Consider the following 72,089-nt stretch of genomic DNA (forward strand, 5'->3'; position numbering starts at 1 on the left):
ATGATGATTATGTTAAAATATAAAAAAATATGTTATAGTATTTTTATCATATCTGTAGCCTGGTATAATAATATGTATTTTCTCCTGACTTGTAACTTGTAATCATCAGTAGCATCAGTGGTCTTTCTTTCGAAACCTCCACCCTCACCTAACAGTGGTGGGCGGGGTTTGTTTGTGTCACAACGATGATTCTGCATCTCCATTGGCTTGTGTCATATCCGACGTCACGATCATGATTAGAATTGATGATCGGACGTTTTGATTTCATTGTCTAGCCAGGGGATTCGTAAGGAAATCTGCTGAATTCGAGGGGGCCCGTTGATTTCTCAACAAAAGGTATCTCTTTTAACGCGCCAAGGAATATTGTGAGGTTATGGCGACAGCACGGTTCTCATTCCAAATAGCCCGTGTCATACATTTATGCAAGCATCGCTTTTTGCGCAAAGCAAAATAATAATAATAATACTAATAAAAGTTTGCGTGGTGGATTTGGCTCGCGCGTGGCCTCCTGGGCCTCTCTCGCGCACTAGCGCGCAGAATTTGTCTCTTATCTTTTTTTCCCTTTTTTTTTTACCACTTTACTCCAGTTTAGTTACGCATTTCATTTAATTTGTTACCCCAACCCCTCAGCGTTTTAACTCCGAGATGAGGGTGTTCGTATGCCCATTTTAGCTCTGTTTGAGATTTTTATGATTTCACGCACGAGCGCAAATGTATTAACGTTACGTGATACTATTTAAAACGCACAAATGAAACGTCGGCTACTAACATACGTATTCTGAGCATTTCAGACTTTCACATGATAAATCAGATAAACTGTTTGTTTACCATGAGCTGTCCGAGCAGCAGTGACACGCTAACGTTAGATGTTATTGAGTGTGTTTGTAATGGCGCGGGATGGAGACTTTAGCACTGCAGCTAAACCGCATCAGCACCGCCTCTCATCACAACAAACAACGCTCATGGTTACGCGATTTCGCTGAGGCACGGCGTTTTTATCAACACAGTTTTGACTTGTTTAATTTTATTAAAGGGAACGGTAATCTATTATCTTGGACGAAATTTAGATTTCACTACATTCACGTTGTGATAAAAGGCACGTCACTTTCACAGTCTAACAATCTTTGGTAACACCTAATTTTACGCTGTCATTGTGACATTGATATGTTACATGTAGTTACTATAGTAATAACTACAAATTATGTGTTATTACATGCAACTAACCCTATAGTAAGTACACGTAGTTACTTATTCTACATGTATCACTCAGTACTTAAATATATAATTACAGAGTAACAAAGACAATTTAAAATAAAGTGGAACCCAATCTTTCTTTTTATTTATTTGAATAATACGACTAACATAGGTTTATTATCGCAACATGTATAGTAAATATTTGGCTCCATGGTAACCATGAATCAGTGATGTTGTGCTTTTTATTAACTAAGTTGAGAAGAACTTTCCTTATGTGGTCCTAGTTTATGTGTCCTAAATAAAAAAAAAATCACCTAAGGTTCAGTACATATTGTGTTGATGTTGTATTCCAAAACACTTGCTGCTATTGAGGTGGGATACAGGTAAAGTTAGGACAGGTTTGGTGGTATGGGAAGGTTTAAGGGCTAATCAGTGATGTAATTACAGAAATTAAATAAAGCATTTCAATAATGCATGTATTTTTTAAGGGAACACTTTATTTTACAGTGTCCTTGTTACATATGTTACATGTAATTACCATTGCAATAACAGTAAATTATGTATAATTGCATGCAACTAACCCTCAACCAAAACCTAATCCTACCCTAACCTCTTAGTAAGTACATATTGTTATTATATTTAATAATTAATAAGTACTTAAATATATATTACACTGTAACAATAAAATGAGTGTCCTTGTTACATATTACATATACTTACAATAGTAATAACAGTACATTATGCACAATTACATGCAACTGACCCTCAATCAAAACCTAAGTACATGTTGTTAATTAATATTACTCAGTAATTAATTATATAATTACTCTGTAACAATGACATCTTAAAATAAAGTGTAACCTTTTTTTAAATATAAGTAAAATGTACACAATATGTGCATTGTATCTAATGATAATTTAAATGTTAGAGGGTTTTTTTTCTCAGTGTCGTTTTGAATGAGAGGTCAGGCATGCCTGTGAATGGGCTCAAAACTAAACGATTGAATATAATAATAGCAATAATGACTGTTTTGAAGAACAACTTTTCCATATGGTCTTTTTCAGATCTGAGGGGTCCAGACCTGGAGAGTGCAGGAGCGTGTGTGTTTATAACATCCTCCCAAATACAGCTTCCTCAGCCGAGACACCTCGTAAGAGCAGTTAAAAGTGTTGCGATGGCTGAATGCTGGTGTGAATAGATGTGCACACGACAGTGTGTCTCTGCTGTATGTTGAGATTCATAGTAGCTCAACCTGATTCCTGGGGTCTCACTGAACATCCATCAGAGGGATGGAAAAATGGCTGGAAAAGAGGAGCATTCACACTGTGAGTATCTGTACAAATGCATATTCATTAGAGACGTGCTCTAAAGGGATGTGGAGTGCAATTCAATACAATACAATACAATAGACCTAACCAATGCAATTGGTTTATTACTCGTATATTGAGTGATTTTTTTTTAAAATTTTATAATAAAAGAGGGACATAAAGTTTAACTGTTTAACCATAAGTTTTACAACGACACACCTAAAGGACTGTTCAGGGTTCAACATATTAAGCTCTATCAACAGCATCTGATGTGTTACCAGCGAATATCATTTTGACTCAACTGTGTTTCACATTTTTTACATGAATAATTGAATAAAGAGAATGCAAAACTTCACATGTTTCCATCAAGTAATGTTATGAATATGTCTCAATTGTGTGACATGACCTCCTTGCTTTGGTTAGTTGCCATACTGAAGCAGTTATAAATAGTGTAATGAAATACCGCCCGGAGATTGTGGAGAATGAGTGAAATAGCTCACATAATGATTTCCCCATACACAGATGTGGGTGAAACATTCAAAAATACATACAAATAGTTGGATGGAAACCCAGACACTCTTTCAAAAGTATAACCACAAAATATTCGACGTGATTTTAATGCTTTCACCTACATTCAATCCAGAACATTTATTGAAAATAATGAGATGTGCTTTATCTTTATGACACTATATTTGTGACTGTATATGTAATGTGGCTTTTCTTATTGCATGGGGTGTTCTGGTACTGTTGTCTTATTGCCCATACCCTGGAGCAGTGTTGTCATTTTTATAATTCTAACTTCCTTTCATCTTACAGATGAACTTGCGGTCGGTATTTACGGCCGAGCAACAGCGGATCCTGGAACGCTACTATGAGAATGGCATGACCAATCAGAGCAAGAGCTGCTTCCAGCTCATCCTACAGTGTGCTCAAGAGACCAAACTTGACTTCAGCGTGGTTAGAGTAAGCATGTTTGATTTTTTTTTTTTTTGAACATTTCATTTCAGACCATTTATGTTGTTATTTAATGGTCAACCATCACAGATTTTTCAATTGGTCTCATGAATCTATAATTTGTTCCCTGGCAAATCGTTTTGGCTGAGGGCAAAGAGGAGTTTCATAACTTTATATGTTTAGGCTTTTTAACTTTACCATTGTAGAGCGTTGGATTGTTTGCTTGTCTTTATTACATAGCTTCTTATACCTTTTACTTATACTTTTATAATGGCTATTATTGATGATTAAAACTGACATTTAACAAAAAGAGATAGGGTTGTGTTTTATGTCATATTTCATTTTATTTTATTACAGTAAAGATAATCAGAGTAGCCTGAACCACATATTAATATGTTTAATATTTTTTAAATATAAACGAAAAGAGGCAGGGTTGTGTTTTATATTTGATTTTGTCATAAATATACATGCAGTGAAGATAATCAGTGTAGGCGTTGCCTGAATCACATTTGTGTGGCTATTAATGTTTAAGAGTTGTTTTGAACATATTTCGTTTTTATTATTGCCTAAAATATACATGCGAGAGAGATAACTACGGAGCTACGGAGTAGCCAGAGCAAGCTAGAATATTATATGGGTTTCCGATTATCCATCATGTTCATGTGTTTTGTTTCTTTTAATAAAGTTAAATTGCTATAGTTAGATCCTCATCTCCTCTCCTTGTATGACCACACCGTGACAGTTAATAGCTTAAAGGTCATCTATTTACCAGTATAATTCTAAATGCTGACAGAATTCACTTTTAGACTTTTTTTTTTTTAATATAATCTAAATGCTTCTGCTACATAAAATAATTTTTAACGTTCAAAACCATTTTTCTGGCAACAAGACAAACACTCCTATAATATTAAAGTAATATTCATACTGAAGTCCTTCAATTTCATTTTCAAAATAATACATTTTTCATACTCGATCCAGTTCTGTTTGTATGAAATGAGAGCGTGAGTTCACAGTTTGATGAAAGTATTGCTGGTTTTAGTTGCCCAGATGAGAGGTTTGATGCACAGTGTTGCTTTTGATAAAGCCGGTGTTAGGAAATATCAAACTGCAGGATTGACTAATCAGAGTCAAGTATTCCAAAGAGCGTTTAATAAATGAATAAAAAAAATCTCTCCTCTGGGAATAGACTTGTTTGAGATTTCGCAAAAACTCCCATATATTGCAAAAAGTTTTTATGTTCGCATGAGGTGGTTTTTCAGGCAATTTGAAAAAGGAATATTTCCCAAAACTGTAGATGTTTGGACTGAAGACGAGACCGAGTTCTTCATTAAACTCATAAAAGACAAAAGAATTATGGTAAAACTAGATTCTAAACCACTAAGAAATGCCACAATCAAGATCTCGAAGCAGATATGAGGGAGAAACAGCCAGAAACACCTCATATGCGGCCTCTCCCCAGTATAACGGGCTTTTCTTGCAATTAATGCTTGGATAACAAGCCTACGTCTCCTTCAATTAAAAATAATGACTAATACAGTGGCTGTGATATGTAAACCTACCCACATCTGTTGCCATGAGTTTTGGAATGACTTATCGCGAGAAGAAAAAATTACGTTTCTGTCACGTGACTTCGGTTAATGTAAACGTCATCATTTCGCAATAGTATTTTATCGACATTTAGGAAATATCACAAAAGTTTTGCGCAAATCTGTAATTGAAACGCGGCTAGTGTCAATGATGCAAAGTTAGTGTCATTATTCGCCTCAAATTTTGTTCTCATCTAATAGTGTCAGTGCAGTTAAATCGATTACATATTAATTCTAGTCTTACAGAAATGTGATAGTCTCTTATTATATCTAAAAGGGTGAATTTATTGCACTTCCTCCCAGCACCCGACTTCACCCAGCATTCTGTCCATCATGCGAAGTCTCGTTGACATGACACACTTCTACTTTCATGGTTCTTCATTTGCCATTTTGGAGCTTGGTAACACTTTACAATAAGGTTCATTAGTTAATATTACTTAACTACCTTAGTTAAACATTTATTAATCTTAGTTAATATTAATTATAACATTTACTAATACATTATTAAAATCAAAAGTTGTTTTTGTTAACATTAGTTAATGTACTGTGAACAAACAATGAACAACTGTATATTTATTAACTAACGTTAACAAAGATTAACTAATACAGTAACAAATGTATTGCTCATTGTTAGTTCATGTTAGTGAATACATTAACCAATGTTAACTAATTAACCTTATTGTAAAGTGTTACCCTTTAATTCAATGGAAAGTGCAGCAGGAACATTCCTCCAACATTTTGTGCAGGAATAGTTTGACTTTCTTAAACCTGCATGTCTCTACTTTTGTCTTTTTAGACATGGGTAGGAAACAAGCGACGGAAGCTGGCATCTAAAGCAGACCAGAATGGTGCATCTGCTCAAGTTTTGTCCCATCAGCACATTCCCTGTGGATCTGCCGGCGCACTCGTGGCTGGGTCGGTGTTGACGGCTGAGATGGCAGCCATGAGGAGCATTCAGCGTGGACCTGTGACCCACCTCCTCCCTCCACAGGCCTCATCCTCCTCATCCTCCTCTTCTCCGTCGTCTTCCTCCCCACTCAGTGGCCACAGTGATGTGATTTTAACAGGCATTTATGCCAGCTGCTTTGATGCTTCAGCTCTCAACAGGACAGGGACAAAATCATTGCCCTCGCACACAGAAATGGAGCTGCCCGCTCGTGAGCGTGTACAGCGGAAAGTCCCAATCATCCCCAGCTCTAGCGCAGCACTTAAACCCTTAAGCTCTAGAGACTCTGCGGTAATCGCTCCCAGTTGGGCCAAGCAGTGCAGGACGTCCCAGCATCCGCCATGGCCTCAGAAAACGGCGCTGGCTCATTGCGGTCCTGTGGATGGTAGCGCTCAGATTCGGCACGGTTTCACCCTGGCCGGATTAGAGGACCTGTCGCAGCGAGTTCTCCCGGGAAGCGCTCGAGACACGGCGGTGAGAAAAACCAGGCCGGTCGACGCGGCAGAGATCTTCTCGATTGCGATGGAAACCGCTGACGCTGATGACGAGTATTCCAGAGAAGAAGAGCTAGCAAACATGGGTGTGCAGATGCACTGCGGGAAAGCCTCTGTGGGCTCCAGCGCTGGCTCCTCTTCTTTGATTGACAGTCCGGGACTAACAGAGAGGAGCCATTCGGCCTGTGCGCTGAACCTCTCAAACTCTGCTCTCTTTGGGGAAAAGGGATGTCAGACCAGCAGCTCCTTATTGATCAGATCATCCTCCCCTAGCAACTTCCCGTTAAACCTGCAGACATCTTCCAGAATCCCCTGTCTCAAGGTATGCCACATTGATTATTATTTTTGATTATTACACAGTGATTTTTTCAGAGACCCACACATTTTCTGGACGAGCCTCACCCGTATGCTGTTACGGTTGTTTTAAAGCCATAGAGTTGCTATTAATGGACAGGGACAAATGAATTTGAACTTTGCTATGAGATTCACATGAAATATCATTTTGATTGATCAAGAAAAATTAACTAAATAAATTGCATTGGATTGCACAGAATCTCGAAATTAATGTGAAAGCATAAAAAGTAATTTTGGTAACACTTTAAAATACAGTTTCATTAGTTAGCATTAGTCAACTACTTTAGTTAATATGAACTACATATGAACAACACTTCTACAGCATTTATTAATCATAGATAGTTAATGCAAATTTGAACATTTACTAATACATTATTAAAATCAAAAGTTGTATTCGTTAACAATGAACAACTGGATTTTTATTAACTAACATTAACAAAGATTAATAAATACAGTAAAAAAAAAAAGGATTGCTCATGGTTCGTTCATGTTAGTTAAAGGTGCATTGTGCAATATTTAGGAGGATCTGTAGACAGAAATGCAATACAATATACATAACTATGTTTTCAGTGGTGTATAAAGACCTTACTTAATTAGGTGTTCAAGCACGAAGTGCTGAAAACCTATTGTAATTGCTATTTGAAAAAAAAAATTCCCCTAAAACGCATCGTGCAGCTCAAACCGTAAGGCCCAGAGACTTCAAACTCGGCCAGATGGTAGGCCTCAATTTGGGGACAACCTATCAGAGTATGACCCCGATTGGCCCATAGGTGGTGCTACAGCAACCAAAAGTACTAAAGTGTTCATAACTCCTTGACCGTTGGCTCAAGCTTTTTATACCACTGTGATTCTTGGCTCAAGACGGACAAAATGTATATCTCCAATTTCGATTTAGGCAAGAAAAATTTTCCGCTATGTCGAATTTTGTCCAAAACCTACTTTTGCGAACTAGTACCTGGTTTTTCGCCCGATCGGAACCAAACCAGTCTAGGCCTATTCTCTGGACTCTCTAGATCAATAATTATCGAAAAAAAAGTTGAAATTTTGCATTTGGGGGGCTATAACAGGGTTATTTAGAAAAGGGGCGGGGCAAAATACAGTCAAAAGCCTATAAATCCTAAACGAAAAGTCAAAACTTCACAAAAATTGATGAGCATATGTGTCATAACATGGTGAAGAAGCATGCAAAGTTTCATGGAGTTCGGACCATAGGTGGCGCTATAACTTTCAAAAAGGTCTCATTATTATTAGGTTATCAAGCACGAAGTGCTGAAAACCTATTGTAATTGCTATTTGAAAAAAAAATTCCCCTAAAACGCATCGTGCAGCCCAAACCGTAAGGCCCAGAGATTTGAAACTCGGCCAGATGGTAGGCCTCAATTTGGGGACAACCTATCAGAGTATGACCCCGATTGGCCCATAGGTGGCGCTACAGCAACCAAAAGTACTAAATTGCTCATAACTCATTGACCGTTGGTTCTAGCCTCAAGCTTTTTACACCACTGTGATCCTTGGCTCAAGATGGACCAAATGTATATCTCCAATTTCGATTTAGGCAAGAGCATTTTTCAGCTATGTCGGATTTTGTCCAAAACCTACTTTTGCGAACTAGTCCCTGTTTTTTTGCCCGATCGGAACCCGACCAGTCTAGGACAATTCTCTGGACTCTCTAGATAAATAATTATCAAAAAAAAGTTTAACTTTTGCATTTGGGGGGCTATAACAGGGTTATTTAGAAAATGGGCGTGTCAAAATACACTCAAAAGCCTATAAATCATAAATAAAAAATTAGAATTTCACAAAAATTGGTGAGCATATGTGTCATAACATGGTGAAAAAGCCTGCAAAGTTTCATAGAGATTGGACCATAGGTGGTGCTATAACTGTTAAAAAGCTTCAAAACCATGTATTTCCTATGGTAAATTGCCTGTATTAGCTGTAAATGGTCTTTTCCATCTACGATCATATAATGTTCATATCATAAGGTTCAAAACCATCTTAAATAATTCTATGATGTGGTATATCATGGTAAATCATCCTATAACATGGTAAATCATGCTAGAATCATATTAAATCATACTAGAATGTGTTCAATTGTGGTAAACCGTGTTAGAGCAGGGTACATCATGGTGAATCATACTAGAACTTGGTATATCATGGTAAACTATGGTAAATCATGCTAGATTCATAGTAAATCATGAAAAATCACAAAAATTTGGTAAATCATGCTAAAACAAGATCTATTCCATCTATGATGTCAGTGGTTAAATGCTTGCTACATGAAACTTAATGGCCCTCATTTATCAAAAGTGCGTACACCAAATTTCCAGCTTACACCTGGCGTGCACCCAAAACCACGGTGACTTTGATATTTATCAATATGGACGTTGGCGTACGGCACGCTCAAATCCTACGCCAGGTCAGGAGGTGGTGTACATGTACGCACGTTTTGAGTTAGTGCGGAAATGCGCAGAAAAACAATTCCTAACACCACAAAACGCACTGACAAACTAAAAGATATGAAGAGCTCTTTTCCAAAACGCGATAAACGCCATTTTTAAAAATAAATTTGTATTTTATTTCTATTAATAAACTAGTGTTGTGTCTGCAAAGATGAAATTGATGATCACCATCTCCGTAGTGAACGCACCTATAGTGAGAGTAGCCTATTTCTTTTCGTTTATAATTGTTTCGTTTAAAGAATTTTCAAGCTTTCTTTATAGATATATTTTTCATGTCTGTGAGGCATATACTGAGTTTCGGTTAATTTGTGATGAGATGCGCTCCAGTTCACGTGCAATGCAAGGGAACGCGCGCCCCATGTCATAACTCATGATTATATTGTCTGCTATTTGCTTCTTATTTATTAAATCCAGGCAATTGGTTGATGAAAAAAATATAAAAATTAAGATAAAATTTATACAAAACGAAATTCACTTTAAAGAAAGGCTTTCTACAAAACAAAACTTAATTAAGTGGCCAAAATCATGTCTGAGCATGTCTCCCGATATATTGCGCATCCTATCTTAGCCTATGTTCACTTTTCATAATCAACATAGATAGGGAAAAAATAACATTATTATTTTTTAACAAATATGAAACTAAATGCACTTAGTTAATGGCTACAACACGTAGCCTAATAGTAGGCCTGAATATTGTTATTACTTTTTTCAAGTTCGGCACGAATTACTATTAGCCTAAATGTGTTACTAAATGATTTTAATGTATTTTTAACATTGTTGTATTTAAGGACTGTATTTGTGTGTTATTTTTAAATTATTTGTTTTATGTGGTGGACAATATTGGAACGTGACATTGGAAATATTTATTTTATTTTTACTATTTAATTTATTTTACTATTTATTTTGTTTGGCTTTTATTTATTTCATGCAGTTGCACTTATTTAATTTATAGTATGAGTCCCTGATTATATGTTGCATGTTCTCTTGTTGTTGTTTTTTTAGACAAAAAATGGATGGATTTATAGCGTTTTGAAGAAAAAAAACAATTAACTTTGAATTTATCATCAACAATATTGTTGTTTGATTTAATAATAATTTTTCATGATGGTGATGGTCTCGATCTCCAGAGAAGTGTCTCCTCTTTGCCGTCTTCCGTGTGTCCATGGCGTAAAATGAGGGCGTGGGGGAAGCGGATACTTGAATATATAGGGGCGTGTTATTCTAATGACGATCGTTTTCAGCCGCGGCATTTATCAAGGGCAGGTATTGCGTACACCTGGATTTCAAAGGTACGCACAGCTTCATAAATCAGGCGGTGAGAGGAGTGTAAGCATAATCTTACGCCAACATATACGCCCGTTTCTACACAATAATGATAAATGGGGGCCAATGTCTTTTGATGCTTTTGAGCTTAAATGCCTTAACTGCTTGAACACCGCTAAATGCTGCTTGCAGCTTTAATTAACCGTTATGTTTTTATTACCTTAGAATAACTAGTTTCTATCGGGTACAGTAGCCCTAAATGGACAAACGCGTTTCGTCACTATGTTGTTCTTCAAGTAAAGAAGCTAGCAAAAGTCAGCAAATAAAACAGTGACACAATGATGAACAATTAACAATAATATTCGCAATAACATATCGTTTTAATGAATAATAAAGTAAACATCATTTCTTAATGTATCCTTGTAAAGAAACCTCATTGCTGAACTGGCTACTCTCTGCTGTCTCAGACGATGACATATTTTCCTGGCGACCACCGTAACTTTTGATGGTTGCAATTAGGGCTGGAGCTATCGATTATTTTTGTAATCGATTAATCTAGCACTTAATCGATCGATTAATCGAGTAATCGGATATTTTTTTTTGTGTGTGTGTTTTATTAACAGAATAGTTATTAACAGTTATTAACAGAAACTTGTGTCTATTTCAGTTAAAGCTGTTATAAGTTATATACTATAAGTTATATTGTATGCAAGTTATAAAGCTATCTCATATGTGAATTTTCCTTTAAGATGTTATAATATAACCACTCTAAGCATCTAAGCATATTTGTGTATTCTGGTAATTTAACGCTGAAGAAGAGCTGTAACATGACTTGTTGTTGAACACGCAGTAAAAGCTGACGCACTTTTTGTTCCGTGCCTTTTAACTGAAAAATGAGTAACTTACTCCGAAACTTTATTAAAAACCAACAGGCTGGGGACTTTAATTTTTTGTTGTTGTCTGTAACTATTTGGCAGACGTGAAGTATACAAACAAGGTCTCGCAAAGACTGCAATACAATATTTTTGTTCCTCCATAACGTCCCGGTGTGTACAGTGAATGCATGCTGAAAGTATTGTTGCGTGGCTAATTAAAAGTTTAAGCATATGTGATGCATTGCTGCAATTGGTCTGACTGGCGCGTCTGTGTGTGTGTGTGTGAAGGGGTTCTTTTTTTAGGCTATACTCTCTTGGAATTGAACGTGATAGTTACGTTTACTACTTAAAAATGTCATCAAAGCTAAAAATCATATCTATTCAAACCGCATCACGACATCGCTACAAATACAGTATGGGATTAAAATCAGCGAACATCAATAGGCTTATACTACGTTACCTTGTTTCAGCGAGTTAAGTGTATTAAGTGAATTAAGTGTGTAATGATCCCACACTTTAGACAATTTCTGCCGTTTATTTACATATTTATTCTCCGCCATCGCGCCAATTAAATTCAAAATATATGCTTCCTGAACAGGTCCGTGTGAATAAACGGTCCGTGTGAAACAATCAAATCCCTGAGCCGCGCGTATAGTGCGTGTCATAGGAATTTAACGAGGCTTCGAGGCAGAGTTTTTGCCTCAAGGAATTTTTGTAATCGGGTAACTCGAGTAACTCGAGGAATCGTTTCAGCCCTAGTTGCAATTCGTAATCTCGCCACTAGATGCTGCTAAAAATCACACACTGCACCTTTAATACATTAAATAGTGCTAACTAATGAACCTTACTGTAAAGTGTTACAGTTATTTTTTCCCCTCCACACAATTTATTTTGTGCATTCATTTTCACAATAATTAAGTAAAAAGAAATACTCATTTGTTTAACACATTTGTTGCTAAAGCATTTGTTATCAATATTTTATGTGATCCAATCAATACTGTCATGATTGTAGTCTGTGCTCCAGTCTTGTTCCATGTTTAGCAGCTCCCCGTTATGTTTAATGTTTATTAGTCAACCCAGGTGTTTCCTATTAGCCACGCCCTCTTGTTATCTCGTTTAGCCTGTATGCCTCTGTATTTAAGCCCTGTGTCTAGTTTCAATCTTTGTCAGTTCTTAATGTTGTAACGTTGTTCTGTTCCCAAGTCTTGTTCCTGAATCTATATTTGTGTAGTTTAGAGTTTATTTAATAAAAGAATGCTGCATGAGGATCCTGCTTCCTCCTCTGCTTCCTCCTTTGCTTCAACCTACCGTGACAGAAGAACTGAACCTAACATGGATCCAGCAGATTGTCTCTTCCGCCTACCCCTGAGCAAACGTCCAATGGAGGAATATGTGAAGGAATTTTGTGAGCTCTGCCATAGGGTGGACTTTACCAGATGGATTGCAATATTAGATGCAACCAGATGGAACTGGACAAATATTGTGAAAGTTCTGATCTCATCTGACTTCTGACCTGTAATGCTGCCTGAATCATAATCATACACTGTTCGTTCGTTGGCCAGAGGAGAACTGGCCCCCCGACTGAGCCTGGGTTCTCCAGAGGTTTTTTCTCCATTCTGTCACTGATGGAGTTTTGGTTCCTTACCACTGTTTGCCTTTCTTCGCCTTTGTCGCCATTGGCTTTTGGCTTGCTTAGTTGGTGACATTTAATTTTATATTTAACAATACTATTACAACATCATTTTCCTGTTATCTCTGTAAAGCTGCTTTGAAACAATCTGTATAGTAAAAAGCGCTAAATAAATAAAGGTGATTTGACTTTAATGAGGCTGTCTTAAAGGCCATGGACTTGATAAGTTTATCCATTTCCTCAGGCCTGACGATACCCCTCACTACACTCTAATGCAATATATAGGCTTTGCCCTTTTATTGAGCGATTCGTGATTTACTGTGGGCATTGCGGATGAGGAACCCCACAAGCTCACAGTATCCCCTAAGCCTGATCCAGTTCATGTCATGCCCACTTTGATGTTGGCAACTCCAGTACTCACACCGCTTGCCAGCACAGTCACGCCAGAGCCTCATCGGATCCGCCCCGTCGTGGCCGTTAGTCCTGAGTCTCGTCCAGAGATGGTCGCTACGCCTGGCTCTCGTCTGGGCCACGCCTGGCTCTCGTCCCGAGATGGCTCTCGTCTCGTCTAGCTCTCGTCTGGGCCACGTCTGGCTCTCGTCCCGAGATGGCTCTCGTCTCGTCTAGCTCTTGTCTGGGCCTCGCCTGGCTCTCGTCTGGGCCACGCCTGGCTCTCGTCTCGTCTCGTCTAGCTCTCGTCCCTAGATGGCTCTCGTCTAGCTCTCGTCTGGGCCATGCCTGGCTCTGGTCTCGTCTAGCTCTCGTCTGGGCCACGTATGGCTCTAGTCTCGGCCACGTATGGCTCTCGTCTCGTCTCGTCTAGCTCTCGTCTGGGCCCACCTGGCTCTCGTCTCGTCTAGCTCTCGTCTGGGCCACGTATGGCTCTCGTCTCGTCTAGGTCTCATCTGGGCCACGTCTGGCTCTCGTCCCGAGATGGCTCTCGTCTCGTCTAGCTCTCGTCTGGGCCACGCCTGGCTCTCGTCCCGAGATGGCTCTAGTCTCGTCTAGCTCTCGTCTGGGCCATGCCTGGCTCTCGTCCTGAGATGGCCGCCACGCCTGGCTCTCGTCTTGGCCACGCCTGGGTCTCTTCTGGGCCACGCCTGGCTCTCGTCCTGAGATGGCCGCCACGCCTGGCTCTCGTCTGGGCCACGTCTGGCTCTCGTCCCGAGATGGCTCTCGTCTCGTCTAGCTCTCGTCTGGGCCATGCCTGGCTCTCGTCCCGAGATGGCTGACCACGCCTGGCTTTCGTCTGGGCCACGTCTGGCTCTCGTCCCGAGATGGCCGCCATGCCTGGCTTTCGTCTGGGCCACGTCTGGCTCTCGTCCCGAGATGGCTCCCGTGTCGTCTAGCTCACGTCTCGTCTATTGGACCTGGCCCTCCATCCCTCCCCCAAGAACGCCTCCGCCTCACCACCCTTCTGGACTGTTTCCTGAGGAGCGTGGGGGGTTCTGTCATGATTGTAGTCTGTGTTCCCGTCCTGTTCCATGTTTAGCAGCTCCCCGTTATGTTTATAAGTCTCTCCAGGTGTTTCCTATTAGCCACGCCCTCTTGTTATCTCGTCTAGCCTGTCTGCCTCTGTATTTAAGCCCTGTGTCTAGTTTCAGTCTTTGTCAGTTCTTAATGTTGTAACGTTGCTTGTTCTGTTCCCCAGTCTTGTTCCTGTGTCTATATTTGTGCAGTTTAGAGTTTATTTAATAAAAGAATCCTGCACAAGGATCCTGCTTCCTCCTCTGCTTCAAGCTACCGTGACAAATACAGCATCAGTATCACAAGTATTCATTCTTATTTCTGCACGTACACCTGCGTGTCTAAATTACAGAGACAAGCACATTACTGAGAGTATCAGACTCAGGCCTATCTTAATTCCCGAAGGGCCACAATAAAATGTTTTCCTTTGTATTTCTTCAGGTAACGAGTAACATGTCAGCTCCCTGGCTCCATAGTAACTCCCGGAAAAGAACGGTGAGTCTCTCAAATATGCTGATGCTCTTCTCTAGCACATATATTGAGCAGAGATCATTTTACTGTCAGTTTTTAATGATGGCTTTTAATAAAAGGTGTAGTGTTTATTAAGCTGCAGGACAGGACGCAGTTTAGCGACAGAGACTTGTACACACTGAAGCGCTACTGGGATAACGGCATGACCAGCCTGGGCTCTCTGTGCAAAGAGAAGATCTCAGCTGCAAGTAATGAACTCAGCGTGGACACTGAAATTATCAAGGTCAGGAGTCTGTACAGAAATCATTTTCTTGTCTTCTTTTATACTTAAACAAAGACACAACATAATACAGTGGCAAAAATGTTGTTTTTGCATTTTTCCCTCGTAAACAATTTCATTATTCATAATTCTAGAAGAATAAATAAACATTTTCTTTTAATAATCGAATAGGCTAAAAGGTTCCTTAAGTATTTTTTTTGTTTTGTTTTTGGCTATCGAGTAGATGCAGCTCCACAGAAAAGTTTAGCTAGGCCCTAAGTGTCTTCATCTGAATGTGCATCATGTCAGTGGTATTTATCAAATTTACTGTTCATTACTTTACATTGCACATTTCCTTAGGGATAAAACCTCATAATTTTATGAGAATATAATATCACATTATTAAGAGAAAAATATAAATGTTAATTTAACATCAAGAAGTGACATGCAGGTGAGATGATGTCTCTGTGGTATTCTTTCAAATTTTATTTGTGTCTAAGTTACTGTCTGATAACTGTTTTAATTTTTTGTTGAGTGTGTTCCTTCTGTTTAGATCGTAAGTCAATTGATGACAATGAAATTTTTTCTAACAATTTTCTTCACAAAAATTATATTTTTCTGTCTTCTTAGCATAAAGCATATTATAATCACACACAAATATTTTGTGCACACTGTTTCAGTTTGCTTGAAATTGCCTTGGAAAACATCCTTTCCCTTAATATCCCTTTAATTACTGAGCTTGGCAATAAGCAGATTTGTTACAATGATGAAATTGTAATGATGTAATAATTTTATTGAGAAAGCATATTTTTTTTGTTCTTTGATGTGAAATATACTCTCAATTATAGAATGAGCCCAAAGTAATAGTAGCAAACTACATGTGTTATTTATAATTTAGGGGGAGGGGACGTTCTCATTCTAGAAAGCATTTGATTGGACAAAATTTCTCCAGTGCTTTGTAAGTCATCATGTTTTCTGGGTTCCTGCTCCCAGAGGAGATAGTTTAAGTAGAAGTATATCAGAAGTATATCATTAAATCTTCTGAAAGTGAAGTTAGTCAATGTTTAGAAGTACACTAACAAATATAGATGAGCATAGCTAACAAACAGACCAAAAGCATCAAAACTTTAATTCGATTTCAAGGGGTCTTTAATTACTGATAATGTCCAAAGGAATTATTTCATTACAAGGTAATTTATGAGCCAGTGGATTTATGGATAAACATAGTGTCACACATAGTTTTCAGTACTACTAAAATGTTTGCTTGTTTGTTAAAGTACAATTTGACCAAATCTTCATGACCCTCCTGTTTCTCATTTATAGTCTGCCTCCAGTCCAGTCCCTTTTCTCATATTACATCTTTGTTTATCTGTGATATGCCCTATACATTTATTCTTGAAATCTATAATTGTATATGTTGTTGCATCGAAATCCAATGTTATATATATATATATATATATATATATATGTCATGTCTTTGCCTATTTTTAAACCTGTATTTGACAGACGTGGATTGGTAACCGCAGAAGGAAGTACCGTTTGATGGGGATTGAAATTCCACCGCCTAAAGGAGGGCCGGTCATGTTCCCAAATCCTACTGCACCTCATTCACCTCACATCCTTGAAGACGACTGTCCGGAGCTAGGAGAGGCTGGCGAACACATTGACGCTATATCACTCTGTTTGTCTGATGGTGGGCAAGATTTTCATGCTGTTTTATGAATTTGTTAATTACATTGAAAATATAGGAAACTGTATTGTTTCAAGACATTTTAATGTGTAGTAATTGTACATTTGCCTTTTTTCTTTTTAAAGATGGAGCCAGTGATTATTATCTGAAAGAAAATGACGATTTGAATGATGAATCAGATAGTTCCACTCCTGCTAAACATGTGGTATGAGCACATATTCATTAACTTGTTAACCAGGACTCTGACCCAATCTTTGCTCGTAACTTAAACATAAAACTTTCTTTTAGAAGATTGAAATCATCGAAGAAGAGGATGATGATTATGACGATGGCATGCTTACCACAGAGATGGAACAGATGCATAACCTCTTAGAGTTCAAGGTAAGCAGAGAACCATGAGATAATGACGAATACTACAAAGACCAGGACAAATGAATTTTGCCCTGTAAGCTTTTAAGAAAAAAAGAAAAACTTGTTTTATGTGATTTTGTCATGTAAAGAAACACAGGCCTCTACTTTGTGTTCATCTTCCAACAGCTTAAAGGGAAATTTCACCCACAATGTTGTTCCAAACCTTGTTAGCATGTTTTTCTTCTGCAGAACACAAATTTTCTGCAAACACAAAAAAAAAAAACATTTCTGAGTTCATGCAAAATTAAAATGGGAACTTTAAAATGAAAATGCTTTCATTCCCACCCATCCCCACAATTCCCACCGATTGTTCTTCAGTTACTTTGTGCAAAACAGCTTTTGGAAGGCAGTACCCATCCCCTCTTTGAAGGGTATTAGAGCACAAGAGATTGTTACTATAGGCTGCCCCACTAAGGATGGCTGGGTGCCATCTATACAATTAATCCCTTGGTTCCAGATTTCTGGGGCGGCTCCTCTGACACTTAAGGGAATACGTGGCCGCCATTACTGCTGAGCATGCGCTTATTGATGGAGAATCATTGAGGAGACATTCGTTAGTCTCCAATTTTATGTGTAGGCTGAGGCCTTTCTGTCCAGGTAGAGTTCCTTCCTGGAAGGGTTATCAGGCTCCCTAGTCAGCTTTGTTTGAATATCTGACCCTTAAAGTGGCTCTTTTGCCAGTCTTGATGTCTCTTAAAAAGAAAATGGGGGATTTGTAGGCCCTGTCTGTGGGCTCGTCTTGATTGGACTTTGCCACTATCCTGAATATGGTCTTATTGCACCATTCTAAAGGTGCCATCCTCTACCGCTTGGTTGGTTATGTTGTGGTTATCTGTGGAGCAGGAAAGTGTCACGTCTACTCAAGAAAAGACCCAAAAGCAGAAAAATGCACACAGTTTTACTGACAAATGCTGAAATATACTCCTGGACAAAAACTCAGCTGGCTCCAGACCAACTCAGGTAGATGGTCAAACACTCTATGGTCTCACTCTTAATCAGCCAACAATTATTCAGATCCAGGAATGAAAGATTAGAGTCCGACGAGCAAGATGATAAAGGCCAGGCAGGCAATAAAACTGGAATTAATAATCAGTCGGAAAAGTGTGCTGTAGTCACACTCAAATGTACTGTTCATTAATGAAGCAGACTTGCAAGAAAGTTCAGATCCAGAGTGAGGATAGAATGGGATAGCCAAACCACGGAGACCAATCCAACGTTGGAAGAAACAGGTGAGATAGGAACCACAACACCAACTGGGCAGAGAACAAAAAACAAAAAATAATTAAAGCTGCAAGCAGCATTTAGCGGTGTTCAAGCAGTTAAGGCATTGAAGATTTTTAACCACACAAGCATCAAAAGACATTAAGTTTAATGTAGCAAGCATTTAACCACTGACATCATAGATGGAATAGACCATGTTTTAGTATGATTTACCATGTTCCAGTATGATTTACCATGAATCTAGCATTATTTACCACAGTTTACCATGATATACCAAGTTCCAGTATGATTCACCATGATTTACCCTGTTCTAGCATGGTTTACCACAATTGAACACATTCCAGTATGATTTAATATGATTCTAGCATGATTTACCAGTTTACCATGATTTACCATGTTATAGGATGATTTATCATGATTTACCACATTCTAGAATGATTTACCAGGATTGTAGCATGATTTACCATGATTCATCACATTGCTAGCATTATTTGCCATGATACACCATGTAATAGTATTATTTACTATGATTTACCATGTTTCTATCGTGATTTACCATGATTTTCCACATTGCTAGCATTGATGTGAAGTGTCAATAGCAATGAAGTGATACACTTTGATAAAAAAAATGATTGTCTTATAATAGTTAACATGGAAAAACAGGTTTGCTTTAGTGCAGAATACTGGTGAAAATCAGGTCTGTCAAAATGAAAGTGAGCCAATAAGTGGTCTTCTACTGCCCTCTGCTGGCCATTATACTTATTAATAAAAAGTTTTCACAGGTGCTTTTGCACACATATGTAGACATATGCTTACACACACACACACAAATGTTGTTGTTGTTGTTTTTTTCAATGCTATTGGGATGTGTCATTATGAAAATATACTTTAATGATCTATAAGCATTCCACATATTTCTTTGTGAAGCTAGATGAGGACGGGACCTTTCAAACAAGCTATCCCACAAGAATCTAGGTGGTCTAGGTAGGGAGTTGCAGCCGTTCCAAGCCGGAGGTCTCATGGATTATATATATATATATATATATATATATATATATATATATATATATATATATATATATATATATATATATGCAATATAGTTTTGAACATATATTAATGCAAAGACTTTTCTTCTTCCATATTTGCAAAAAATTGAAATGAATGAAATGATACCACAGAGACATTCTTCAATATGCAAACAATTGAACTTGAATAAATTAATTGATTGTTAATGTTACTTATTTTCATATGCATTGTTTTTAAAAGAACATTGTATTATTCTGGCATTAAAATACAGTTTTGTTTTCTATGACTGGGTTTGATTCCATGTATTTTTTAATGGCACATTTTTCATATTAACTCTAATAAAAATGCTTAAACACATTTTGTTATAGCTATAGATATTTTAAATAAATGGTAGGTTAAAAAATGCATATTACGCGTTTCCCATTTAAAACGCAATTTTTAGTTTTCATTTTATTCATATAATTTTATTGAAAAAAAATTCTCAAATTTTCATGTTTACTCAATAATGCATGCTTACACACACTCACAGTTTTGGGGTGTTATTGTAAAAATCTAATTTAATTTAATATAGTTGATAAAATCTAATTTAGTTTAGTTAAATATTTTGGTAATATAGTTTAATCATATTAAACTATATTACCAGTCCATAATAATAATAAAAAAAATAGCTTTAAGAACTAAAATGGCCAGCAGAGGGCAGTAGAAGACCACTTATTGGCTTTCATTTTAAACTAGTTGGTTTCACCATTATTCTGCACTAAAGCAAACCAGTTTTTTCATGTCAACTCCATAATGCATGCTTAAATGCGCACACACACACACACACACACACACACACACACACACACACACACACACACACACACACACACACACACACACACACACACACACACACACACACACACACGTGGGACATGTTATTTTTTAAATCTCTTTTAATGGTCTATAAGCATTTCACATATTTCTTTGTGATGTAATAATATACAACTAATTTTAAAAAATTGCTTTAAGCATTTGTTTGTAAGCCAATGCTGAAAGCTGATAAAAAGATTAAATATGTCTAATACAGCTGCTCCTTCTTATGGACAACAGTGGTATTACAGCCTATAAAGAGTTGAAATGAATGAATGGAAATTTGTTTTTTCACTTATATCTCTGGAAGGAGAAAGTGAAAAAATCTGAAACTCAGAACTTAGATAGTGTCTGAGGATCCCTGTTGAACGAGACCATCCCGGTGTTGGTGGCCGATCGGGGCCGGGAGTTATGCCCGTTCAAAGGCATATCTTTTGGGGCTTATATCTCGGGAATCCCCAGGCCAAATCGCACCAAACTCGAATCTAAGCTAGGTGAGGACGAGCCTTTTCCAACGAGCTATCCCACAAGAATCTAGGTGGTCTAGGTCGGGATTTACAGCCGTTCAAATTCGGGGTTCTCTTGAATTAGAGGCCCGCGACGATAGTGATCGATCAAGGCCCAATAGAGGACCTTACCATCCAAATTTGAGCGCGCAGGGAGTTTCCGTTTTCGAGTTATGAGTGAATTTGTACTGGGAGGGCGTGGCCTAACGTTATACTTTCGTTTTCAGCCTTCCTGTGACACAATTGTGAATAATACATGAATTTTAACAAAATGTGATTGTAAATGTTAAAATAATGATTTTATAAAGCCTAAATATGAATTATATATAACAATATTAGGGAGTAGTATGATGAAATGAAAGCAGGGGGCAGTAAAATACCACTTATTGGCTGTTATACACCCTATTATAGCCATCCAAATGAAGAAGTTATACCTTTTTTGATAATTATTGATCTAGAGAGTCCAGAGAATTGTACTGCACTGGTTTTAAACATTATGATTTGAAAATTATATGATCATAGATGGAAAATACCATTTACAGCCAATACAGGCAATTTACCATAGGAAATATATGGTTTTAAAGCTTTTTAACAGTTATAGTACCACCTATGGTCCGATCTCCATGAAACTTTGCATGCTTCTTCACATTGTTATGACACATATGCTCATCAATTTTTGTGAAGTTCTGATTTTTTATTTATGATTTATAGGCTTTTGAGTGTATTTTGTCACGCCCATTTTCTAAATGACCCTCTTATAGCAAACCAAAGGACAAAGTTCAACTTTTTTTCAATAATTATTGATCTAGAGAGTCCAGAGAATTGTCCTAGACTGATCTGGTTCCGATCGGGCGAAAAACCTAGGACTAGTTCGCAAAAGTAAGTGTTTAACATATTCGTGAATATTTAATGAACGATTTGATTGACGGCAATGGTTCAAGAGGCAAAGTTGTTCAACATGAGGAGATCTATCAAATGATATGCATATTGTGGGGATGTGTGCAACACCACGTGATTACAGAGCCGTAAAACTCGTTAGCGCCAACTAGTGGCCGATTTCTTTCAAAACTATTACAGACCTCTTGAGCCATGAGTTGAACACGCCCAACGAGTTTCATGCTGATCGACCTCCGTTAACCTTGTCTAATAGGTGCGCAAATTCATTGGCCGATGGCAGCCATGTTTTTTGAGATACGCCAATGTCCTTATATATATACATGGGGCCTTGGACCAAGACACTGCATACCGATTTTCAAGTCAATCGGACTAACGGTCAGGTGGTCATAGCACTTTCAATGTTTTATTAATGTTATAGCGCCACCTAGTGTTAAATCGACGCGATTTTTTTACTGTAACCTCAGAATGAACTCATTCACATGTGTACCGAGTTTGGTGAAGCTATCTCATTTACTTCTGGAGTTATAGCCATTTTAGTAAAATAGGCTCCGCCCACAACGTTCATTTTGCACCCCCTAGCGACCCTGAATCAAAATTTCAATTTTTTTGCCACCTATGTGCCAATCGGGCTCATAATTTGATAACCTCTCCTCGATTTTTGTACTACCATCTGACAAAGTTTCAGCTCTCCAGCACTTACAGTTTGGGCTGCACGAGGCGTTTTACGGCAGAATGATAATAATAATAAAAATCAGTACAAATACAATAGGTTTTCAGCACTTCGTGCTTGAACACCTAATTAACAAAATCTGACTGAACTGACCAAGCAGGCCATGTGAGCAAACAAACTGGCAAGACACTGAGAAAAGACAAGAGAACAAATGGCAATGAAATCAAGAATAAACTGAGAACAGATGTGCGCATTCGCCACGTGAAAGAAAGAAAACAAAAATAAAAACTAAGAAACGAGACAGAGTGATCAAACCTGAGTCCTGGCAGTACCCCCTGTTTAGGAACGCCACCTGGCGCACTCACGGGAAGGGAAAACTGGCGATGCTGATTTGATTATTTGTTTTGAGCCACAGACAGAGCATGACGAATGTGCTTAGCCATGGCCGGCAACCAAAACCACTGACGGATGGCTGCCAGCGACCTATTAAGTCCTGGATGGCATGGTAATTTGGAGGCATGGCCCCACTGAAGAATGGCGGCGAGAACACCCTCAGGAACAAAAAGCAGACCCGCTGGATATCACCCTGGGCACCTCAACTAGTCTAGAGCTCGCCTGTCCCGATCCTTGATGCCCCAGACAACGGCCCCCACCACATGGCCTGATGGCAAAATAGCATTAGGATTGGGCACATCATCCAGGGCACCAAAACACTGGGACAATATGTCAGGCTTACCATTTTTAGAAACCGTTCTGCAAGACAGCACAAAGTTGAAGCGCCCGAAGAACAACTGATATTCAAGCATTAAGCAGATCAAATATATTTCATATGGTCAGTCCACACCCCGAATGGAACAGCCACTACCTTCAGTCAGTGACACCACTCCCCCAAAGCCAGACAGATCACCAGCAGCTCTCATTTGCTGATGTCATAATTCTGCTCTGCAGTAAACAAACGGTAGAAAAAATAAGCACAAGGGTGAAGTTTATTATCATGAGGAGATATTTGAGACAGGACTGCTCTGACACCAAACTCAAAACTGGCCTTTACTGTCGCAGGGTCCATGCGAATCCCCTCTACCAAAATGATGGACCCCAGGAACGAAACTGACTGGGCATGAAACATGCACTTCTCCACTTTGACAAATAACTAATTCTCCAGCAACCGCTGCAGCACTCGCCTGACGTGCTGGATGTTCAGCTGAAACAAACAAGAATAGATCAGACCGCCATCCAGGTACATAAAGACAACTTTATTTATCATGTCTCTCAGAACGTCAGTGACGAATGTTTGGAAGACAGCCGGAGCATTAGACAGGCTGAAATGTAAAACCAAATATTCAAAGTGTCCCATTGGTGTATTAAAAGCTTTCTTCCACTTGTCCCCCACCTTTAAAAATGGGAAGAGTTGCTTAAATCCAACTTTGTGAATCTAGCCCCCTGCAAAACCTCAAAGGCTGAAGACATAAGAGGTAGGGGGTACCTGTTCTTAATAGTTATGTCATTCAGCCCCCGATAGTCAACGCAAGGGTGCAAAGAGCCATCATTCTTCACGAAGAAGAATCCCGCATCCACCGGAGAGGAAGAGGGATTGATAATGCTGGCTGCCAGAGACCAGAGATATTTTTTCATGGCCGCTTGCTCAGGATTGAACAAGAAGAAAAGCTCGCTCAGGAGAAGTTCAAGAAGGTTGAGCCTGTTGTCTATTCACTCATGAACCTACGAAAGGGAATGTCTCTGTTACGTATGTAACCCTCATTTCCTACTCATAGCTGCATAGCATTGCCATACTTTCACTTCAACAAGCTAACAAGCTAGTTATGTCACTAAGTTCTTATGTCATTATTCCTTTATTATACATAGCTCTCAATGAAACATGAGAGCTATGTATACTATAGGACTATGACATAAGACACAATAAACACGATAAACAAATACGAACTAAACACAAGGTTAAGGAAGCACGACATGATCAAGGGGCAAGGAAATCACATGACATAAGCAGGAACCATAACTATGAGAAATTCAAAGAAGTAGGTTTCTGAAATTAAATTGGCAAAAAAAATTATTGTGACAATGAAAGTCAATTTGCCTATTTGATTTCAGAAATCATTCCCCTTCTTGCAGTTCCAGTCCATACCCAAATTACTTAATTTCTTCTGTGGAACACAACATATGTCCAGTTGGATGAATTCGCAGTATGGCTGTCTAGGGACTCCCTTCCTATGCTTCTTCTCTCATTGTACCAATGTAAAAGGTGCAATTTTGTGCTTTATAAAGCTTTAAAGTTAGTCATAATGTGCTAGTGTTGTATTGAATTTATCCAGCTGGATATTCATGAAATTATCACATTTTGTGTTCTGTAGAAGAAAGAAAGTCATTTGAGTTTGGATTGGAACCGCATGGACAGGAAAAATAATTCTTTCACCTCTGAATTCTTCGCTGTCCCAAAATACAGGCTTCATACTGGTTTGGAACAACATGACGGTGAGTAAATGATGACAGAATTTGTGGGTGAACTATTCCTTATATTCTTAATTTATTCACTTTTATTACAGCGCCAGTAAACACCTTACACAACTTTCAGTTTTTAGTTGTTTCTCTAGTTTGAACTATGCAGCACGTCCCAGTGGATAACGGAACGCATGCTCAAAGAAGTTTTGTTTACTCCCGGTCCCAGACATCATTATTAAACAGTGCAGCGACATAAAGTGAAAAGCGTTTCAATTCGACACACACCTCTTTGTTACAAACCACAAATCACACAATGATCAAAGTAGCATTGATTCAGATGAACCAGCTTGATTCCAGCTTGATCCTGGCTCAGTATGTGGATGTATATACTGGCTATTGTGTACTACTGGCTAAATGGCAGCTGTACCTTAATGTTTCAACCTGTTGGACAGACAGCATCACTTCCCACCTAATGCCGGTGTGACATATCCCAATCAATTTTTCACATAATGTTTGTTCATCTAGGCCAGGGTGAAGCTTGGGTTCCTTGCCACTGTCACCTTTGTCTTTCTTAGTTGGGGACACTTAATATTCAGTAATATTATTGACTTAACTGCACTGACACTATCAGATGAGACACTCAGAAATCCAAGCCCATGACTTCACATCGGCCTGTCAACCCACACACTCCTTCGGCTCCACCGTGCTCGACATCTTTCAGGCTCCACCGGGCTCCTTCATCCGGCAAGCACCACCTTGGTCAAGTGTCACCCTTTTTTCGCCCCAGTCATCTGGGTCTCCTGCTGCACCTCAGCCTTCCACCCCTTTGGCTCCACTGGGCTCCTTTGTCCTCGCCTCCACTGGCTTCACCTTGGCCCTTCAGACCACCAGTGTTTCCCTGTGTCCGCGGCCCTTTGGCTCCACCTGGATCTCCACCTGTCCTGGCTCCGTCTCAGACAGTTGGACAGTTGCTCAACCAGCCCCTCTATGGTTATCTCCTCTTCCGCTGGCCCTGTGGTGGTCTGCTCCTCCAATGGCTCCTCTGTACACTCTTCCTCCAACTCCTACATGGTTCCCCGCCTCTCCAGTCTTGCCATAGACTATTCTGCCCTGGGGTCCTAACCCCCTTCCCACCCCCTTATAGAGATCATCACCCATCTAGTCATTATGATACAGTTTTTGTTTATGACACAAGGAGGCGCCTTCTGGGAGGGGGGAATTCTGTCACATTTATGACCTGTTTAGTTTGTTTTTTTCATATAGTTTCTTTGCTTGGTTTGTCTCTGTTCATTTGGTTGTCATAGTTACTGATTTGGTTTCCCTTGTTACTGATTTTGTTCACCTGTGTCTTGTTTGTTTCCTCATGTTGCCTTTTGTTTTTATAGCCCTCAGGTTCATTAGTAGTTAGTCTGTTCTTGCTCAGTCAATGTTTGATTTAGTTTTCCATGCTCCTTCATTGTCCTGTATTATTGAATGTTTTTGTTTTCATTAAATCCTCATCTCCCCTGCATGTTGAACCAAGTCTTCACATTAGGGGCTTTCACAATGGAGGAACCATTTCATAGTTCCTAGAACTAATGGTCGTAAGTACCTGCTTTTTGGCGCGTTTGAACCTTTAGGAACTAGGAATGATTTTAGTTTGAGGAACGCCTTTTTTGGGGAACTAAATTGGCTCCTACTTCAGGGTAGGGTGTAAACCAGCACAATGGGAATTACCAGTGACATTAGTGTACGCTGATTGGCCAGCACCTGCGATTTTTTTTAAAAAGCTGTGTGCACACAGATTATAGCATATATATTTTACTCCACAAACTAACTCTAAAAACATGGAAAACAGTGATAGATGGACCTCTGGATAGATGGAAATTTGAGGGGACCAAGTTAAACATGATTATGTATTTCTGCTCAGCTAGCGACTTTGGATATCCACCACACGGCAAACACTTATACTTTTTCATATACTGTCTACTTTCTTTGTATAACAGTTCTATCAAATAACGTATTAGACAGGCCTGTTAAACAGATCGTAAACTAAAGACGTAGTATATGAGCGCTGTCTGCTCAGGATCTGGTGTTCTCAGCGACATCAAAATAAAAGTCCTCCCCGCTATCAAAATAAAAGTCACAACAACAAGCGTGGCTTACTTCACTTCAGAGTTCCTAGTGGGGGTGTGAATCCAACAATGTGTCTTGAGGACATTCAGCATCAGGGCTGATCTGGCTAAAGGATCGCGCCCTGAACCATTTTAAGCCCAGATAGAAAGCCCAGATAAAAGTAAAATGCTATTATTTTGTTTAGATCCATGTCCGAGGCAGTTCGACTTCACAAGCGCATTTCTTTAGACACACACGCAAACAAACACACACAAACTTCTACGGAAGACTTCTCATAATTTCGACTTTATTCACGTAATATTTCGACTTTAATGTCGGAATGCTAGAAGAAATTTTTTTTACCGATTGTTTTTTTTTTACGTTGCAGTTTAGGGATTCCATACTGGCAACCACAGCTGCTGTTTTATTTTGTTTTACAGGTTTATTTTTTAGAGTGTGGGTTTTCCCATGCTCTGTATTTGATTAACACAATGAGTTATCAAAGGGGTTTTCTGTTCCTGTCACAGGGCGCTCACTATAGTAGTCCTAATCTTGAGGGATATAAAAAAATGGTTGGATAAATGGAAAAGGTCATAGCTCTCTTGTAGGTTTAGCATACATACTAGACTTTGCAATGAGTGACTGAATAAACAGGGTTATATAGGCACAGTTAACAAGGGTAATGACAAACAGGTTGAAGTGATCAAACAATAATGAGTCCAGGCAATGGGTTATGGGAAATGCAGTCCATGATGATATATCAAATAGGGCTGGGACAATAAATCGATTAATCGAGATTCGTGAATCGATTCCAATGTTTCCGAATGCAAAGCCATTCTCTCTTGAATTGATTCTGAACTTAGTTTTTAACAGCAGATGGCGCTCTAGGCTAGTTTTTAACCGCACACTCAAATGCTCACAAAGAAGAGCGCTTGTGTGTTCGGCTGAGTCTGAGAAAGTACTTTCACCTCAGAATGCTTTTATGACGCGAGATTGATATAAACAGCCCACTGCAAACACCCTTGTACTTTGGTTTAACCTTTTAGAACTTTATCAATGATTATTTTATAAATGGTTCAAGTGGTGTGTGGAAGGCACTGGAAGCCAGCAGACTACGGCTGTTTCTAAAGCATGCAGTGTCATCTGAGGTTAAAAACTAAGCTCAGAATCATTTGGAAAATCTCAGAATCGATCCAGAAACATTTCTCGATTTACAATGCATTGATTTATTGTCTCAACCCTAATAGATCAAAGATGGAAGGAGTGCCCTCTAATGGCTATCATAGGCACTCCAGCTGGCGTGACACTGGGGAATATAGGACCATTTTTCATGTGTTCACTATGTGCTATATAAATCTGGGGAATATAGAAACCTGGGAACATAGGCATGAACACATCTAAAAACTTCGCTTATCACTGTTATCATTGGAAAATCTGGCTTGGATCCTTATCAGCTGAGCAGTCTCAGACCTACTTTAAACCTGTTCTTATCCAAACTGAAAATGTAGACTTTGCCTCTTAGCTACAATCTCATTGGCTTTCTAATAATGTTTGTTACTCTTTCAATCTGGTTTTTGCTCTTCCACCACAAAGAAACTACTCTCCTGAAGACTGTCTTCTTCTAGCAGCTCAGTCTACAGTTGTCTTAGATATTGAACTAAGCATCACATTTGATGTACTCTCCTATCAGCATCTCACTAATAGACAACACACTCTGGGCTTTTCATATCTTAAATTGTGCACGCTTGCATCTTAGTTCATCTCTCCATGTATACATGTATTGATCTTCCCCTCCTCAAAGTGCAATTTTACAACTGATATGTCCTTCATCATGGGCAACTTTATTTATCACTGAAGCTAAAATATCTAACTGATTAATTGGAGATTGTGTGAAATATTGTGGAATAATAGTTTAAATATTGGTGATTTGTTCCCTCAGAATGAAGAAGTGCAGTTCCTTGAGAGTGAGCTGCAGAACCAGAAACAGAAGTTCTCAAAGTTGAAGAGCTTCACCAAAAGCCTGCTGATCGCTGTGAAAAATAAAGATAGAAAGAAACAGCAGGTAGGAAAACAGTTGGGGTAAACTTTTAGACAGCAATGAAGGAAATCAAATCTTGATCAGTATGTTTGTCTGTGTTCTCAGGAGCTGTTAGCCAGTCTACCTCAGAAAGTGAACGAGGACTGGGACCTGGGCCTGGAAAATCACAACATGTCTGGCATAGAGACGCCCACCATCCAGAAAGAGTCCTCTGTATCAGAGGCGGAGGGGGACACCGATCAAATGAGACTATAAATGCAGGGCAGATTCCACCTCTTCTGTTACTCACATGTGCCACATAGTGCCTGTGGAAACGAACCAATAACTGTTGGACCCCACAAGTCATTTTCTATAGCATATCAGACTGCCTTGGCCAGGTCCAGTACTATCAAATAAACGCCACTAAGTCAACACAAGATCTTATTGTGTCTTATTATTTTTATGATGACTGGAAGCATACAATGTTCTAATTGAGATTATAATTAAGCAGGTTCAAACAAGCAAGAGTGCTTTTCTGGGATGCGTTTACCAAAGCCAAATGCGTTTTCTCTTGCAGGTTACAAGAGAACTTCTGACCATATTTGGCTAACAATGGTTTTGGGAAACGCACGCCTGAATGTTGACACGCCTGGGATTTGGAAATGGCTGCAGTTAATTGCAGCTGTGCTGATATTCAGAATGACAGCATGATTCTATAAGAAAGTAACTTGTGTTTCCCAGTTGGTTTGGATTTTTGTTCATTCTCAGTGAAAACAGCTGTGTCCAACTGTGCATGACAGCAAACCTCACACAGACTGAGAGTCAGTCTGGAAATGTGTATGTGAGTTGAGCGGAGAGTCTTATGTAGTCACTATGTTACAACCACCTGGCTCTAGGTGAAGCAACATAAAGAGAGGAGGCCATACATGGAAGTCAATTTAACAGACATTTAAACATTTAATCAGAAATGAATCTTAATATTAATGCAAAAAAATAACTAAAAGAAAAATCAATCCAGGGCTGAAGGGGAAAAAGGTGAACGGCACCAGCAGACTTGCTATATACCTTAGTGTACGTTTACACGACAACGATATGCTTAAAACGGTGCTTACAAAAATGCATAAGGAGAGCTTTATTGTCCCAATAAGGTGGCATCCATTAAATAATTTTAATAAATATAGTAATTTACACTCTATGCTATTATTTCATACTGTTAATGTACAAAACACCTCATTGGTTTCCCACCGATCGCTCACGAATCTCTTTCATCATTCAGCAATTATCTGGAACAGCATTGAGATGGGCTGAGTCGCTGTGGGCACAAGAAACTGAGGTTACCATGTCATTACAAAATTTCATTAACCATATCAAGGAAGTTTTCGGCCATCCAGTCAATGATTCATCCATCAGCGATAAGTTAATGCAACTTCGACAAGATAAGAAACCCGTTCCAGAGTATTCCATTGAGTTTCGAACTCTGGCTTCAGTGAGTGGTTGGAACGAAAAGGCTCTTCTGGCTGTTAATCGTGGTGGTTTAAATCCTGCACTCCGTCTCCAAATGGCGATCTATGATGATAATCTGGGGCTGGAAAAGTTCATACAGCAAACTCTCCGTGTCCATCAACGATCTCAGGGCTGTTATCGAGATGCTCGACATTCTCATGCCACATCCCCTCATGTCCTCACTAACCATGAGTCTGAAAGACCCCCAGAAGAAATGCAAGTCGATACTCACCGACTCACCCAGGCTGTACGTTCTCGTCGTAGAGAATTGCAGTTATGTCTGTACTGTGGTGTTAAAGGTCACTTTCGACTCTCATGCCCCATTCGACCACGTCAGATGACGGTAAGCTCCGTTCAGGATCACCTCGCCGTATCGACACCACTCACTATTCCTGTAACCCAAAAATTGAAACCCCAAAATTTCCATGTATCCGTAGCAGCCATCGTCGATTACGGATCAGCGGGGAACTTCATATCAGGGCGGCTCTGCAAGAAACTTAACCTAAGATCGACATTCCCAAGCCATATTCCATCCATGCAGTGACCGGCGAACCCATTAACAAGGGGTATGTTACAGCTCAAATAACACCCATCCAGTTATACATTGAAAATATTCACCACGAAATGTTCGAACCTTTCATTCTTCAAAATAGTCAAGCAGACATAATCCTAGGCTGTCCATGGCTAATTCGTCACCAACCTACCATAAATTGGCAGTCCGGTAAGATAAACAGTTGGGGATGTCATTGCCCACTTGAGAAAAGCCCACACTCTGCTCCACCTGGTGCTGAACCTAAGAAAGCGCTCACTGTGAGTTCCACCTCCATCGAAAGCCCCACAGAAAATCTGTCTCATTCCCTCATGTTATTCCTCGTTCTCTGACATATTTAACCCTGTCACTGCCTCCAACTTACCACCTCATAGACCATGGGATTGCGCCATTGATCTGGTCCCTGATGCATCGATTCCCAAGGGTAGAATTTATTCTCTATCAATTCCTGAACAGGAATCTATGCGGAAGTACATCGAAGAAGCTTTGCAACAGGGTTACATCCGTCCTTCTACATCCCCTGCTGCCGCTAGTTTCTTTTGTGTTGCCAAGAAAGATGGAGGTTTAAGACCATGTATCGACTACAGAGCCCTGAATCAAATCACCGTGAAATTCAGTTACCCACTACCTCTCATTCCAGCAGCCCTCGAACAGCTCAGGGAAGCCAAGATCTTCACCAAATTGGATCTGAGGAGTGCATACAATCTGGTCAGAATTAGAGAAGGGGATGAGTGGAAAACTGCTTTCATCACGCCTGCAGGGCACTATGAATACCTGGTCATGCCGTATGGGTTGGTAAACGCACCTTCCGTGTTTCAAAGCTTTATGGACGAGGTACTCCGAGACTTCCTGGGAAAGTTCTTGTTGGTGTATATAGATGATATTCTGATTTATTCCAAGAACCCTGTTGAACATCAACATCATGTGTCCCTGGTACTCCAAAGACTCAGAGAATTCACCCTGTTTCTAAAAGCAGAAAAGTGTACTTTTCATCAGACCAGTGTCGAATTCCTGGGATACCAACTGAGTGAAAGAGGAGTGGAAATGGATAAACGAAAGACCGAAGCCATCATTTCCTGGCCAACTCCTCAGTCGGTAAAAGAACTCCAGAGGTTCCTCGGCTTTGCAAATTTTTACAGACGATTTATACACAACTACAGTATCTTGACAGCTCCTCTGACCTCCCTGTTAAAAGGAAAGCCGAAGATCTTACTTTGGACCCCAGAAGCGGAGCTTGCCTTTAATTCACTCAATGCCGCATTCACCACTGCACCGTTGCTCCACCATCCAGATCCAGAGAGGGTATTTGTGGTGGAAGTAGATGCCTCCACTACTGGGGTAGGAGGAATTCTATCCCAGTACTCTGACTTATCCTCCAAGACCATACCTTTCGCGTTCTTTTCCAAGAAGTTATCTACAGCAGAAAGAAACTACGGCATTGTAAACCGGGAGCTTCTGGCTGTGAAACTTGCCTTAGAGGAATGGAGGAATTGGTTAGAGGGGGCGAAACATCCATTCCTAGTACTTACCGACCACAAGAACCTCCAGTACTTGAGAGATGCTAAAAGACTCAATCCACGTCAGGCCCGATGGGCACTATTCTTCACCCGTTTCCATTTCAGAATCTCATATCGTCCAGGCTCAAAGAATACTAGAGCGGATGCCCTCTCTCGCAGCCATGCCCCAGAAACTCCGATGGAGGAACCTGAGACCATCCTGCCCGAGTAACTGTTTGTCAACCCCATCCAGTGGGAAATCAACGAGCAATTATTGGAATTGTCACGACAACAACCTAGAGTCCCAGGATGCCCCTTTTTACGTGCCTGAGGATTTCCGCAACTCTCTCATTTCATCAGCTCACTCCTCTGTAGGCACAGGTCATCCTGGAATAGGCAAAACTTTCTCAACTCTCCAACTCAAATATTGGTGGCCCAACATGCAACAGGACATCACAACGTTCGTACAAGGTTGTATTCTCTGCGCCATGTCCAAAGTTCCCAGAAATCTCCCTGCGGGTAAATTAGTTCACTTCCTGTCCCACATAGACCCTGCTCACACATTGGAGTAGACTTCGTCACGGATCTTCCCCCTTCTGACGGCAACAACTGTATCCTCGTAACCATCAATCGGTTCTCCAAGGCATCCAAACTAATTCCTCTGAAGGGTCTCCCTACGGCTTTTGTCACTGCTGAACTTCTGATGGAACATGTTTTTGGAAACTTCGGCATCCCAGAGGACATCGTGTCCGACAGAGGACCCCAATTCATCTCCCGAGTTTGGCGAGCCTTTTTCACTCTTATGAACGTGACTGTAAGCCTATCATCAGGGTATCATCCGCAAACAAATGGCCAAACCGAATGAAAGATCCAGGATGTAGGACGCTTCCTGCGTACATTCTGCCACACCAACCAGAATATCTGGAGTCGATATCTAATTTGGGCAGAGTACGCACAAAACTCCCTCAGACAGTCATCCATGCAGTTAACTCCTTTCCAGTGTGTGCTGGGTTACCAACCCCCATTGTTTCCATGGTCCGGCGAACCCTCAGAAGTACCAGCAGTAAATAAGTGGTTTCAAGAAAGCGAAAGAGTGTGGAATCAAACCCATCATCACCTCCAGCAAGCGGTAAATCGCCAACAGCATTTCGCAGATGCTCGTCGCCGTCAAACCCCTTAGTATCAACCCGGACAGTTAGTCTGGCTCTCCACAAAAGACATCCGTCTACGTCAACCTTGCCGCAAACTCAACCCCAGATACATCAGACCATTCCCCATTGTAAGACAAATCAACCCAGTCACCTACCAACTTCGTCTACCCCCAGAACATCGGATCCATCCCACGTTTCACGTCTCCCTCCTGAAACCTCATCACCCTCCTGTACCCAACTCAGCCACAGAACCGGTTCCGGAAGATGACCCCCCGATACCGCCTATTGAACCAGAGCCCATTTATCTGATAAAGGAGATATTGGACTCCCAACGTCGAGGTGGTCAGCTCGAGTATCTGATAGATTGGGAGGGGTATGGACCAGAGGAAAGATGTTGGATACCCGGGAACGACGTCCTTGATCCCAATTTGCTCCTTGAGTTTCACGCTCAACATATTGACAAACCTGCACCACGGCCCAGAGGTAGACCACCACGACGTCGGGGTCCAAGGTCCGCTGGCGTGGACTCCCGAGGGGGGGGTAATGTCAGGAGCCAATCAAACACAACATCCTTCACCACACAACGATCACTCTCCCCAGGATACTAATCACCTGCACCTCTTCACAATCAGTAAGCCTCATCAACCCCTGCATAAAAACACTCACCACAACCTCAGTCATTGTCAAGCCTCCAACAGGAACAGACCATTTCCCTTATCTTCCGAAGTCTCTGATATGTCCAGTTCCAGCCAAGTAACGTATACTCACCTGTGAATTACTAACCTCTGCATTCCTGTTCCACTGTCTTCAGAGATCCTGTCCGAACCCGTGTTTCCTGCAATCCTGTCTGGATCCTTGTTCCTCGAAATCCTGTCTGGATCCCTGTTCCCCAAATACCCTGTATTCTCCTGAGTCCCTGTGTTCACGCCGAGTTGTCACTCCCACGACGACATCTGAAAGAGAAAAGACAAGTATAAGAGATCTGTGACTGCTTGACATCAGTTAACCTGAAGAGGACCTGCTCACCTGTAATCTGCCCCGCACGTAGTGATCTTCACCAAATCTGCACCTGAACTTTGAATACTCACCTATGCACTTGTGTCACGTTAAATAAAGCTGTGTTTGGATTCACTTACCTCTGTTTCCGTGCCTGTATCCTGACATATATATATACAGGTCCTTCGAAAAAAATTAGCATATTGTGACAAAGTTCATTATTTTCCATAATGTAATGATAAAAATTAAACCTTCATATATTTTAGATTCATTGCACACCAACTGAAATATTTCAGGTCTTTTATTGTTTTAATACTGATGATTTTGGCATACAGCTCATGAAAACCCAATCTCAAAAAATTAGCATATCATGAAAAGGCTCTCTAAACGAGCTATTAACCTAATCATCTGAATCAACTAATTTACTCTAAACACCTGTAAAAGATTTCTGAGGCTTTTAAAAACTCCCAGCCTGTTTCATTACTCAAAACCGCAATTTGAGTCTGGAGTAGAAACATTCAGAGCCACCGTGCACAGGCGTGTGCAGGAAATGGGCTACAGGTGCCGCATTCCCCAGGTCAAGCCACTTTTGAACCAGAAACAGCGGCAGAGGCGCCTGACCTGGGCTACAGAGAAGCAGCACTGGACTGTTGCTCAGTGGTCAAAAGTACTTTATTTGGATGAAAGCAAATTTTGCATGTCATTAGGAAATCAAGGTGCCAGAGTCTGGAGGAAGACTGGGGAGAAGGAAATGCCAAAATGCCTGAAGTCCAGTGCTGCTTCTCTGTAGCCCAGGTCAGGCGCTTCTGCCGCTGTTTCTTGTTCAAAAGTGGCTTGACCTGGGGAATGCGGCACCTGTAGCCCATTTCCTGCACACGCCTGTGCACGATGGCTCTGGATGTTTCTACTCCAGACTCAGTCCACTGCTTCCGCAGGTCCCCCAAGGTCTGGAATCGGTCCTTCTCCACAATCTTCCTCAGGGTCCGGTCACCTCTTCTCGTTGTGCAGCGTTTTTTGCCACACTTTTCCCTTCCCACAGACTTCCCACTGAGGTGCCTTGATACAGCACTCTGGGAACAGCCTATTTGTTCAGAAATTTCTTTCTGTGTCTTACCCTCTTGGTTGAGGGTGTCAATGATGGCCTTCTGGACAGCAGTCAGGTCGGCAGTCTTACCCATGATTGCGGTTTTGAGTAATGAAACAGGCTGGGAGTTTTTAAAGGAATATTTTGCAGGTGTTTAGAGTTAATTAGCTGATTCAGATGATTAGGTTAATAGCTCGTTTAGAGACCCTTTTCATGATATGCTAATTTTTTGAGATAGGAATTTTGGGTTTTCATGAGCTGTATGCCAAAATCATCAGTATTAAAACAATAAAAGACCTGAAATATTTCAATTGGTGTGCAATGAATCTAAAATATATATAAGTTCAATTTTTATCATTACATTATGGAAAATAATTAACTTTATCACAATATGCTAATTTTTTGAGAAGGACCTGTATATATATATATATATATATATATATATATATATATATATATATATTAGAGGTGGGCATAGATTAATTTTTTTAATCTAGATTAATCTCACTGGAATCTTGGAATTAATCTAGATTAAAATGGCTCATTTGAATTCTGCCGAAGGCATTCAGAATATGTGTGCTACCCAAATAATGTCTAAAAGTAAGTTTTTGAGAATAGTTTGCCTCGCGTAGGGATGTGAATTTCTGCCAAAAATGCCATTCGACAATAGAGGAGCAAAAGTCGAATATCGTTCAAAGAAAGTTATAAAATAAAATAAATAAATAAAACGCACAATTACAACGACAGAAAGGGAGGCCAATTTCATCTTTAGAGATTTGTCATCAAACAAACTGTTTATTAATTGAACAAGTAACATGTTTTCGTCGTTTTTTTTTAAACATAGTAACTTAGGCTAATTGGAAGAAGAAAAAAACAATAAGCACGATGTAGCTACAGTCCGTTTTTGCATCGCCAAACCAGATGCTCGTTAGATCAAAAAATAATGTCATAATGATTTTATGTGAACCTGCCTTTACCGGCAAAAGCCTCATCCTTTTTAAACAAATTAGTTTCAATCAATGTAAACTATTCGTGTGACTATGCCCCTGCGCAATACACACACATTACCGAGGGATGGCGGGTGTTCATTTCATAAACTTTACACAATGGTAGCTTATTTATTTTGTAACCTATAAATTAATGTATATGTCCAACGGATAATGTCATACTTTTTAGTAGTGCTATCGTGGCGTAATGATCTGTTTGGTTGTAAAATGTATTACCTGAAATGAAATGAAATCGAATGTATCGTCCTGTGGTATCATTCATTCACAGACAGCTTACGAAGATGTTCAACTAATAAAGATCTTCATCGCTGGCAAAAAATATGATGCATTTGCAGATTTGCTTTCACTAGACTAAACTGTAGCTCTTGGTGTTCTTAAATCTTCCTGTTACGACTCCGTGTCGAGTGTGATTGAACGCGCTTCAGTGATTCAGTGCGTGAGGACTGAACAGAACTTATTCGCGAACCGATTTAGACAGATCTTCCAACTTGTTTGATGAAGTCTTTGAACAGAATCGACCCAAAAGAGTGATACATTTGTAAATTGAGCATCGCTCATGCCCATAAAATACAGCGCGCTTGGAATAAACTCATTTAACAACATGTAAAGTAACGAGAGGAACGATCGCCCAACGTAACATGTAAAAGTATACACCTTGTGTCCCTGACAGGAAAATACCCTGCTGCGCAATTTGCGCGAAAATATAACGATATTCGAAAAAGCTATTTTATGATCCCAACCCAACTTTGAGAATAGATTAACGGCGATATTTTTTTTATCGCCCGATAAGATTCTCACGTTAACGCAGCACGTTAACGCTGATAACGGCCCACCACTAATATATATATATATATATATCACTATTTTCACTTATAGTAAATAGCATATCGCTAAGAAATTGATGTTATCACTCGCTGCCGAATTATTCTGAAATTCAGAAGACAATGATGTAGGGAGACAATTCAAAGAACAATGGACAAAAAAATTACTATGCCTTAATTCTTTCTGTGTTAAACTGATGTGTGTCGTTTGTTCAGATACTGTAGGCTATTGCTCTTAAATGTAATGAAAATATTATTAGATGGTAGACCTTTTCCATGTTCTACCATTGTACTGTTCGTCCCAGATTAAATCTGAGAACTCGAGAGCTAACACAGCTGCGCAAAGTCCTAACCTAGGGATAGTAGGTTCATCTGGAGGTGTCAATTTAGCTTTACCTAAGATGAAACCAACGTTGGTCTGTCCATCTTCATGGATAGTCTTAAGGTATGCTACTTCTCCAATAGCCTTGAAAGAGGCATCTGAACAAATGCACAACGCTGTAAATGTTGCTTTTGAGAGTGACTTCAGGCCTCTGAACATGAATTCTTTCCAGGTCTTGCAATGAATTTCTCCACATTTCCCACTCTCTGCATTTCTCTTCTGGGAGGGGCTCGTCCCAGTTATCCAGTTATTCCCTTTGACAGCTCTCTTAACAGGAATCTTCCATGAATCGTGACAGGTGCTACAAAGCCTAAAGGGCCATACAAGCTGTTAACTGTGGAGAGAATGCCACCACAAGTCAGAGGTTTGCTGTTATCTGGTGAGTGGAATATAAAGGTATCTGTTGATATTCTCCAGTTCAGGCTGAGACTACGCTGAGCAGGCATGGTTTCATCTCCGAAATCAATATCTTTGACACCTTCAGCACAGTCTTCAGGTGGAAAGGCTTCCAACACTAATGGGCTGTTAGGACATTATCTTGTGAAGCCTTAGATTCGATTCTGCCAGGGTGTCCTCCGAAGTAAATCAACCACTTCAAAGGCAGTAGGAAATGATCTCAGACCGTTGTCCACATAAAAAAGTTATAGGTGTCAGTTCCATTCATAGGCTCTCCTTCTATGGCAGCCCGATGAAGTCTGCGCAAAAGGCCCGGGTCAAGTTACATTTATTTTATTATTATAGTTGTTCAGTGTTCGAATTCGGCCAAAAATGCCGTGAGATGAGATAGACGGCAATGGAAGAAAATAAGGAAGAAATATGGTGCGTGTTATTGTTGAAAATAAACGAGGCAAGGTGGATTAAGGCCATCAAGCTATAGATCGATAATATAGCACGCAGCCGGTGGGCAGTTTGGCATTTCGGATGTGATGGTTGGCCGATGTTGTGTGATCGCTCCAGAGGTTGTTGGAATTATATGGTGAATATCATCGGGTCAATGACGTGACGGGTCTTTTTTTTGTCCAAAGGCCTCAATAATAATAAAAAATAAAACTATGACATCAAAAGTATGTAAGGTAGTACAACTTGGTCTCTTTTATTGAATCCAAAAGGTTTTAAATATATTTTGATACAATAAAGGTATTTTAAAGATTTTGAAGTGTCAAAAGGTCATTCGTTCTAACCGTCCGAAGGCCAATACAGCCATTAAATTTGTGATTAAAATATCTTAAAATTTAATAAATTTATATATTTTTTATTCTGGCATGATTTTACATCATATATCAACATAGTGTAAAATGGTATGTGTAGAATTTTATGTAAAAATAATAATAAAATTATGTGTAGATGTCATTGTTTTGTTATGAGAAAGAATGTCCGGAAAAATGATTTTCATTAATGTCATTCGGAGCATAGATATACATAATAAAGGCTAGATGTCTTACGGCAGAGTCTCTATCGTCATCACTGGCGGCCATCTTGTCACAGGCAAGCTTTCTGGCAGTCTCTGTGGTGCCTGATGTAAGATCTGTGATCTGCACAAACACAAATACTGTTATCTCGCTGAAATCTTGACGGATTTACAAACGGTTTGGTTTCTTACAAACGGTGTTAACGTGGCTATAATTCCCTCTTGGCTCTCAACGAAGGCAGTCGCATTTTCTCTCCCTCTCCCTCCCCTCGCCTCTCCTGCTTTGCTTCTCTCGTCACGTCTACTGTCTTGTACTTTGAGAGACTCTCGCTACACTGCTCTCCAAAACCAAGAAATTATGGATTTGATCAACTGGTCTCTCAACGCAATTGACACCATCTTCTCGACGAGAAGCTTGGGTTCGGGGGAACCTGACTGCCCTGCCGGGACGTTCGCAGCTGGCTACACGATGGACGCGTGGGAGAGGTGGCGGGTCGTGTGTCTGGCGGCTCTTTCCGTGGAGGACGTTGAAGATATCTACCTATTCGGCACCATGATAACAGGTCTTCTGCCGATTGGATTAGGCATTGCCCTGGTTTATCGAGGAACTAAGCAGACGGTGACAGCTGTCAAAAGCCCCGCAAGGCTGCCCGTGATGATTGAAGCGGTGGGCAGAGCTGTCTGCACTCAGACTGGGTCTATGAACCACAATATGGATAACATCATGGAGAAGCTCACAGCTTTGCAAAGGCAAATGGATCGTTTCAGAGACCAAGACGGACCAGGAGAATAGCCTGCATAAATTGAATGCGGCTACTCGCCCGAAGACCAAACAATCCCAATCTTATCTGTTTCGGCACCCCCCTACCAGCACTGGCCTTGGCCAAGGCCGCTGCTGGAACAACAACTCTCCCGGAAGAGCACTGCAGTGAGCCGCTCTTGCATTCCTTCCCCGACTCCTCAGACACCTGCTGATTGTTGACTCTGCCTGGGACATGATCAAGGTTGTCTCCATGGCAACTTGCTGTGTATCGCTATGACAATCCTGCGGACTGAGGCTCCTAGATTATGGTGCTGGCTTAGCGACTCTCTCCAGGCCTACACACACATGAACTTACACATACACAGATATGCACCTAACCCACACCCCATCCCACGCCTTCGCCGCTTCGTACCCCCAGTCTGACAGGCGGGTCTGTGACCAGCGCCATAATGGCTGCAGGACCGGATGCTGCTTGTCTGGGCTGGACATCCCCCACTCCCCACCATGTTGCAATGTCTTGTTTGTAGAGTGTACTGTTTATGTGCTAATGTTGCTGAGGTGTTTTTTCCTGTTCCCAGACTGTTCTCCTTACAGGAGCATAGTCTGGGGGTCGCCTTTTTTTCTCCTCACCTCTCCTCATGTCATGCTGTTTTTTTTTTTTCTCAAGTTGGCGCTGATATAGCAGCCTCGGTAACACCTTATTACCAAAGCAAATTCCTTGTATGTGCACAACACTACTTGGCAATAAAAAAAAAAAAAAATAAAAAAAAAAATTTGATTCTGATTCTGATGCTTGAACATGTTGAAATTGCAACTTTTCTTTTAGAAAAACGTCTTAATCGTGCAGCATAGTTGTGTATCACGGCTACTTTCTAATTATATAGGTTTTACTGACACCAAGAACGATTTTATGACAACTAATCGTTTGTCTAAATTACCATCTTATTAGCTGGCTAATAACAAGAAGCTGTGAGTGAAGCATTTCTTTATGTACACTGCCGTTCAAAAGTTTTTTAATGTTTTTAAAAGAAGTCACTTATGCTCACCAATGCTGTATTTATTTGATTAAAAATACAACCAAAAACAGTAATATTGTGAAATATTACAATTTAAAATAACTGTTTTCGATTTTAATATATTTTAATGTAATTTATTCCTGAGATCAAAGCAGAATTTTCAGCATCATTACTCAAGTCTTCAGTGTCACATGATCCTTCAGAAATCAGTATAATATGATGATTTGATGCTCAAGAAACATTTATGATTATTATCAATGTTGAAAACAGTGGTGTACCTTTTTTTAGGTTTCTTTGATAAACAGAAAGTTAAAAACAACAGCATTTATTTGAAATATAATCTGTTATAATTGATATATATATATCAGCACACACAACGGCTGCAACCACAGTGCGGTCCCCCCATGACAACCCTCTGGATTGAGCTGAGTAGGGAACATCTCTAGGGTCTTCAAGTGGGCACCTTCCATCCTCAGTGTTTCGTCGACTAGCCCACGACACCTCAAGAGGGCCTGACAGTGACTCTGGCGTCCCAGAGTCACCCCCCTCCGTCCCCCACTCAACTCAGCCCAGCTTACTGACCTCTAGATCCCTCCTGCTGCTGAGACCTAACCACAATCTCACAATCTCTCCGCAACCCAACCATATGCGCCAACCCGTTTGACTAAGGCTGTCGAGCCCCACTGGTGCGTTAATCTGCAGTTTCATTGGCAACGGTTCCGTATGGCATACCACCTACCGCAAAACACAATATCTGCCCAACCACCCGTCATTCACGCAATATACACAGGAACGTAATGACTGTAAATACTATACAACCTATACAAATAAACCAACAGACTCTTTAAGTTTTCAAGAATTCTACGAAAACGTAGCATGGCGGCCTGTACACAGCCAGCTAGAATCTTTCCGTCTCAACCACAGCCAGTTGCTGCTCCTTTCTGCTGCTTCAAATAAGTTCTTTACTGTGCGACGCAACTCTTGGCCACTGAATCCGACGTCTCTGAGAGTGTGCCACAAAACCTCGACAACCCACTTCCACTGGATAAACCTGGACTTTCCATCCCTGCTGTTCTGCTTCAGTGGCCAGATGAGCATACCGCAGTTTCTTCCTCTCATATGCCTCATCTACTGCATTCTCCCATGGCACTGTTAACTCTATCAGTTGAACAATGCATGCTGATCCAGACCACAAAACAATATCTGGTCGTAGGTTAGTGGTGGCAATCTCAGGTGGAAAAATAAGCCGTTGATCAAGATCAGCCAGCATCTTCCAGTCCCTAGCAGCTTCCAGTTGTCCTGGGCGAGAATTGGTGTTAGCACCTTTTCTTGGTGGTTGCTCGCCTGGGCGGAGGAATATTGTCTTCTGCGTGTAATGTTTTGCTAGAATAGGCGGCAACTTATTGGTCATACTACGCTTGCCTTCCAATGCTAAAGCCAAACATCGCAATACTTGGTCATGGCGCCAAGTAAACCGACCTTGGCTAAGAGCCACCTACATCCTGTCAAAATGTGCCTTAATGTGGCAGGGGATGAACACAAAGGACAAGAGGGATCCTCTCCTACACAGAGGTTTAGGTTCTGCGGTGATGGGAGAACATCATATGTTGACCTAATAAGAAACTGATCCTACTCTCTTCCATTGACCAAAGGTCTTGCCAGCCCATTTTGCGTTGTTCCACACTCTCCCATCTCATCCACTCTCCCTGCTTGGCCTGGGAAATGGCCTTTATACATCTTATCCTCTCCTCCTGCTTTCGCAGCTCGTTGACTACCAGCTTCCTCCTTTGAGCTGGGCCTGTCTTGTGCCATTTAGGAGGAACTAAACTGAGCCCAAAACCCCCTCTTCCATGCTGTACCTGTCCCACGATATCCCCAATTTGAAGGTCAGCCTTTGCCTCTACTACAGATTTCTTTGCTGACCACTTTCTTTCAGTTTTTACCACAGGGGCTGCCTCCCTTACACACACACACACATATATATATACTGTATATGTTATAAATATAACATTATAAATGTCTTAACTGTCACTTTAGATCAATTTAATTCCTCCTTGATGAATAAAAGTATTGATTTATTTTATTTATTTCCCCCAAAAAGTAAAATAAAAATTCTTACTGACCCCAAAGTTTTGAACGGTAGTGTTTAATTTTACAAAAGATTCTATTTCAGATAAATACTGTTCTTTTGAACTTTCTATTCATCAAAAAATCCTGAAATAAAAATTTAAATTATTTTTAATTATAATACTAATATTCATATTATAAAAGTGTACCGTATATATATATATATATATATATATATATATATATATATATATATATATATATATATACAGTGTATATAATGTATATATCATGTTGCCATTCTGTACACTGAGTTTTGGTAGCCTATATATTGATTTAACATAAATAACATAAATACCTTGTGCGTGTGTATATTCATTGCACCTATCTGTTCTGTTCAATGTTATTTTCATATGGAAGTCCATGGTTATAGTTATTCATAGGTATGCAGTGTCATAACTACATCTCTGACGTTTATAACAAACCAAACCGTTTGAAAATCGGTAAGAAAATGAGCAAGTTACGGTTATTTAAAAAGTACATGCACCATTAAAACACAATGTCACGAGTGAGCTAGCTGACTGTGACAAGATGGCCGCCAGGTGCGGACGTCGACCTCCATTGGCCAGCAGCGCGGACGAGACATCTAGCCTTTATTATGGATATCTATGATTCGGATCAACCAATATAAAGACACCATTTTGGATCAAGTCATGTGGTCAATATCATGTGACAGGATGTGACATCATTCAGACACCTGCAAAGGACCACACAGTTGTGAAGCAAAGTAAGTAACTCTCTCTTAATTATTAGAAAAATTATTATTTTCACTTGCTCATATGCAAGTCCCCAAATATCAGGTAATTCGGTACAACCGCTATAAAACATGGATAATGTTGTAATATTTTAAAAACTTGTACTACATATAAAATGTAGTCATTTTGCTAGATAGCTAGCCAACTAACTAGCTAGATATCAGCCTGTTAGCATTGAATGAAGATTTTGTCATTCGGTATAACCAAAAGTGTAATTCGGTTAAACCGAAATGTTGGTTGTACCAAATAACAGCAATGTATGTTGGTCATATTTGTATTAATTTTTTATTAATAGAAAATGTGCAGAGTAATTTATTACATAATTTTGACTGAATTTTACCTTTGCAGATGCCTTTATCAAATAAAGAAAAAGCAGCTCACTACTGGGCAAGTAGTGATCAATGCTGATCCTGTTAAAAAAGAACAGATGCTAGCTTCTGAGATCCCCGCTGCATCCATCGAAGCCCCTCGGGGCGCCGCCGCACATGCTGGCGCCGCACCCCAGCTGCTGATGGATGCCACTGCTAATGCAGCCGTCGCTCCGCAACAATCACTTCAAGAAACCCTCACTGAATTCCGTCACGCTCTTCAGAACTACCGACCTGCCTCAGTAAGTCCCATGGCCAAACCAGCTTCATATTCAGGCGAGGAGGAGTGCAATGGATTTCTTCTTCAATGCAAACTCTACTTGGAGGTAAACGCTCTGCAGTTTATTTCTGAAAGAGCCAAAATTGCATTTATAATTTATCTGCTCTCGGGTTGTGCATTAAACTGGGCTCAAGCTCTCTGGGAATCCAATGCAGCCGCATTACAGTCTTTAAATGGATTCTTTGAACATTTTCACACTGTATTCACACAAACTTCTAGTGCCATCTCCGTTCATGATCAGCTGTTTTGCCTGCAACAAGGCACCTCCTCTGTTCCAGATTACGCTTTGAAATTTCGGACGATCGCGGCAAGCAGCGGATGAAACGAAATCGCTTTTATGACCGCTTATTGTCAAGGACTCAACCCAGATGTCGGGCTACAATTGGCCATCTATGATAACACCATTGGGATTGCAAACTCATCCAACGCTCGATCCTCATAGCCCAACATACTTCGTTACTTTACTTAAGTATTTTTTTCGGGGATCTGTACTTTACTTGAGTATGTTTTATTTGCATCTACTTTTACTCTTACTCCACTACAATATTAAAGACAAAGTTTACTTTTTACTCCGTTACATTTCCCCATGCCTGCTCCAAGTATTTATTACACTGGCTTTCCAAGCCAATGAAAAACTTGGTTTTATTTTGAAAAAAAGAATGCGCAAGCTCTTTGCCAGCATACGCTCACATAGCAGTCAGTTCGCCATTGTGGAAGATGACCGCAGAAACAGGTGAAGGTGCAGCTCTGCCCAGCAATGATCCCGAGATTTCCGCTTACCTTGAATCTTGCACACCTTCTGTTTGATGCAGCTAATGTTATGGAACATGTCTATTGCAGAGCTGCCAACTCTCACTCATTCAGTGTGAGACTCACGTAATTGACACTTTCCACACGCTCTCACGACACACATCCATTTTCTCACGCAGAGAAAAATCGCGAAGCAAAGAGGACATTGACACCGACAGACAAGACAGATTAGGTTACTTTTGATATGAAACAAATTATCAGCTCTCAGATTCTGTCAATTTTATTACGAAATTTAAACAATAAATACCGTTTTGGAGCTTTTAAATGTGACGTGACAGATAGCTAGCGCCTGCTATGGGGTGCCGTTAATCTCTTTACCACTAGTTAATTGTAAATAAACACAAATGAACAATAATAGGTAGCCTATGTTGAAAGATACAGTACAACTTACCGAAATGTATATACCTTATACATAATATCAATAAATCAGTGTTTTTCAACCGCGGAAAGAGGTCAATAAAACAGCTGGAGAACAATATGTAACATAACGTTACATTTACCTCAGGAAATAAAACAAAAACATTTAATGACCATAGCATGTTAGTTGGCTAGAAAAATTTGTATTTTATAATATATTTAATATTAGTATAAATTAGTATTTTGTTAAATGTGCGCTATATATTTATTATATTTTTTATTATATCATTAAGATATTATAAAGTTGTTATTATAATAAAAATCACATGTATTTTTAACATGTAATAATACCAGCTGACAGGGCTCTCTGTAGCCTATGTTTACAGAATTAGGTTAGATTTTCTTAATTTAAAAATTAAGCATAATATGCTGTCACTAAACTTAATGAAATTGTTTAGAATTGATGCAAGGTGCTTCGTTGTCTCTTATGATTGCAAATCTAACAAATTCTTAATTGCAGTATCTAATAATTTGTTCAATTAAAACATTGCATATCACTCCCAAAACAATTGATCTGTTTAATTATTTATATTTACAGTTTGAATATTTACTTTTTACTTTCGTTACTTAAGTACGTTTTAAATCGGATACTTTTGTACTTTTACTCAAGTGATGTTTGAATGGAGGACTTTCTACTTTTACTGGAGTCATTTTTTATTTAGGTATATATACTTTTACTCGAGTATAATTTTACTTTTACCACCCCTGATCACACTGCATGCTTGTTTAATTCCCCTTAACGTCCTCACATCTCCTCGTCCATAAGCCCTCTAGTACCTGAGCCAACGGAAGTCGATACAGGACGTTTAACTGCATCTGAACGTAACCGACGTCGAACTAATAACCTATGTCTCTACTGTGGTGCTTCTGGACACTATCGTGTCGAATGTCCCGTCCGTCCCAGCCGTTCGGCGGTGAGTACTGTAGATCTACCATTTCCAGTGTTTAAACCTAAAACAAACTCCGGTCTTAATAACATATCTGAAACACTCTATTCCAGCGAAAGCACTGATTGACTCCGGTGCGGCGGGGAACTTCATTTCAGCTTCACTACTCAACCGTTTGCAAACCCCCCGTCGACGTTTAAATCAACCACTGAGTTTAAAGAATTTATGTAAAAGAAGTATTCAGCACTGCAGTCCCGAATTACACCTTTCCATCGGTTGTCTACACCAAGAAAGGTGCTCTTTACTGGTACTGGAGGGCTCCACAGCAGATATAGTCCTGGGACACCTGTGGCTTAATCAGCACTCGCCTGACATCTGCTGGACTTCTGGAGAAGTACGTCGTTGGAGTGATCACTGTAAAATGCATTGTCTACGTCCAGTCAAGAAACAATCCTCAGCCGCCATATCCGCTGTCTCTGCAGTCCTGGGTTCAACCTCCGTCGAAAGTCCAGTCACAGAGTCTTCTCACCAGATCCCTCCGGAATACCGGGCATTCCAGGACGTGTTTAGTAAACAACTCGCCACCAATCTACCACATCACCGGCCATGGGACTGTGCTATTGACCTGCTGCCTGGGGCCACTCTACCGCATGGGAAGATCTACCCATTGTCCATCCCGGAGCAGAAGGCCATGGAGGAGAATGTGGAGGAAGCCTTACGCCAAGGATACATTCGACCTTCTACGTCCCCTGTCGCCTCAAGCTACTTCTTCGTCGGGAAAAAGGACGGAGGACTTCGTCCATGCATTGATTACCGCATCCTTAATGCTTCTACCGTCAAGTACAGATATCCATTGCCCTTGGTACCTTCGGCTCTTGAACCGCTACGTTCAGCTCGGGTCTTCACCAAACTCGATTTGAGAAGTGCTTACAACCTGGTTCGTGTACGTGAAGGCAATGAGTGGAAGACTGCCTTTATCACTCCTGCTGGGCACTATGAATATCAGGTCATGCCGTTCGGGCTGTCGAATAGTCCAGCAGTCTTCCAGGGCTTCATAAAGGAGATATTCCGAGATATGCTCCATCGGTTTGTGGTCATCTACATTGATGACATCCTAATCTACTCCTCCAACCTCGATGAACATGTACTACAGGTGAAGCAAGTCCTTAAGCGCCTCCGTGAGTACCAACTGTACCTGAAGTTAGAAAAATGCGAGTTCCATCAAGAATCCATGCACTTCCTGGGGTACGTGATTCAGCCAGACGGCATTTCTATGGATCTAAATAAGGTAGAAGCGGTGATCAACTGGCCTAAACCCCAGACCCTGAAGGAGCTGCAACGTTTTCTTGGCTTTGGCAATTTTTATCGCCGGTTCATCCGCGATTACAGTAAGATCTGCGCTCCAGTAACTTCCATGGTGAAGAAGGGTACCACACGGTTAACCTGGTCTGCTGAAGCTTCCGAGGCCTTTGAGGATTTGAAGAAAGCCTTCTGTTCTGCTCCTACGCTGTGTCATCCCAATCCTGATCTCCCGTTCATAGTAGAAGTGGATGCGTCCACCAACGGAGTTGGAGCTGTTCTTTCACAGCGGCAGGGGACCCCTCCACGACTCCATCCATGCGCCTTCTTTTCACGCAAGATGTCCCCGGCGGAGCAGAATTATGATGTCGGTAATGGAGAACTCTTGGCCATTAAATTAGCTTTAGAGGAGTGGAGACACTGGTTGGAGGGAGCCAACCACCCATTTTAAGTAATTACAGACCACCGTAACCTTGAGTATCTCCGGGAGGCCAAAAGATTAAATCCTCGCCAGGATCGGTGGGCTCTCTTTTTCACCCGCTTTAATTTCACAGTTACCTAACGCCCGGGTTCCAAGAATCTCAAAGCAGACGCTCTATCACGCCTCTATCAATCCGAAACCTCCACTGAAGTCAACGAAACCATACTCCCTCCAGCCATGTTTGTCAGTCCCATCCAGTGGAACATTGACGACCTCATTGCCGACGCCACCCTTGCCGAACCTGCTCCAACAGGGGGTCCTGAGGGGAAGATTTTCGTACCTACCAACTTCCGCCTTCACCTCATGGACTCTGTACACACTTCTCCGTGCTCTGGACACCCAGGCAGCCAACAAACCCTCTCACTTCTCCAACAGCGGTACTGGTGGCCCGGCATGGCCCAGGATACCTCCCGATACGTGCAGGGGTGCACCGCTTGCGCTATGACCAAGGTACCTCGACGTCTCCCAGAAGGGAAGCTAACGCCTCTACTAATTCCGAACAGACCTTGGTCCCATCTCGCTGTGGATTTTGTTACCGATCTACCATCATCCAACTCCAAGACCTGCATTCTAGTGGTCGTTGACAGATTTTCCAAGTCCTGTAAATTGATATCCCTCTCTGGACTTCCCACAGCCTTCAAGACAGCAGAGATGTTATTCACCGAGATTTTCCGCCACTTCGGAATCCCAGAGGATATAGTATCGGATCGGGGACCACAGTTCATATCAAGAGTCTGGAAAGCGTTCTTCAAGCTTCTAGGAGTATCGGTCAGCTTGACGTCGGGGTACCACCCTCAATCCAACGGCCAAGCGGAGCATAAGATCCAGGAGATCGGGAGATACCTGAGAACCTATTGCCATGACGCACAGGACCGCTGGGACCAGTACCTTCCATGGGCAAAGTATGCCCAGAACTCTCTACGCCAAACATCTACAGGCTTGACGCCGTTCCAGTGCGATTTTGGGATACCAAAGTGTCATAGAGACAAGGGGGTGGACTCATTTTACTCATACAATTAATCAGTCTTTCAAGATCATCATGAAGATATTAAGACACACCCTAGCAACTATTTAGAGCACCCTAGCAACTGTTTACATAGACTGCCATTATAAAAGGCCTAGAAGGATATGTTTGCAGCACATTGTCATAGAGACAAGGAGGTGGACTCATTATACTCAGGCAACCAATCAGTCCCTCAGGATGATTGTGAAGCTATCAGGCCACGTCCTAGCAACCATTAAGAGCACCCTAGCAACCCAAACATAGAGGGATATTGTAACAGACTTTGATGTGTTAATTCTTCCAATTTGTTTTTATATACTTTTTTGATAGTCCTGTTAGTTTAAATTAGGTTTAGGTAATGTATTTAGGTCTTATTAAGGAGGGACTTTCATTTTGACGGGTTTTGTGGTCTACGGGGCTAAACGGGTAAAAGGAAGTGAGGGGAGAGCACGCGGTTGATAGAAGGAAAGTAAAGGGAGTGCACGCAGTTGTAGGAGTTGTGCAGGCTATTAATGTTTAACGGTGATAAGCACCCCCCGGAAAAGGCATAGGGTCTGTATTAACATTTGTTTATGGTTTATTGTTATTTATGTATTTTGCTATATGTTATTGGTAGTGTAACGGAGAGAGAGTTTGTACGAGTCGTTAATGCAAGCTTTTGTATTTCCTTTGTTCAGCTCTTACGGTGATTTATGAGGTGATATTTGCAGTGAAAACGGACTCAATAAACTTCATCAACATCAGTAAAGTTTTGTCCGTCATTCGGGAGGGGTCTGCTACAGATATCTTCAAATCCGAATGTCAGAGGCATTGGGGTTGGTTTATATTCATACCGGCAAGCAACCTTTGGAGTAGCTGTTACATGCCTGTCCTGTCTTGTGTTGCACATGGGTGTTTTGTTATTTTGGGCCATGTGCTCTTGTCCTTGTCTGATCCCTCCCCCTCGTTACCTGATTATTGTTTGAGTTCTTCCACCTGTCCCCTCTTGATTTGTTCCCTTCATAAGTCTCCTCTTGTTTGCAGTCTTTGTCGGATCATTGTCTAATGTTTCCTGTTCCCTGTGATCCTCCAGTAAGTTTCATGTTCTGTTTTTGTTTTATATTTATTAGTTATGTTTTCCCCCTCGTGGGTTTTGTTTTGTGTTCATGTTTTCTTTTGTAAATAAATATAATTTCTCCTGCACTTGAGTCCTCACACTTTTTTCCTTACCTGTTCCGTGACATAACGATCCGACCTAATGAGGACTCAGCGGAGAAGAGGGGCCAAGTCAGAGACTGTTCACGTTGCGTCTGCCCAGTCAGAGACTGTTCACGTCACGTCTGCCCAGCGAGAGACTGTTCACGTCACGTCTGCCCAGCGAGAGACTGTTCACGTCACGTCTGCCCAGCGAGAGACTGTTCACGTCACGTCTGCCCAGCGAGAGACTGTTCACGTCACGTCTGCCCAGCGAGAGACTGTTCACGTCTGCCCAGCGAGAGACTGTTCACGCTCCGTTTGCCCAGTCAGAAACTGTGTACGTCCCGTCTGCCCAGTCTGAGACAGATCAGGAAATGCCCATTCGTGTGGCCGCCAAGGCACTTATGGACTATCTGGAGCGTCTGGCTCGGATCCTGGACATGCCCGTGTCTGCTGTCCCAGAGCCGGAGCCAGTGTCTGCTGTTCCAGAGCCGGAGGCAGAGCCAGTGCCCGTTCCAGAGCCGGAGGCAGAGCCAATGCCCGTTCCAGAGCCGGAGGCAGAGCCAATGCCCGTACCAGAGCCGGAGGCAGAGCCAATGCCCGTTCCAGAGCCGGAGGCAGAGCCAATGCCCGTTCCAGAGCCGGAGGCAGAGCCAATGCCCGTTCCAGAGCCGGAGGCAGAGCCAATGCCCGTTCCAGAGCCGGAGGCAGAGCCAATGCCCGTTCCAGAGCCGGAGGCAGAGCCAATGCCTGTTCCAGAGCCGGAGGCAGAGCCAATGCCCGTTCCAGAGCCGGAGGCAGAGCCAATGCCCGTTCCAGAGCCGGAGGCAGAGCCAATGCCTGTTCCAGAGCCAGGGGCAGTGTTTGTTTCTGTGTTTGTGTCTGTCAGAGAGGCAAGCCGAGCTGCGAGATCGCCGTTCAGCGCTTGAAACATCACGCACCGATGCTCACAAGTCAGTGGTTAGTAAATTTTTGACTCCGACCTCGTCCACTCCGTGTGTTTCTCTGCACAGGACGCAAGCACCCAAAAAGCGATCATCCCTGGCTTCATTCACTCCGGCACCGACACAACACCATGGACCACAGCGGAAGACACGAGACAGGACCAGAGCAAGAACCTCTCCGCCCCTCCCAGTCTTCGAGATCTCCACCAGGAACCGCTTCTCCCCTCTTCGCGAGTCGGAATGCGAAGACGCTGTGATCATCGGCAGTTCCATCGTCCGTCATGTCCGTGCTACCTCAGGTAAGGGTAAGGTGCGCACTCACTGCTTTCCTGGTGCTCGTGTTCTAGATGTTCTAGCTGCACATGTTCCGGAGATCCTGAACGGTGACGAGCGCGTCGGAGCTGTTGTGCTGCACGCGGGAGTGAACGACATCAGGCTGCGGCAGTTTAACTGCGGCAGACGGAGGTTCTGAAGAAGGACTAGAAGTCCTGGTTCTGAAGAAGGACGGGGGTGGTGATGGCGCAGTGGATAAGACGCATGCCTTTGGTGTGAGAGACCCAGGTTCGAATCCATTGTGAGACACCAATGTGTCCCTGAGCAAGAAACTTAACCCCTAGTTGTTCCAGAGGCGTGCGACCACTGACATATATAGAAATTGTAAGTCACTTTGGATAAAAGCGTCAGCTAAATGAATAAATGGAAATGGAAATGGAAATGGACTAGAGGAGCCTGATCATGACGGTACGCAGCACATCGCCTGAAGCAACGATCATCATGTCTGGATCGCTTCCCACGTACCGACAGGAAAGGTTCAGTAGATTATTTGCACTGAACGAATTGTTAGTCAAGTCAAGTCATCCTCATTTTTATAGCGCTTTTAACAATGTAGATTGTTTCAAAGCAGCTTTACAGGGATAAACATATAATTTAAGGTAACAGAGATTGGTTTAGTTTTATAGTGGTTCTTGAAAAATGTTTTTTCCATCTAAAGTTAGTTTTGATTGATTCACTTCCGTCTAAATGATAGTTTGTTATTAAATTAGGGGCCGCTAAGACGACACCGTTCTCTCTAAACAGACTTTAAACGCGAACCTGTGATAGACGCTGATGGCGTTCCAATGCGCATTAAGAATTGATTCTATAGTTATGTGCGTTTGAATATATGTGCGCAGGTTTGTAATTCCTTACAAACCATGCCTAAACAAACTACTTGTCTTGTCTATAAATTTTGATGCAGAATTTTATTTGATCTTATCACTTCGGGTAGGTACGCGAACCAAAAAATCCACAATGCTTTATCTGTAGAGTGGTATAGGAATCCTCCATAGGGAGAGGCTAGTTGGCACTTCAGCACTGCATTGTCATCGGGTCCAGACGAAAGTCCTTCGTCAGATCTGGAAACGGCCTGGATCCGGCAGGCTGCGGGAAAACCTCGGGATAAACAAAGACATTAAAATTAGCGTAGATGCCATTCTTCTTATGATGTAACGAGTACATCAGGATTTAAGGGAAGTGTTCCCAGTTACGGTTGACCTAATCTAAGCGAACTAATATTGAATTATAGAAGTCTATAGAGTGTTATGTGAATGCTAGGTCAAAGCGATGTGTTTTTAGTCTAGCTTTGAACTGACAGACTGTGTCTGCTTCCCGGACAATGTTAGGAAGATTGTTCCAAAGTTTTGGTGCTAAATAGGAAAAGGATCTACCGCCAGCAGTCGATTTAGATATTGTAGTATTATCAACTGGCCAGAACTTTGAGATCGCAATAGACGTGAAGGACTATAATGCGATAAGAGCTCGCTCAAGTACTGGGGAGCTAAACCATTTAGTGCTTTGTAAGTAATCAGCAATATTTTAAAATTTATACGATGTTTAATAGGGAGCCAATGCAGTGTTGACAGAACCGGGCTAATATGGTCGTACTTCCTGGTTCTGGAAAAATAAGCAGATCTAGCAGCTTTTAAAGCCTCTCTGTAAGCAATCGAGCTCTCCTTCCATGAAATCCGAAATACCTCTAGTTTTGTTTTCTTCCAGTTGCGCTCCATTTTGTCATTAATGTTAATGTCATTGTGTAATGAACAGAAACTGCTCTTTGTAAATAGTTGGAATCTGTTCTGGGAGCGACCTAGGCTCTACCGTGCTGATGGCCTGCACCCCAGCAGAATCGGAGCGGCTATTCTGTCCAACAGCATCTCCAAGACGCTACACACCATCTGACTAGTAAGTCAAAGTCCAAATCACAGTCTTTGCTGTCCCAACTTAATCGATATAAGTAGTGTAGAACATTATATAGAAACTGTGTCTATTCCACGTTTAGTGAGGCCAAACAATAAATCTACTGTAGGATCTAGGAAAAATCTTATTGTAATTAAACCAGAAAATCTCAATATCAGTGAAACAAAAACAATTTCTAAAGCTAGGTCTTCTAAACATTAGATCGCTCACACCTACGGCGGTTATTGTAAATGAAATGGTCACAGATAATAGTTTCGATGTATTTTGCCTTACTGAAACCTGGCTTAAACCAAATGAGTATTTCGGTCCAAATGAGTCTACTCCACCAGGATACTGTTATAAGCATGAGCCCCGTCTGATCGGTCGTGGCGGCGGTGTTGCAACAATCTATAAAGATATTCTAAATGTTACTCAGAAAACAGGTCACAGGTTTAATTTGTTTGAACTACTTGTGCTAAATGTTACGCTCTTAGATGTAAGAAAGAAATCCCTATTATATCTAGCCTTGGCTACTGTATATAGACCTCCAGGGCCCTATGCTGATTTCCTAAAAGAGTTTGCAGACTTTCTCTCAGATCTATTGGTCAAAGTCGATAAAGCAATAATTGTTGGAGATTTTAACATACACGTAGATAACACAAATGATGTGTTAGGGGCTGCGTTTACAGATTTATTAAACTCCTTTGGGGTCAAGCAAAACGTCAGTGGTCCCACTCATCGTCTAAATCATACACTAGATTTAATTATATCATATGGAACCAATCCAACCGATATAGATATTGTACCGCAAAGTGATTATGTCACTGATCATTACATGGTAACTTGCATAATACGTACTGCTGAAATTTGTCATGTTGCGCCACGTTATCGACCAGGCACAACAATCCTTCCAACCACTATAGATAGATTCTCAAATAGCTTACCTGATCTATCTCAGCTGCTCAGTGAACCCAAACAAACAGATGAACTAGAGGAAATGACTAGCAGTTTGAGCACCATTTTCTCTAGTACATTAGAAATTGTTGCACCAATTAGATTAAAAAAGGTTAGAGAGAAAAATAAAGCATCATGGTACAACAGTGCTACGCACGTCATCAAGAGAGAAACTCGTAACTTAGAGCGTAAATGGAAACAAACCAATTTAGAGGTCTTTAGAATCGCGTGGAAAGACAGTATGTCACGTTATAAAAAGGCTCTAAAAGCAGCCAGAGCTGAGCATCTCCGCAAACTAATAGAAAATAACCAAAATAATCCAAGGTTTTTATTTAACACCGTGGCTAGACTAACAAATAAACAGACATCACCAGAACAAAATATTCCGTTACAGTATAGTAGTAATTATTTTATGAATTTCTTCACTGAGAAAATAGAAAGCATCAGAAACACAATTGTAAATGTACAATCTTTTATGGTGCCTTATGATTCAGCCTCAATTATCGCCCCTCAAGAACAACTACACCACTTTACAACTATAGGACAGGAGAGCTAAATAAACTTATCATTGCATCTAAACCAACAACATGTTTATTAGATCCAATACCCACTAAGCTACTGAAAGAAGTGTTACCTGTAGTGGAAGAGCCTCTTCTCAATTTTATTAACTCGTCTTTATCTTTAAGTCATTTTCCAAGAATATTCAAACTGGCAGTAATAAAACCTCTCATTAAAAACCACAATTAGATCCAAATAACCTAGCAAATTACAGACCCGTTTCAAATCTTCCATTTATGTCTAAAATACTAGAAAAAGTTGTGTCCGCTCATTTGTGCTCTTTCTTGCAAGAAAATGATATCTATGAAAAATTTCAGTCAGGATTCAGACCGCATCATAGCACAGAAACTGCGCTAGTTAAAATTACAAATGATTTACTTTTAGCTTCTGACCAAGGCTGTATCTCAATACTAGTTCTACTCGATCTTAGCGCTGCGTTCGACACTATAGATCATAAAAGTCTTGGATCGACTACAAAACTACACTGGTGTTCAGGGACAGGCATTAAGCTGGTTTAGATCGTACTTATCAGACCGTTATCATTTTGTCTGTTTAAATGGGGAAAAATCGAAGATAACGTCAGTAGACTGTGGAGTGCCGCGAGGATCGGAGTTAGGCCCTCTGCTATTCTCAAAATATATGCTGCCACTTGGTAATATTATAAGAAAACATGGAATTGTTTCTACTGTTATGCTGATGACACTCAATTATATATTTCATCACGAAAAGATGAAAACACCAACTCATCTAAATTGACAGAGTGTCTCAAAGATATAAAATGCTGGATGACGTGTCATTTCCTGCTATTAAATTCAGATAAAACGGAGGTATTACTTATTGGTCCAAAAAACTACCCACAAAACCTCATACAATACAACTTTAATTTAGAAGGATGTCCTGTTACTTTATCCACTAAAGTAAAATACCTGGGTGTTATACTAGACCACAACTTGTCTTTCGAAAATCATATTTCATGTTACAAAAACAGCCTTTTATCACCTTAGAAACATTGCTAAGCTACGTAACATGCTATCTGTTCCTGATGAAGAAAAGTTAGTTCATGCATTCATGACCTCAAGACTAGACTACTGTAATGCTTTATTAGCTGGTTGTCCTGCATCCTTAATTAACAAGCTACAGTTAGTGCAAAATGCAGCTGCTAGAGTTCTTACTAGGTCAAGAAAATATTATCATATAACACCTATTTTATCATCTCTACACTGGTTACCTATTAAGTTCCGTATCAATTACAAAGTACTACTACTGACCTATAAAGCCCTAAATGGTCTAGCTCCTGTGTATTTAATGGACCTTCTATTGCCCTACAATCCACCGCGTTCTTTAAGATCACTAAATTCGAGGCTTCTGGTCATTCCCAGGATATCTAAATCCACTAAAGGAGGGAGGGCGTTCTCGCATTTAGCTCCTAAACTCTGGAATAGCCTTCCTGATATTGTTCGAGGCTCAGACTCGCTGTGCCAGTTTAAAACTAGATTAAAGACGCATCTCTTTAGCCAAGCGTTCACATAATGCTTACCTTTTATACCACTGTTGAATCAGATCGAATGCATTAATATTATGAACAGCAGCTATGCTATTTCCCATTTGCTTTTCTGCTGTAAATGGCGTTCGTCAGCTCCAGTTTGTATCCAGCCTCTCACGTAGACTTCAGGGGCCTCATTTATAAAACTTTGCGTAGGTTTTGCGTCAGAAGTGGCGTACGGATGAAACATAGGACGTGCGTACGCACAGAAATATTCGGATTTATAAAACCGTGCGCACGCACATCCGCACGCACATCCTACGCATTTTTTCCTTAATAAATCCCAATCAATTCTAAATGTAGCGCAGCTTTTGCGGCTTCATGTCACGCCCATAGTTTTCCATAAATAGTCCGTGAAACGCCCACAAGTTAATATTCATAGATTGTGAAATTATGGCAAACATAGAGAGGAAATCAAAAAAACGTAACTTCACTCAATGTGAAGTAGAAGTTATCGTTGGCGAGGTGGAAAAGAGGAGAAAAATGTTGTTTGGAGGGCACAGTGTGGGCATTACTAATGCCAAAAAGGCACTTGAGTGGCAAAAGGTTGCAGACGCTGTAAATGCTGTAGCCTCACAACCTCGGACTGTGGCCAAAATAAAAAAGAAATGGTCAGACATCAAAGTCGAGGCAAAAAAGCGTCTAGCGCTCCATCGCCAGAGTGTGTCTGCCACGGGTGGGGGAAAGGGGACACCGGAGCTGACCCCTCTTGATGAGAGACTGTCGGCAATTATTGGGGAATCCCTATTAAGTGGAGTGGTGACTGAGGCGGAGGGGGACACTGACGCGCCAGATGCACCGGATGACACAGGTAAGTGAAATAAGTCAAATGAATGCAGTCAAGTCACATGTATGTAGGCTACACGATTACAATTTATTCATATAGAACAATCTTTATTTTAGTCGCTGGGTGTTCTAGCTGGGCCAGTGCCAGTGGTTCAGAGGCTGCAGCTGAGCAGCCGTCTGTGCCCAGCGTCTCCACGGCACGCGGCTCTCAACCCTCCAGCAGCGGGCGTGTCCTCACCGATGCAGTCCTTGAAATGCAGAGGAGTTGGGTGAAATCAAGACTGTCCTAACTGAAATAAACAGCACAATGAGGGAATTCTTGAATAAATAATATATTTTTTCCACACCTTTTGTTGTTCTTTACAAGCGACGCATCACTTCCAAACGCTGGCGCACAGCAGCAGCATTTGGCTCAAATGCCTGGGGATGGGGGTCAGGGTCGGGGCCAACACAGCAATCGGCGTCAGGGGGTAGAGGCACATTTTTAAGCTGTGCCACATTGTGTAGCACAGCACATGCCAGCACGATTTTGGACACCTTTTCAGGAGTGTACAATAACCTCCCTCCAGTGCAGTCGAGGCAGCGCCATCTGCCCTTAAACAGGCCGATGGTGCGCTCCACTATAGCGCGAGCTCGGCTGTGGCACATGTTGTAGTGCCTTTCCTCAGCATTATGTGGATTGAGGAAAGGTGTAAGCAGCCACTGTTTGAGGGGATATCCACTGTCCCCTGCAAGGATAGTGAAAGGGTTAAGACTTTGAAGTACAGTAAAATGTCTAGTAATCAAACGTAGCCTACCTAGAAGCCAGCCATCACGCACAGCACCAGCCTCGAGTCTACGCCCAACACTGCTGTGTCTTAAAATGAATGAGTCATGGGTTGACCCAGGCCACCGAGCTACTACGTTAGTGAGCAACATGTCTGCATCACAAATAATTTGGACATTGATCGAATGGAAATGCTTTCGATTAATGAAAGCATTTTCATTCACATTCGGTGCCCTTATGGCAACATGAGTGCAGTCAATAGCACCGATAACGTTTGGGAAACCGTACATAGCGGCAAATTGAGCTTTCTTGTTTGCCTGTTCACCCGCCGTGTATAGAAACTTTATGCACTCATGGGACAAAGCTTTTATGCCTTTTAAAACGTCTGGCATTATCCGGCTAAGGGTCGGCTGAGATATGCCTGACCTGTCAGCCAATTCCCTCTGAAAAGTGCCAGTCGCCAGGAATCCTAGTGTTGTTAGGACTTGAAGTGGGACTGGCACGGCATGGTTCCTCCGAGTGCTCCTCTGTAACGCGGGGGCCAAAAGACCGCAGACGTCCAACAGGACAGCTCGAGGAAGTCGGAACCGGCTCATGAGCCACTCGTCCTCATTTGCCAGCAAATCTTCTTGCTGTCTGAAGATGCGTTCACTCCGAATCCTTCCATTTGCCACATCTTCTAAGAGCGCAAGATCAGCCATTGTGCGTCATTACGCATTGTGATGGGGCATTTTATTTCCATCCATTTAATTGCATCTGACAAGCTACAGATGTTGGTTATAATCTACTTGGAAATGGGAATTAGTTCAGCGCAAATGTAATTTCTTGCAGCTTTCTGAATGGTTGAGACATAGGCTACGTCATACGTTATTTTATCAAAAATAAAACAAACTAAAGGCATATGCATGAATACCATGATTCCGTAGCTGATGAAGACATTTTTAGTATGAAAACAACTTTCCCCAGAGGACAAATAATACAACTATTTATCTATCTGTCTATAAATCTATCTAGGCTATATATCTCCCTGATTATATATCTATCTGACTGACTATCTAATTGCATCTATATCTGCTCCGCCAGACTGACACATTGGCGAGAATATCAGTTTTGTACATTATTTCGTTCTGTTTACCATCTTATTTATGAGGATGAATTGTATAACATGCCAATATTATTGCAGAACATATTTGACTTTTCTTTTTGGAAATATTAATTTGCATTTCTGTTTCAGATCGATCAAACGGGTGTTCGTGTAGGCTGTTGATTGTAAGACTTGCTTTGTGAAGTCTTCGTTTTATTTATGAGAGGCAGTATTGCCATTTATTTTACACAACGGTCTACAGTTTCACACACTTTCACGTGTTTCTTCCATCTGCCGACGGTGTCGCCATTTCTCATTTCACCCGTTTTTGTGCATACGCCTGGGTCAGAGCTTGCGTGAAGGACCGCACATTTTCCCGTCAAGTTTGCTTTTTATAAATACCAATTATTGCGTAGAGAGCGGCGTACGCCTTCTTTTGTGCCTGCGCAACGTTTATAAATGAGGCCCCAGATCCCCCAATACCTGCGATGAGATGACTAAACGCCTGTGAAGAGACGACTCAACGCCGGCGATAATGTTATGCCCTAAATTAATACATAATTAACTAACTGTATTTTTCTATGTACATTTCTGAAATGCACTTTCTGTAAAGCTGCTTTGAAACAATATGTATTGTGAAAAGCGCTATACAAATAAATTTGAATAGAATTGAATTGAATTGGTTGAGCTACATGCTGAATACCAAGAGATTGGACACATGCCTCTGTCTTACAGACAGTTTGCAAGGTACCGGCCTTTTTGGTTAACAGAGACAAAACCCAGGGACTGCAACACTTGTGCGTGCTTTGACCATGAAAATATGAGGCTTCTCATAGAAAAAATGAATCAGAAGAAGATGCTCAAAACATCAAGCATTTCAGAGCTCCTGTCTGCGATTAGTGTGTGACCTCAAAAACAAAAATTGTATGTACAGAGTATGCAGACACTGCTGCTATAATAAAGCTGAAACACCTGAGGAAGAGGAAGTGATCCTGACCTATGAGCAGTGGAAGAAGGAAGCTGTGTCTGTGGATGGAAAAACATTCACACACTTTGAAAAAGTGACAGAGACGTGCTCAATGCAAGATCTTAAAACGTTGTTCAATGTCACATTGGATAAACTAGCCAGGCACCAGTTTAACTGGATACACCAGGTTGAGGCATGTAGAGCACTGAAGGAGGTTTAATGGAGGATGAAGTGGCCATTCACATAGACTTTTCTGAAAACTTCAACTGCAAGCTGAACACCGAGGTGCAGGCTTTCCACATTGGCGGTAGTATAAAGAAAAAATGACACAGTAGGCAGCAGGCCACCATCCACACCAGTGTGGTATACACAGCGCATGGAAGCCAGGCCTATGCCACTCTCTCCGATTCCCTCCGACACGACGTTAGAGCAGTATCGACCCACTTGGAGCCAGTTTTAAAAGATGTAAGAGAGCTAGATGGTGTTGGTGGGGCTGTGAAGCGATGTGCCGATGCTTATGTTCACCATGGTCCGTGGGCAAGACATCCAGACACCAAAAGAGCTCTTCAGTGTGCTCAATGCCAGTGACTTAAAGATAAAATTCTTCTGGATTGAGACAGTGTCAAGTACGATGAGGCATTACCCTTTTATCTCCCCGCCTTTAAAGGTACAATGAAATTGCGCCAAACCTGACAAAATCTTCTACTTCAAAGAAGACTTGCATGCAACAATTAGTAAGCCAGAACCTCTAAATTCACGGTACTCTAGATTATGCTCCAGAGACTGGATGGCTTTCATCAATGCATAGTAGCTCATCGTTGTAGCACTTGTTCCAAGAACCTTTAAATGATTCAGTGTTTTAATGACTTTAATATAATTAATAATATGAGTTGCATGTAATGTTTGTCCCAATAACAATGAAATGTCTTAATGTTCGACGTTCTTTTTCATGAATATATAGCCTAGCAGCTCATCGTTTAACAATTTAAACACTTGTTCCAAGAACAATTAAATGCTTCAATGTTTTAATTAATATCATTTGCAATACGAGTTGTATGTAAATGTGTTCATTCCAATATCAATAAAATGTTTTAATGTTTGAAGTACTTTCTACGTTAATAGCCTATTATATTAACAATAAAATGTGCTTTTGAAGCTATTTGTGTCTGTTTATTGTCTTAAATATTCATAATGTCAAGGGCAGGAGACAGTCCTTCGGTATAACCAGCCTTGGTCATTCAGTAAAACCGATATAGTAAATATGAAATTGAATAATATTGTTTTAAATAACTAAATGAACCACAATAATACAAATATAAAGCAGATAAGGCTTTTCCCCCCTACATTTCCCCTTCTCTCCTTTACCTGTGCAATGTTTTATTTGAATATGTTGGAGGGTTTAGAGAAGTCCAATAAAATTACTACATTTACGAGATCAGTGAAATTTTATTTTATATTTCTTCCGTGTTACACACTATATACTATCTCAACATCAATGTGTAATCAGGTTTGTTCATGAATAATTATCTGCAAATTAATATGAAATATATTCATGGTTAAACTGAATTACTTTTTTTGGTTACACATTTTGTCAGTCCTGTAAAAAATGACAAATACAGCGTTAATTGATTGTACAACCACATAATCTTATTGCTAACACCTAAGTAAACTAAAAAATGGTTTCAAAATTAGTTAGATCTCCATTATATTTTTTTTACACTTTTAAAAACCTTATTCGTCAATGACCCATCGCGTGCGTCATTGCAGACTGTAAGTGCTTAAATTACATTATTCAGTCTACTAATTATTGTCTGATATGCTGTCTGATGCATCAATAAGATATTTCTTCAGTTATAACAGAACAGCTGCTATATTATGCCTTTATCATACGCTCGCGATGTCTTGCGCGTTCATTCACGTGAAGTGATAATGACGCAGCACTTTTTGTACGAATTGTAACAGAAACTAATTGAGCTTGTTTGTTTTATTATAGAACCTCACGTTTATCCACGTTTGTCCAGCTGACCATATCACACAAATCTATCACGCACACTGAACATCGCAGTACACAAAGCTACATGCCTCACGGTTAATCTCTCATCACATTAACCATCTCAGGACCAGACAAGGATACATACTGACATGTAACCGCCTGTTCGAGTTCCAATGTGATGGCATTGCGTCTGAGGATCGACGTCTAAGGATATCTGCACCCTCCTTCTATTAAGTGGACCTTATCCGGAATACTTGGGACGGCCAACAAATTTGCGTGACTATGAGGTTAGCTATCCTCAGAAACAGCTTGCATTTGTAGATGAGCAATCTATATACTCACTTGTATGCATGAATTGAGGGAGGAAAACAGGCGAATGAGGCAAGACATGCAACGCATATCTGATATGATTGTTAACTCTCCTGTGTTAGCTTCCCAGGTTTCATTATCTGAGCAACAGCTTCTGAATGAAGGAGCTTTGGTGTCATCCAAAAGTCTACTAGTATGCAGGAGTCATTTTAGGGTTGATGGAAACTCTAGTCAGACAGAACATACTCTTTTGGTGCCACCTAGAGATGAATCCCTCCTTACAATTCGCAGTTGTGAGCGAGATCTCATTGAGGAGATTACAGACAGTCTAAAGAGAGCAGGCCGGCTTAGTGATAGTCCACCCAATTCAGGTAGGTCCGAGTTCCAAGTTGTGGTACATACCTGATCCGAGTTCCAAGTCGTGGTACATACCACATCATATAGTTCATCACAATGCAAAAAAAGTATTGTCTTCAATTGTTCTTTCGAGTACCGGGGTCAGTCTTTGAATGAACATCTTTTGCCCGGTCCTGCCTTAAGTGCCAGCTTGTTGGGAGTTTTCCTCTGCTTTCGAGAACATCCCGTGGCCATCTGCAGTGACGTGAAGGGCATGTTCCATCAAATCCGTCTCCTTGGCGAAGATAAATCCTTCTTCCGCTTTCTGTGGCGTCATGGAAAGACGTCTAAACCAGCCGTTGTACATCCGTGGCAAGTTCTGCCATTTGGCACTGCATGTAGGTCTTGTTGCGCTACTTACGCACTTCAGTCCCATGCAAAGGTAGATCTCGAAGCTACAGATGAAGTACGTCAAATGGTGGAGCGTAGCTTCTATGTTGACAATTGTCTCAAGAGTGTCTCTACTGAAGCTCAAGCTGTACAACTGGTAAACCAATTACAGTGCCATCTTATGGAGGGTGGATTCGAATTGAAGCAATGGGCCAGTAACATCCCTGAGGTTATTCACCACCTTCCTGCTTCCTGCTGAGTTAAAGAGTGGGGAGATTTGGCTCAGTCAAGAAATGGCTAACCCTCAGGAGAATACCCTTGGATTGATATGGCAATGTAGATCGGACACATTTGTATACAAACCTTACCAGAGAGATGAGGGTGAAATTACCCTCATCTCTCTGGTATCATCTATCGCACTTTAGCCAAGCTTTACGACCTCCTTGGTTATCTCATTCTGCATACCACAAGAGCCAAGATTGTCGTGCAGTTGTGAGATAAGAAACGAGAATGGCATGATCCTAATTTACCATCCACCTGCCAAGATGCTACACTGCCAGCCTTAAGTATCCTGTCAAGAGCCGCAGTGTTCTTGTGTTTTCTGATGCTTCTGAAAAAGCATATGGCTTTTTAGCATACTTGTACTCTGAAGATGATCAGGGTAATGTGCACGTTGCCTTCATGGTGGCAAGGTCACGAGTTGCTCCAAGGAAACAGATCTCCATCACTCGTTTAGAGCTTTGTGCTGGATTGACAGGAGTGCAGCTAGGAGACGTCTTGAGGAAAGAGCTGACTCTAGTTATCCACAAATTAGTCTATTGATCTGACTTGACTACCGTTCTTACTTGGCTGCAGTGTGATTCGTGCAGATCAGGGGTATTGTATACAAGTACCTCACTACTCGAGCCGTACATCTTGATCGGTTGGATCACATGGATGGAGATTCATTCCTGCTGTCTCTCAGGCGTTTCATTGTTCGAAGAGGGAAACCCTATGAGCTTCTCTCCGATCAGGGAACAAATTTCCAAGGTGGATGTAAGGAGCTGGAGGACACCTTCTCCCAGATTCAGCCCATCCTCCGAGACTAGCTAGCGAAAGAACAAATCAGATTCCAGTTTAATCCACCCAGTGCACTTCATTTTGGTGGCTTGTGGGAAAAAGAAGTGAGGTCTGTGAAGACAGCTTTAAGAGACACACTAGGCGCTCAGACAGTTACCGAGGAGGTATTAAGAACCATCCTGATCGAGGTTGAGAGCATCCTTAATTCTAGACCCTTGGGTGTATGTCTCTAGCGACATAGCAGATCCAGACCCAGTATCGCCAAATTCCTTGCTTATGGTGCGGCCTGACTCCTCCTCGCCCCAAGTTGTCTATTCAGACCCGAATTACCCAGTAGAAAAAGATGGAGACGAAGAGGACTGAGCACTAGGCAGGACCAGCGGCGAAGAAGACTGAGCGCTGGGCAGGACCAGCGGCGAAGAGGGTCTTGAGCTGGGCAGGACCAGCGGCGAAGAGGACTGAGCGCTGGGCAGGACCAGTGGCGAAGAGGGCCTTGAGCTGGGCAGGACCAGTGGCGAAGAGGACTGAGCGCTGGGCAGGACCAGCGGCGAAGAGGGCCTTGAGCTGGGCAGGACCAGCGGTGAAGAGGGCCTTGATTCTGGCTGGAGGTGGCTGATGTGAAGCTCTGGCTGGACGTGGCTGACGTGAAGCTCTGGCTGGACATGGCTGACGTGAAGCTCTGGCTGGACGTGGCTGACGTGAAGCTCTGGCTGGACGTGGCTGACGTGAAGCTCTGGCTGGACGTGGCTGACGTGAAGTTCTGGCTGCGTAACAGAGCAGGACAAGGATACATAAACGGTCATCACTGACACCTCTGAAGGTTCTACAGTGGTAGCATTAAGAATCAAGTAAGGTTCACTAACAGGACAGGTACAGTGCTCATCTACGGTTCTTTTGACTGTGAAATGACAGGCTGAGAGGACATTGCTGGGCGCTACCACCATACAAGAGGTTGAAGCGAGTACCGCCGCTTCGAGAGGTTCTGCAGCATGTACCGCCGACTCCGGATGGTCAGCGGTGACATAACAAGACTTGTGAAGATTAACCGTGACTTGATGGGGCTCTGGATGATCTGCTGAGACGTGACGGGGCTCTAGAAGATCGGGTGAGACATGAGAGGGCTCAGGACGATCTGCTATCATAGGCACGGAACTAATGGTGCATTCCTCCGCGACCCCCACGGTGAACGCTGAACCAACAGTCAACAAGGCATAGTCCATAAACTAACTGAAAGATGAACGGGGACCCTCACAGATTAAACGTGATCCGAGCGGGTTAATAACAAGGGTTAATAACATTCGTGCATTGTCCAAACCTGGCCGATATTCACCGGGAAAGCCGCTGGATCCTTGTAGTGGCGAAATATTCTGTAATGATGCAGCGGACGAGGAGAGATCAATTTGCAGGCTTTATTAAATAACAGGGTCAGACAGGCAAGGGTCGAATAACAGTGATATAAGCCGAGCAGAATACACACAATCAGAGTCCAAGAACAGGCAGAGAGTAAGGCAGGCAGGCAACAGACAAAGAGAGGTAAGGTCCAGATAAAGTCGTAACAAGTAAACAAACACAGGGTACAAACGCTCAGAATAGTTCACTGGGAAAGCAATACTTCGCCCCGAGTGAATGTGAAAACCAGGTACGCCTGAAAACGATACAAAGTATAATTTTTCGCCCTTAGTCCGGAACATGTGAAAGCACCCTTAGGATCGACGTCTGAGGATATCTGCACCCTCCTTCCATTAAGTGGACTGTCTCCGGACTACTTGGGACTTGTTAAGACTGAGTACTCTTATTAACACCACTTCATTGCCTTATCTTAATATCATTGTATCTTTTGACTAAAAGCACGTTGTTTGGGTATTTTGTCTAGGCCTACGCTATTTTATTTTAATCATATTTACATTTTGTTGACATTGTGAGAGGGCTTTTTCCGAATACATGGACTTTCATCCTACAATTACATCCTTGTCAGCCCAGATCATTGTCACGGAACCATAGGAACCTCGAATAATCTCTGTGGTCTTCCTTCACTGTGAAATGGTGGAACATTTGCTGTATATCGGCACTCACAGCAACAGGCTCCTTCCTGAATCGAATCAGCACACCTAACAAGCTGTTGTTTAAATCTGGTCCTGTCTAAAGGACGCTATTCAGTGAGAGACCTTGATATTGGGTGCTGTTGATATTGGTTGCGATCTCAAAATTCCAGCCAATTGATAATACCTAAAATATCAAAATTGACTGCTGGCGGTAGATCCTTTTCCGGTAGAAGCAGACACACTCTGTCAGTTTAAATCTAGATTAAAAACACATCTCTTCAACCTGGCATACACATAGAACACTATACATACCTATTATTCAAATCAGTTAAATGATTATTAGGCTGTATAAATTAGGTCAGCTGGAACCGGGAACACTTCCTTTAACACCTGATGTACTCGCTACATTATAAAAAGAATGGCATCTACGCTAATGTTAGTCTTTCTGTTTATCACAAGGTTTATTGTAATCAGCTGGATCCGGGCCGTATCCAGATCAGATGGTGGACCTGTGCCTAGACATGACCACAACGCATCCCTGAAGTGTCAGCAGAGCTTGTGTCAACTAGACTCTTCCCTGTGAAGGCCTCATTGACACGACAGCCATCGGCACTGATCCTCAACAAATTCGTCCCCATACGCACGTGATGACTCCGATCTTCCACCAGATGAACTGCATAATATAATGTTCTGATCCAATCTGACTTCTGACCTGTAATACTGCCTGAATCATTATCATACTGTTCGTTCGTTGGCCAGAGGAGAACTGCCCCCCCCCCCCCCCCCCCCCCACACACTGAACCTGGTTTCTCCCAAGGTTTTTTTCACTATTCTGTCAGTGATGGAGTTTTGGTTCCTTGCCACTGTCGCCTTCGCCTTTGTCGCCATTGTTTTTGGTCTTGCTTAGTTGGGGACATTTCATTTTATATTTAACAATATTATTACAACATTATTTTCATGTTATCTCTGTAAAGCTGCTTTGAAACAATCTGCATTGTAAAAAGCACTATGTAAATAAAGACGACTTGACTAGAGAACTGCCACAGGGGGGCACCAGAACGAAAACAACTATACAAAACAATACAAGTGACAAGTAAACTTGGAGCAGAACAACCGTGTGAGGGGAACTAAAATAGCCAAGGCCTATAGCTATATTTGTAGTGTTTATAATGTTTGTAGTTGGCCTACATTATAACATGTCTCTTTATTTACCAGTATTATTTATGAATGCAATTAAATGCCACTTCTTTAAAAAACACAAAAATATTTGTAGTGTATTTTTAAGCATGCAGCAAATGATAGTAGCTAGGCTATTAATTGGTTAAAATTCTTACTGTCGGTTAACGATTAACCTATAAATTAGCATCTCTATGTAGCTAGATCAAATTAGTGCAGAATCAACTTTGCCTTTCACCCCATTGTATAAGTATTCTTATGCTTGACTTGACTTGTTTGCATGTAAATGGTTGTAGGCCTACAGTATATGGGTCGCATTAAAAAAAGAAAAGAAAACAAAGATCAGTCTTACAAAAGTTTGAAAACCACTGTTGTGTAGAGAATCCACACAAGTTCCCCCATCTATTCCTGCTTCTGGTTGCTGTGCGTGTGTGGGACTGGAAACTTTCCAAAACTACTTCAACTGCAATGCAAGAATCACACAATTAACTGACTAAACAGAGGTTTAGTAATAAGCTGTGAACCCTTTTACAAGGCTTTGAAAATAATAAGGTGATGGTTCAGCTTTTCCGCAGCTTCATTCACTATATACGTTTCAGTTCATTTTGTCACTTACATTTTACCCATGTGTGATTGGGTGTATGTGTTTAGATTAGCTGTGTTTGTTATTTAGTTAATAATTTAGTTGTGCACAATACATAGTTGGTTCTGATTATCTGCTTGCAGCAAAGTCAATTTAACGATTTCTGGTCTTGTTACACGCTCGAAGCGATGTAGGCCTACATAAGAAATAATTATTTTTCTGTGGCCATGAAAAATACCCTTTTCTTAGAATTAATGAACAATCAAAAGTGTTTGCTGAACGAACTGATTAATTGATTGTAATATTAATATAAACTTAATCAGATTAATTGATCCAAATATTCATAATTAATCATGAGTAATGATTAGTTTTTCATATTTCCTCTTTGAGCTAATTTGTTACAATACAGCATTTTGATTGGTTGACTGTTACGGTAAGTCAAGTCACCTTTATTTATATAGCGCTTTTTACAATACAGATTGTTTCAAAGTAGCTTTACAGAGATAACAAGAAAATAATGTTGTAATAGTGTGTTAAATATAAATTAAATGTCCCCAACTAAGCAAGCCAAAAGCCAATGGCGACAAAGGCAAAACAGGTGACAAGGTGAGGAAGCAGACACAGGAGGGGAAGATGGGTGGTGAATACTGAGTTTATTTAACAATATTGCAGTGATGAGGTGAGGGAGAGTCCAAATGAAGATCTTGGTGGAGACACAGCGCAAAATAAGTAATTAATCGCAGCGTGATCGCTGGACTGTGGTGGAGCGTGAGAAGCAGTGATGAGGGTGATGATGACGTGCAGGTGTGTGTGATTAGGAATGAGTCTGACGTGCAGGTGGGAACCAAGGAGAGTGATGGGAAATGTTGTTAAGAGGATGGTGACTGCGCTGATATGTGTCATTGACTCCACGCAGCATTTTATTTCAACCACCTTTAAAAAAATCTGTTGCGATGCATGCAGTAAGAGCAGAGGTGTCAAGTCCAGGTTCAGAAAGTAAAATTCCTCCTCAGTATTTTGTTCCAATCACCCGGATTTGCTAATTAGCACAGTTTTTCAGCCAGGAGATAGAACTAATTAGTGAAATCAGCTGGCTGAGTTAATGGGTGGAATAAACATATGGCAGGACTTTTACTTTCTCACCACTGGAACTGGAAAGTCGTACACAGTCCTATGTCACCTGACTAATTTGCCTAATCAAGGTACTTTAGAGCGTGATGGAAACGCAGACAGCATCAGGTCTGTGGGGAAAAATGTTCCTGGGACAAATTGTTCTGAGAAATTTTGGTGGAAACGCGGCTTTATACAGTCATGCTCAAACGTTTGAGCAGAATCTGCTAAATGTAAATTATTTTAACAAAATAAGAGGGATCATAAAAAATGCATGTTATTTTTTATTTAGTACTTTCCTAAATAAGATATTTTACATACAAGGTCTGTCAGGACCACTGTCGTCAAATAGGATTGACAATTAGCATACAGTTTGAACTGGCGGTGTGGTTCTGTTCTGGGCAAGAACTCCCTAGTGTGCATCCATGCGCAAATGCAATATAAGATCCATAACTATGTTTTCAGTGGTGTATAAAGACCTTGCATAATGAACCGTTATGTTTTTATTACCTTAGATTGAGACATTTATATCTCCAAAACCGCGGGCACCCCCTTCTATGGAGGTCGACATATTGTGTCGTCATGTTTCTACCGTAGCTGACAGCGAACAAACAGCGCTACAGAGCGCGTTTCCTCACTACCTTGAAAAATAAGTTTTCAGTGGTGTATAAAGACCTTACTTAATGAACCGTTATGTTTGTATTACCTTAGAATGAGCAGTTTCTATATACATACACCGCGGATCCATAAACTCACACACTGCACCTTTAATAAAACTCATTAAAAGAGTGAGTTCACTACAGAAAACCTTGTATAAAGGAGGATATTTAGATCATAAACATTTATGAATACAGAATTTGTCGTTCAGGACAGTGAAGTTTACAAAATTGTCACTACATTGATCTTCATGCTTATAATAACAAATAATTGCTTTCACATTCAGTGTTATCATTAATCTAATTGTGGCAGATGAAGTGTAAAAACAATCTTTCCAAAATGTCTGTACACTTTGACAATCACAAAAATAAATGGCCTAGAGACTCCTCAGTACTACTACAAAAAGAGTATTCTTTCCCAATATCCATAAACTTAGAGAGTACAATATTAGACTGATATATTTACATTTATATTTAGTCATTTAGCAGATGCCTTTGTCCAAAGCGACTTACAAATGAGGAATACAGCAAGCAAGTAATCATAAATAGGCAAAAACAATGCAAGAAGTGGTCAAAATACAAGGTTCAGGCATTGCTTAGAGTAGCATAAGCCAGACAAGGGAGGATTATTTTTCATTTCATTTCATTTATTCATTTAGCTGACGCTTTTATCCAAAGCAACTTACAATTGCTAAATGTCAGAGGTTGCACGCCTCTGGAACAACTAGGGGTTAAGTGTCTTGCTCAGGGACACATTGGTGTCTCACAGTGGATTCAAACCCAGGTCTCTCACACCAAAGGCATGTGTCTTATCCACTGCGCCATCACCACTTTAAAGGATTAAAGGAATATATATATGTACATATATATGGGTATCTATATAAATATAAGGAAGAGATGAGTTTTAACTGTCTTTTGAATGTCGTCAGGGATTCTGCTTTCCGGATGAAGGCACCATGAATGAGAATGTTCTGGTGAGTGATTTTGTGCCTCGCTGAGCCTGTGGTCGATCTGTAAGCAAGCGTCAATGCCTTGAACAGGATGCGAGCAGCGAGTGGTAGCCAGTGCAGAGAGATGAAGAGAAGTGTGACGTGGGTCCTTTTGGGCTCGTTGAAGACAAGATGAGCTGCATCGTTCTGTATACTTTGTAGGGGTTTAATTGCACACGATGGAAGTCCAGCCAGAAGAGCATTGCAGTAGTCAAGCCTAGAAATAACCAGGGCCTGGACGAGAAGTTGTCTTTGTAATGTGGTCTGTGAAGGTCAGCTGGTCATCAAATATTACTCCAGGATTTCTGACCAATCTTGATGGGGTGATTGAGGATGACTCTAGCTGGATAGTGAAGTCGTGCTGTAGAGATGGATTGGCAGGGAGGACGAGAAGCTCAGTCTTTGCCAGATTGAGCTGCAGGTGATGTTCCTTCATCCATGCAGAGATGTCCGCCAGACAGCTTGAGATACGTGCAGCTACTGTGGGATCATCTGGTTGAAATGAGAGGAAGAGCTGTGTGTCATCAGCATAGCAATGGTAAGAGAAATACATGTGCCTGTATGATGGGTCCCAGTGATGTGGTGTAAATGGAGAAGTCAAAGGAGCGGTCCAAGCACTGAACCCTGGGGAACCCCTGTGGTCAGTTGATGTGCTTTGGATACCTCCCCTCTCCATGTGACCCTGAAGAACCTACCTGTAAGATAGGACTCAAACCAGAGGAGAGGAGTTCCGGTGATGCCCAG

At 41.2% G+C, this 72,089-nt stretch overlaps 1 protein-coding gene across 5 annotated transcripts; it reads left to right on the plus strand.

Moving 5' to 3' along the window:
* Positions 1–209: 209 nt before the first annotated feature.
* On the plus strand, positions 210–29,543 carry hdx (highly divergent homeobox). Of its 5 annotated transcripts, none has more exons than XM_077235686.1 (11): positions 210–336; positions 2,259–2,519; positions 3,318–3,464; positions 5,838–6,803; positions 14,974–15,027; positions 15,140–15,286; positions 16,769–16,955; positions 17,078–17,157; positions 17,241–17,333; positions 29,029–29,151; positions 29,233–29,543. In XM_077235686.1, the coding sequence occupies exons 2-11, from the start codon at positions 2,484–2,486 to the stop codon at positions 29,380–29,382; spliced, it is 1,983 nt and encodes a 660-aa protein (XP_077091801.1). In that variant the 5' UTR covers positions 210–336; positions 2,259–2,483; the 3' UTR covers positions 29,383–29,543. The 5 variants fall into 5 exon arrangements, with proteins under 5 accessions (XP_077091801.1, XP_077091802.1, XP_077091803.1 ...); XM_077235687.1 differs by having other exon boundaries at positions 229–336; positions 17,244–17,333; XM_077235688.1 differs by having other exon boundaries at positions 229–336; positions 15,146–15,286.
* Positions 29,544–72,089: the final 42,546 nt, after the last annotated feature.

This window comes from Siphateles boraxobius, unplaced genomic scaffold (genome assembly GCF_051911475.1).
Source record: "Siphateles boraxobius isolate OS27281-9 unplaced genomic scaffold, OSU_SipBor_1 2, whole genome shotgun sequence".
Lineage (NCBI taxonomy): Eukaryota > Metazoa > Chordata > Actinopteri > Cypriniformes > Leuciscidae > Siphateles > Siphateles boraxobius.

What these genes read in the sequence shown, in the direction of transcription:
- hdx (XM_077235686.1), top strand. Translation starts at nt 2,484, where the DNA reads ATGGAAAAATGGCTGGAAAAGAGGAGCATTCACACT. An exon ending in ATCACTCTGTTTGTCTGATG is followed by an intron (nt 16,956 to 17,077) that starts GTGGGCAAGATT and finishes TTCTTTTTAAAG; the next exon opens with ATGGAGCCAGTGATTATTAT. An exon ending in AAGATAGAAAGAAACAGCAG is followed by an intron (nt 29,152 to 29,232) that starts GTAGGAAAACAG and finishes CTGTGTTCTCAG; the next exon opens with GAGCTGTTAGCCAGTCTACC.